The following is a 72,089-nucleotide window of genomic DNA, read 5'->3' as shown; positions in this document are numbered from 1 at the left end:
TCGATGTCTTTGATCCATTTTTACTTGAGTTTTGTGCATGGTGATAGATATGGATCTATTTGCATTCTTCTACATGTTGGTATCCAGTTATGCCTGCACCGTTTGTTAAAGATGCTTTCCTTTTTCAATTATATAATTTTAGCTTCTTTGTCAAAAATCAGGTGTTCTTAGGTGTCTGGGTTGATACCCAGATCATCATTTTGATTCCATTGGTCCACCTGTCTGTTTTTATGCCAATAAGAAGCTGCTGTCATTACTCTATAGTAGAGTTTGAAGTCAGGGATAGTGCATCTTCCAGAAGTTTCTTTGTTATTTTGCCTCTACTGGGATTTTTGTTTTTTCATATATAGTAGAGTATTGTTCTTTGGGGTCTGTGAAAAATTGTGTTGTGATTTTGATGGAGATTGCATTGAATCTGTAGATTGCTTTTGGTAAGATTGCCACTTTTTTACTATGTTAATCTTACCTATTCAAGAGCATAAAACCCTTTCCACTTTCTGATGTCTTTTTTGATGTCTTTCTTCAAAGATTTAAAGTTCTTGCCATACAGGTCTTTCACATGTTTCATTAGAATTACCCAAAACATTTTTTTTTTGTTATTTGTGGCTATTGTAAAGCCTGATGGTTCTGTGAATTCTTTCTCAGCCAGTTTGACAACTGTATATAGGAGGGTAACTGATTTTTTAGTTAATCTTGTGTTCTGTTATATTACTCAAGGTGTTTATCAGTTGTAAAAGTTTCCTGGTGATATTTTTAGGGTCAATTATGTGTATTATAATATGATCAGTCAATAGTAAAAGTTTAGCTTCTTCTTTTCCAATTTGTATCTCCTTGATCTCCTTCTTTGATCTTATTGTTGTAACTAGAACTTCTAGTATTATATTGAATAGATATATAGAGAGCCTTGTCTTGTTCCTGATTTCAGTAGCATTGTTTGAGTTTCTCTCCATTTAGTTTGATGTTGACCATTGGTTTGTTGTACATTGCCTTTATTGTGTTTTGGTATGTTTCTTATATCCCTGCTCTTTCTAAGACCTACATCATGAAGTAGTGTTAAATTTTGTTGAAGACTTTTTCAGCATGTAATGAGATGGTCATATGACTTTTTCTTTCAGTTTGCTTATTTGGTAGATTATATGACAGATTTTTCATATACTGAACCAGCCCTGCATCTCTGAGATGAAGCCTACTTGGTCATGGTGAATAATTTTTATAATGTGTCCTTGGATTTGGTATGCCTGTATTTTATTGAGTATTTTTGCACTAATGTTTATGAAGGAGGTTGGCCTATAATTCTTTTTATTAGTCGTGCTTTGTGTGGTTTAGGTTACACGATAACTATTGCCTCATAAAAAGAGTTTGGTAATGTTCCTTCTGTTTCTATTGTGTGAAACAATTTGAAGAGTATTGGTACGAGTTCTTTGAAAATCTTATAGAATTCTGTGCTGAAACCATCTGGTCCTGGGCTTTTTTTTGGGGGGTTGGAGATTTTGATGACTGTTTCTATTTCTTTAGCAGTTTGGGACTATTTAATTTGCTTCTCTGGTCTTGATTTAATTCTGGTATGTGATATTTATCAAGAAAGTTGCCCATTTTTTAAAGTTTTCCAGTGTTGTGGAGTAGAGGATTTTGAAGTGTGACCTGGTGATTCTCTGGATTTCCTCTATGTCTGTTGTTATGTCTTCTTTTCATCTCTGATTTTTGTTAATTTGCATATTCTTTCTCTGCACTTGGTTAGTTTGGAAGAGGGTTTACTATTTTGTTGATTTTTCAGAAGAACCAGCTCTTTGTCTCATTGATTCTTTGTATTATTTTCTTTGTTTCTATTATGTTGATTTCAGCTCTCAGTTTGATTATTTCCTGCCATCTAGTCCTCCTGGGTGAGGTTGCTTCTTTTAGTTCTAGGGCTTTCTAATGTTCTGTTAATTCACTAGTGTAGCATTTTTTTCCAGTTTTTTATGTATAATGTAAGCATTTAGTGCTATGAACTTTCTTCTTAGTACTGCTTTTATTGTGTCTCATAAGTTTCGGTATGCTGTGAGGTCAATTTCATCAGTGTTCTTTAAGTTATTCTTTTATTTCATCCTTGATCTAGTGGAGATTAAGTTGAGCACTGTTTAGTTTCCATGAGATTGTGGGCTTTCTGAAATAGTGTTGTTGAATCTAACTTTAAACCATGATGGTCTGATATGACACAGAGGGTTATTCCCATTTTTTTGGACCTGTTGAGGTTTGTTTTGTTACTGAATATGTGGTTGATTGTGGAGAAGGATCCAAGGAGGTGCTGAGAAGGAGGTGTATTCTTTTGTGTTTGGGTGAAATGTTCTATAGATGTCAGTTAAGATCATTTGAGTCATAACATCTGTTAGATCCTTTATTTCTCTGTTAAGTTTCTGTCTAGCAGATCTATTTTGTGTTGAAGTCTTCCACTAATAATGTGTGGAACTTGATGTGTGACTTAAGTTTTAGTAATGTTTCTTTTACAAATGAGGATACCCTTGTAATTGGGGCATAAATGTTCAGAATTGAGACTTCATCTTGATGGATTTTTTTCTGTGATGAATATGAAATGACCTTCTCCATCTCTTCTCACTGATTTTAGCTTGAAGCATAACTTGCCAGATATTAGGAAAGGTACACCAGCTTGTTTCTTAGGTTCAATTGATTGGAAAATCTTTTCCCAAACCTTTACTCTGAGGAAAGGTCTCTCTTTAAGGTTGAGGTGTGTTTCTTGTATGCAGCAGAAGGATGAATTCTGTTTTCATATTTGATCTGTTCGCCAGTGTCTTTTTATAGGCAAATTGAATCCATTGATATTAAGGGTAATTAATGACCAGTACTTCCTAGTTCCTGTTATTGTGTGTGTGTGTGTGTGTGTGTGTGTGTGTGTGTGTGTGTGTGGTATTTATTGTGTGTATGTTTCTATTCTTTGGGATTTTCTGGTGTGGGATTATCTATAGCCTCTGTTTTTGTGAGTGTAGCTACTTCCCTGGGTTGGAATTTTCTATTTAGTATTTTGTGTAGAGCTGGATTCGTTAATAGATGTTGATTAAATCTGGTTTCATTACCAAATATCTTGTTTTCTACATCTATGTTGATTGAAATCTTTACTGGATATAGTATTCTGGACTAGCATGTATGGTCCCTTAGTGTCTGCATAACACCTAACCAGGGTCTTTTGACTTTCATTGTTTTATTGAGAAGTTGGGTGTAATTCTGATAGGTCTCCCTTTACATGTTATTTGGTCTTTGTCCTTTACAGTCTTTAATATCCTTCCCTTATTTTGAATGTTTAGTGCTTTGATTATTATATGACAAGGGGACTTTCTTTTTGATCCAGTTTGTTTAGTGTTCTGTAACTTTCTTGTATTTTCATAGGCACATCCTTCTTTATGTTGGTAAATTTTTTGTTTCTTTTTTTTTTTTTTAGTATATTTTTCTGTGCCTTTGGGTTCGGTCTTTTCACAGTCTTCTGGGTATTTTGTGTTAATGATTTGTTGGATTTAACATTTTCTTTGACTGATGAATCTATTCCTCTATTATATCTTCAAGACCTGTGATTCCCTCTTCCATCTCTTCTATTCTGCTCATGCAGTAGTTCCTGATCATTTTTACCCAGATTTTCCACTTCTAGCTTTCCTTGCTCTCTCTCTCTCTCTCTCTCTCTCTCTCTCTCTGTGTGTGCTTTAATTGGCTCTATTTCAGTTTTCAAGTCTTGAACCATTTCTGTCACCTATTTGATTGCTTTTTCTTGGTATTTTTTAGGGGATTTTTTTGATATCATCCAATTTTTCGTTTTTTTCCTTCATTTCTTTAAGGATTTTTTTATTTCCTCTTTAAGGGCCTCGATCATCTTCATAAAGTTATTTTTAAGGTTTTTTTTTCTGCTTCATCTGTGTTGGTATAGTCACATCTTCCTCTTGTAAAAACACTAGGTTCTGGTAGGATTGTCTTGTTCTTTATGTTGTTTACTCATCTCTTCTTCTAATCAGAACAGAAACAGCCTGTGTTTCAGTGAGGGTCCCTTTTCCTTCAATTGGTGCAATTGTAGGCTGTGGCTCCATTGATCACTCCTTCATGTGTAGGCAGAGGAAAGCTTTTGATGATCACTGCTCCAGGTGCCTACAGGACCAAAACTCAGAGGGTCATTTCTCCTGATGTTGGCGGGGCTGAGACTAAGGCTCCAATTGTCAGATAATTTCTGGAGGCCACTGCTGTCATCACAGCTTGTCATGTTGCAGCTCATGCTTCTCCTTCTGGAGGCCTGGACCAGTCTCGCCCATTTCTCTGCTGTTGAGAAGTTGGGTGTAATTCTGATAGGTCTCCCTTTATATGTTACTTGGTCTTTTTCCTTTGCAGTCTTTAATATTCTTCCTTTATTCTGAATGTTTAGTGCTTTGATTATTATATGAAAAGGGGACTTTCTTTTTGTTACTCTTCACCCAACAACCTTGCCTGGCCCAAGACTGGTCACCCTTCTCCTCCTTGCAGCTTGGTAGGGCCCACTACTGCTCATGTTTCTCCCAGCAGTCTAAAATCATATTTTTCCCACAAATATACAAGACCATAAAACATTTTATAAGCTTAAAATATCTTAAATGCTCATCACTGAACAATAAGCTTTGAGAAAATGTATATTTGTATTTTTATTATATATATAACAAAATATAAGTAATATATAATATAAATATAAAATGAAATCAAGGCAGAAAAATTAAGGAATGAGAAATGAATAATAATATAGTCAGTATGATTTGGCACTCCTGGGTGTGGACTACAGACAAATTCAAATACTGTCCCTAGGCAGGTGGGCCTGGGATATACAAAAATGCTGGCTGAACAAACTAGTAGGCACAAGCCAGTAAGCTGTGTTTCCTGTAGGCTTCTGCTTCAAGTGCCAGCTTTGTCTTTCTGCTTTGCCATTACTCAATTATGACTATAATATACTATAAAACAGAATAAACTTTTCTCCCAAGTTTCTTGTGGTCCTGATGTTTATTTCAACAACAAATAAGCAAATCAGAACAAATTAACTGTATTTGAATTTGTCTGTAGTCCACACCCAGGACTGCCAAATCATACTGACTATATTGGAATTCATTTCTCATTCCCCTTGCCTCTGTCAGAGTGGCCTGTGGCTGTGCACCATTGGGGCATTTTCATGGACACAGGCCACTGTGACAGAGGAAAGAGGACATTTGCTTTTTTTTTTTAGTTTTACTAGAATTTACAACTTTTGAATTAATAAGCCAGATGAAGTCTGCCTCATTTTTGAAATGAATATTATTTATCAAGACAAAATGGAAAAATGAAACTCAAAAGTATTTAAAATATTTGCTTAGCTATGTGATCCATGCTAAGTGGCTTAAGCTTTCTCAGTTTCTGTATTTGTAAAACAACTCCAAGATAATACAAACATTTTTAAAACCATAACTTATTATTAGGAAATAATATGCAATTGTTGTTAGAATGTGGAATTTTCATGTTTAGAACATCACAAATATTCAGTAGTAAAAACTAATTTATTGTGAATAAAATAGTAGAAAAGAATACTTTAAATTACCCTGCTGTGGAAGCACAATTCTGCTCCTTCAGACAATAGCCTTTAAGATATCAGCCCACTTGGGTGTGGTCTCTTTACTGTAAAAGCAGCTGTAAACCTCTGCCCACTCTCTTGCTTCCGGCTCCTGCTTATGCCTGCTAGACTCTTTTCCTGTGTGTGCAGAAGACTGTTATCTAGTGTAGAGAGCTGCGTGATGCCATGCCTTAAAGGTGGCACTGGTTTCCACCTTCCACCTTCCCAATGGTGAGTGCTCTCAGTTGTGAACAACTCCATATATGGCTAACGCTAAGGATCTGGCTTGCTTCCGCGTTTCTGAATCTATCTGCATTTCCCACATGGCTTGCTGGGGTTGGCTACCCAGAGGTTATTTAAGCTGTAGGCTGGCTTTGCCCTGTGACAAGAGGGCGAGAGGTGAGAAGATTGTTCAAAAGTCCTGAATAAACCGCAGTTAGAAGAGTCCGGTGTTGTGTCTTCCTTCCTGGTGAGATGGACGCGACAATCTAGGACAGTGATCTGTAAGTTTCCCCATTAAATAAATAACCCTTTTATTATACATAATTATGAACTAGTGCGAAATTGTTTTGTGACTTTTGTCATCATCTGGTGCCTGAACATTTGATTTTTAGAAACCCCCCAACTCTCCTGCATAGTGCCAACTTGGAGTAAGCCCAGCTTGGTGCAAGCTCTCTCTTAGCTGGCTGCAGCATGTGCATGGAGCCAGCAGTTCATTTGGATATAGAATTCTCATGAAGCAGTGGTTTTTCTTGCTACAAATCATCTGCGGTTCTATATACTATCTCATTGCATGCCTCTGAGTGGCTTCCAGTCCCTGGACACTTACCCCAGTGACTGTGTTCTGCAATCACACACCATGCTGAAATTCAGATGGAATCTGGGCTTTCCTGAGTGGTTGCTGTGCTCCTGTAGCTACTGACTGATCAGAACCAATTGGTGTACAGAGTCTGTGATTTCTACTAAATAACTGTTTTTTTTTAATCTAACATATCTTTTAGCATTTCATGCTAAAATCAGATTCAGAGCAAGCAGTCACATGACTCCAGGTGTGCTGCTGTGCCCAGCTGGGTTCGTTTTGTAGGTGGCCCATGACGCCTACTGATAGGTAATGGTTATTGCACCTAATCCATTTAATTAAGCCACTGGTAAGATTTAATACCCAAAATATAAATCAAAAGTTGCTAATTTAAAAGGGCAATATGTCATACAACCTAACCATCCAAGGTTTCAATAGCCTCTTTACTTACATCATGTGCAAGGTTTTACAAGATTTATATAATGTCCCCCTAATCGCTATTTTTGATTCTGGGGATTAATCCTGTCCTCAATTTTTTGTTAAAAAATATTGTTTGACAATAGGGCTAAGAATAAGGCATTTTTAGAAATGATACAGCCTTTACAGACTGATATCAGGCTTCTAAAAAAGAGGTTGGAAATCTGAAGAAGGATACAAACAATTTAACTAACAAACTCAGTCAACTGAGGTACTTTTAGAAATGGTACAGACTGATAGTAATTTATTTAGAGGAAGATTCAGCACTCTGGAGAATGAGTCGATTTGGCACATAAAATCCAGTCAATGACAGTGGGTGCTGAAACATTATTCGAGAGAATTTGTACTGTTGAATGTATTAATTAGACTCTGTCAAAGGGGTATGATAGATTGATTGTCTCTCCAGGAAGGTAATATGTATGCTATAAAGATTATTTTCAAGGATGAGACACTATTTCTACTGGACAGACTTTATAACTTGGAATCCTCAATGAGAGCATTAGAATAGAGAAGATTCAGATATTACAAAAGGTAGTGGCAAACAGATTTGAAAAGATTGAGGAAATTATCTAATTTGATAACCAGGAACAAAAGTTAGAAAGGCAAAATTTAACCTCATTGGTACATAAAAATCTCCAGGATAGCTTTCCCAGAGTTCTGCCTGCCTTTTCAGTAATAACATCAGAAAAAGTATCTGGCTCCAAGTACTCTAAGGTTGTCAAAGAATATTAATGGGAGCCAAAAGGTATGACTGATCTAAAGAAAATTAAACAAGCAGTTGTAACATAAGGACTACATTCATCCTTTGTTAGGAAAATGTTCAAAACATGTGTTTTCAGTAATAAAGCAAAGGTTCAAAATGTAACATGATCAGGGACTGCTTGTTTGTGTTTTCTGTCCTGCCTGGTTCTCACAGCTGTTAGCCCCAAGGAAAATCACATAGAGATCTCTATAAGTTATAAAGCTGATTGGCCCATTAGCTCATACTACATATTAGTTCTTGTATTTTATATTAACCCATTGTTCTTATCTATGCCAGCCAGATGGTTCAGTACCTTTCTCAGCAGGGCAGCTTACATCTTGCCTCTTCGGAGTCTGGCAAGAGTGGGAGAAATCAGCTTCCTCCTTCCCAGAATTCTCCTGTTCTCATTGCATCATTTCTACTTCCTGTCTGGTTTCTCTGCTTATACTTCCTGCCTGCCCAATCAGCGTTTATTTACAACATGATTGACAGAATACAGACAATTCTCCCACACCACTTCCCCCTCTTTTTTTTTTTTTAAAAAAGGAAAATATCCATAGTCCATTTTTGGGGGAGATGTGGGCATAGTATTCCAGGCTACCTCCAGCTGGTTGGGGGCATTGATAAACTTATGGGGACCTAAAGAAAATTTAAAGTTATGATCAAGTCCTGACTGAAGTATCCTGTGAGTCTTGATCATCTCGGGCAGCAGTCTTGAACCTCTTCTGGATGAAGAACTCAGACATCTGGGCCATCTCTTCCTGTCAGAGATTTCTCAGGTGGTCTTCCTTGATCAAAGCTGATTTTTCTTAACTCTGAACAAATCTAGAGCCTCTTGTTTTCTGTGGAAACAAAAGCAAAATCTCTTCTCCAAAGTAACATACCTTTTGACTTCAATTTTGAAGTTAAGGTACTTTTAAAATACCTATCTTGGATTAATTCTGCAGCATTTATAAGCAAATATCTTTTAACAACTGTTGCTCCTTCCTCAGCATTCAAACAATTCAAAGAGAGCATAATGGCATACAGTTTCAAGATTCTCTGTGTATTTTCCATCTTTATGTGGCTTTATTTCAACCTCTATTTCTTTTATTTTTTACTTTTAACTTTTGGCTTTTTGAGACAGGTTCTCTCTGTATCTTTGTCCTGGAACTCACTCTGTAGACCAGGCTGTCCTTGAACTCACAGAGATCTGTCTGTCTCTGCCTCCCCAGTGCTGGGATTAAAGGTGTCTTTCACCATACCTTGAATTTACAGAGATCTGCCTACCTCTGTCTCCCAAGCTTTGAGATTAAAGGTATGTACCACCACACCCAGCTTTCTTTCTTTCTTCCTTTCTTTCTTCCTTCCTTCCTTTCTTTCTTTCTTTTTTTAACTTTGAGAACTTTAATTTTTAGCCTGTATATATTTTTGACACACTATAAAACATTTAGAGGTTTTCTTCCTCTTTGAATCTCTCTTTACTATATATCTCTCTTTTTCTGACCACATGGGTCTTTAATTTGCTAAGGAATTGGAGAAGTTTTTTTGCTACAACTCTATGGCATTTCAAGGTACTTGTCAGCAAGCAAGCTGCAACAATGTGTCCATAAACAACACTCAAAAGCTCCTAGTTGGGACCACCTGCTTGAAAGAGTCAGAGTTTTCCCCTGGCAGGACTGACCAGGAAGCCAGTATTTTATAACAGCACAGCTTTTTTCCTGCTATGACTGTAAACCAAAATGCTTTAGTCTCGTCTTTCCCAAGCATTCTTAGACTTTCTGTGGATGCAGTTATCCATGTGGGTGCCATTCTGTAACAAAAGTGGGCCTGAAATCAGTTAATCTTAGCAGTCACAGAAAGTGGACTACAATTAAGTTGGAGGTGCTTTTTTAAAGGGAAAGCTAGAATTTTAGAGCAACAGCAAAAAGCAAAAGGACTTGATATTTTCTTAGATTAAATTCTAGGCAAAGGACTTTGCGCTGATCCTAAGGGTCAATCTCTTTATGATGACCGCACCTTGTCCCAATGTAGCACAGCAGCTTTAAAGGCTTGAGCCAGGACTCAGGAACTAGAAAAGAGAAACATCATATCTTAGGGTTAAACAGGGTCAGCAAGAGCCTTTTAGTGAGTTTTTTCAAAGACTAACTAGGACTGTACAAATAGGAGTAACTGACCCAGAAGCTAGATGTATAATAATTGAATCTTTGGCTTATGATAATGCCAACATAGAATACAAAAGGATCCTTGGACCTTTAAGGATCAGATCAGCAGTCATGGATGAATGGATCTTGCATGCAATGAATGTTGAGACACTTGACTATAGTACTGAAGCTTGGGTAGGATAAGCAATTTCCAATGGTAAGAGAAGACATCAAAATATCAAAGGTTTTAATTGTGGAAGAATGGGACATCTGAGAAGGGATTATAGACAATGGATTCCTAGGAATAATGTCACCTTTGGGAATGGCAGAAATAGGAGTATTGTAGGAGGTATGGCAAAGGCCAACATTGGACAAATGAATGTAGGACAACAAAAGATAGACAAGGCAACTCAATACCATCAGAAAATGCCATGGGGGGCCTCTTACAGGCCCCGAAGATGAATGTGGTCCAGTCATTCCCAAATACTGTTGAGAATGTATCTCTCCAGGAAAATTAAAAATCTAATATCTGCTGTAATAAGCAATATTGGTCTGAATGCTGGGTTAAATGTGGAGGATAAGTCAAAAACTCCAGTAGGACAGAGAAAATGTCTGGCAGACTTCTATAAATGATCAAAGACCAAAGCTAAGAGTGTGTATAAATGGTATTTTTATTGAAGGCTTAGTAGACACAGGTGCACATCAGAATTGGCCCCTTCAAGAGGTAGATGTTCAGTTCCTGGGAAGTGGAACCCTATCTCAGGTAAAACAAAACACAAGACAGGTTGAATGCATAGGACCAGAAGGGCAAATAGGAAGACTGAGGCCATATAAAGCCAATATTGCAGTGAACTTGTAGAATCATGACCTACTGCAGCAATGGAATACCCAGATTAACATTTCTGAAGCCCCAAATCTTTTGTTTCTGAGGAAAATATTAGAAGATATTGTAGGTGATAAACATCAGCCATTTAGGCTGTACAAGAACACAAAGCATTGATAAACCTTCAGAGGTACCAACAGCCCTACCTTTAAATTGATTAACTGAGAAACCAATATGGGTTAAGCAGTGGTCTCTAGCTGAATAAAAGTTTCAGGATTTATAACAGCTGGTACAAGAGCAAATAGATGTTCATCATATTGAAGAATCAACCAACACTTGGAATTCTCCTGTATTTGTTGTTAAAAAAAGAATCTGGAAAACGGAGAATGGTGACAGGCTTAAGGGCTATCAACAAGGTTATTCAACCTATGGGCCCTCTACAGTATGGATTTTCTCTGCCTTCTCTGTTACCAAAGGGATGGCCTCTCATAGCTATTGATTTAAAGGATTGTTTCCTCTCTACACATTCACAAGAAAAGGATAAAGAAAAGTTTGCCTTCACAGTTCCTACTTATAATAATTCTAAGCCTAGTAGGAGATATCCATGACAATCCCCTCACAGTATAGCCTTCCTGTGCCAATGCTTTGTCAGCCAGCCATTGGAAATAATATGTAAGCAATTTCCTAAGTCTATACTCTACTATTACATGGATGACATTTTGTATTCTGGTTTAAATACAGATATGTTAGAAAGAAAGTTTGAGGAAGTAAAGAAAGTCTTATCTAAATGGGGACTACAAATTGTTCCTGTAAAGATTCAAAAAGGAGATTCTGTGAATTACCTAGGTTACAAAATGGGTTTACAGAAAATTAGAATGCAAAGGCACAAATTAGGAGAGACTGGTTACAGACTCAATAATTTTCAAAGATTATTAGTAAACATTTTTAGGTGGGATAACCCCTGATCTAATAATTCATTTAAACAAAACTTTAGATGATGATAAAGACTTGAATAGTCCCAGAGAACTAACAGCTGAAATGGAAAAGGAATTGATGATTGTCAAGGAGAAATTACAGGAGGCACATGTGGGTAGGGTGAATCCAAATCATAATTGTATTTTAGTCATATAGCCTTCCAGAATTTTTTTACAGGAATTTTAATGCAGAGGGATGATATTATCTTAGAATGGATCTTTTTACCACATAAACCAAGTTTTTTTAAAAAAACCTTATGTGGAAAAGGTCTCTGAATTAATTATAAACGATAAATTGAGACATCATCAATTAGCAGGTATAGATGCAACAGAGATTATAGTTCCTTTTACTGCTAAAGAAATAAAAAAAGATGTTCTGGGAAGACAATGAACCTTGGCAAAGGGCTTGTGCTAATTTTTTTTGGGGGGGAGAAATTAATAGCAATTATCCCAAAAGCAATAGACTTAACCTTATAAAGAGAACTTCTTGGATTATTCCCCAAATTGTATGTAATACACCAATAAGTAAAGCCCATACATTTTTTACTGTTGCAAATAAATCAGAGAAGGCAGGTTACATATCAGAAGAATTAAGTAAGGTGGAACAAAGTCTTTATAATTCTGTCCAGAAGGCAGAACTATATGCTATTCTTGTGGTACTAAAGGCTTTTAAAGAACCTCTCAATATATTACTAATTCACAATATGCAGAAAGAATAATCTTGCATGTTGAAACTACTGAATTTATATCAGATGATACAGAATTAACTTCATTATTCATCCAGGTGCAAGAAATAATCAGGAACAGGCTTTGTCCTATATACATAACACACATCAAATCCCATACAGGTCTGCCAGGTTCTCTAGAACAAGGTAATGCAGAAATCGGTCAATTATTGATTGGGAGTATGTTTCAGGCCTCTGAATTTTATAAAAATCATCATGCTAATAGCAAAGGTTTAAATAAAAAGTTTTCTATACATGGCAACAAGATAAGGAGATTATAAAGAGATGTCCTACTTGTTCTTTCTATATACAATCAAATACCGTTACCTGCAGAGAGTAACTCTAAGGTACTCAACGGAATGAAATTGGATAATGGATATGTTACACTTTGCAGAATTTGGAAAATTACAGTATGTACACCACACCATATACATGTATTCTGGTATTCAATGGGCAACTGCCTTGAACTCAGAAAAGCCTGATTCAGTAATCACACAATTATTGGAAGTTATGGCCATCATTGGTATACCTGTGCAAATAAAGACAGACAATGATCTGGCATATTCTAAAAAAATTAAATGTTTTTTTCTTATTATAATATAAAGCACATTACAGGTATACCAAATAATCCCACAGGTCAGGCAGTTATAGAAAGGTCAAATTGTACTATAAAGGGTATGCCGAACAAATACAAAGGGATCTAAAATACCTTCAGAAAAAGATTACACAATGCTTTATTAACCTACATTTTCTTAATACTAATGAGAAAGGAACAACTGCAACAGAGAGGCATTGAATAATGGAAAAAACTTCTAAATTGAATCAACCAGTATATTCAAGGATGTGTTGACCTCACAATGGAAAGCAGGAGATGCACTGCGTTGGGGAAGGAGTGTCACTCTTTTTTCCACAAGAGAGGAAAAATTCTGGATACCATCAAAATTAATAAAGATTTGCTTTGAAAAAGATAAACCTCTTGAAAAAGAGAAATGACAGCTCATTCACAACGGTGACAATCATACAGGTGTTAAGAAAAGCTCGTAAGGGTTAGGGAAGGGTTCTGCTTGAATCTTTACAAGAAAACACACATCATCAAAAATTCAAGAGACCTGGATATTTGAACGTTGACAGAAGGAAAAATAACTATTCACCAAGGAACATCTAGAAAATGAAAGATAGTCTATGAATCCAGGTACTGGTTACTGTAGGGCCCTGTCTTCCCTGTTCCTAAAGGCCGAAGCAAAGGATGCAAGAATTGTTTATGCTAACCAGCTTGGCTTCCCCTGCTCATTCTGCTATCTGAGGGAATTAGTTCAAAGCCTTGTTTCTGTCATTGCTATGATAATTTCACCTGCTAAGAAGGTCCTCACAGGCACCCTAAATCTCCTCCCATCTGTCTGTCAGGGTTCCCAGTTCGATACCCCCTACATGGAGGGAGGCTCCAGCCACTGGTGCCATGCGGCCAACACCCCTCTTCTCACTCCCAGGTGGGAGGGGGCTCTCGTCCTCTTGCCTCCAAGTATATAAGCCTTCGTGTGCTGAATAAAGATTGACATTTACTCTTTGGACAAATGATCCGGTCTCTCTGTGTGTCGTGTGTCTGTTTTCAATTCCTAGGATCTTGATCCAGACTCGTGGTCCGGTATGGGAAGCGTACCCTGTATCAGGAGAGTGAAGTTTCACAGATAAGCGCGGGACAGGTTACATTTATATTTACAACGCACACACACACACACGCACACACATTCACCTGTTTTTGGAGTTGGACAATGGTTCTGTACTTCTCTAAATCCAAGCTTGTTATTAAAAGGAATATTCAGAGTTTCTGTTTCATATTGAGAGTCATCTGGTATGGGGCAAAAGGAAGACTTTAGGAAAAATTTACTTTTCCCATGCTTTTGTCTATATTATATTCTTCATTGAATGTATGTTTATATGAATAATGTCTAAGTTTTCCACAATGAATAATAGATTTTCCTACAGATCCTTTTCCTGCAGTAATCCTTGAAGTTTCCAGGAAGAAGATGGGGCCTCAGAGCAATAACTCCATCTAGTTGAGATGACATCATGATGCTGACAATGCTACTATAAGACCATTTTTTTGTGTGTGGTGGGGGAGTACCAGCTGCTGAGATGGTGTATCTTCTCATGATGTTCTGGCCAGAACTCCAAATAAGAACTCTGGGGAAAAAAAAACAGAGCAAAAACACAAAAACTAACCAACCAAACAAACAAACAAACAACCCCCCCAAAATACCACCTATCAACTGCTCAAAAATTTTTTCAACTATAATAGAGAGTAATTTTGAAATATAACCATCACTTAATTCTTGCAGGATTCCATTAAGAGAACATTGCCACCATGAGAGTGGGAAGAAATTCTAGAGAATGACACTCCCATCCCAAAAATGTTTGTCCTTAAGGTTGGGAACATTGTTTAAAGGTTGTTGATTATTACTTTTACTAGATAAAGGGTTTGGGTAAAAACCATGTTTGTTCAAAAAAGGGATAATAATAGTGGGTAATAGAGTGAATACTTGTGAGCTATCATTTATGGATAATTTTCATTACATTGGTGTAATTTTTATATATTGACAGACGTTCAAATTAAATTTGTTATTTTCTTTACATTATTTGTACACCTATACAAAGTTATTCTGTCAGATTGTATACATGCCATTTTTATTTCTGTTTAGAACATTTTGTATATTGATACAAACTTTAGGATATACTTTCATATTGCATTATATATTACTCTTAACTCTGTTCAAGATTCTTGTTTACATTTTGATATCATTTTCCTCATTTGTTGCATATTTGTTTACAAATTGCTTAATATTCTGACACAAAGTTTTAGTCTTTAAGTTATACAGGTATTAAATATTATAGGTCAATATTTATTCATGTTTGTTTTACATACAGACAGATCAATTAGGTTCTTTAGATACATAGAGATTATTTTGTCTAGATATGTAATCTTCAACCACTTCAAGGATCTGTAGAACATGGCATTTAAATAACTTTGGGATCTGTTGACATGAGACATGATTGCTCCTGATAGCACCAATCTATTCCTGAGAGAATGTTGAGCCCCGAAGACACTCCACTTCGAGTTTGTTTTCTTTATGGCAAAACTGGCCTTTGGGCAAGGAACTGCCCATGCCTCAACCACTGACAAGGTACATGGTATCTGGAAATTGATAAGCAGGATTGTCAAACCTTGCTAAAACAGGGTAAGATGGTTTTGAAAAGTTTCTTGCCTCTGAAAATGGTCTGTCAATTACACTAGGCCTTAGCCAAAGCTGGTTACTTCAACATTGCAGGATGAGATTTTGGATAATTGCTCAGGTATCTAATTGTCTCCTTCATATATTGCTCACTTTGGAAGCTGTTTGATTGTACTTTCTGCCTGCCTAAGTAATATTATTTCCTTTCTCAGACCTTCGATGGGGTTGAAGATTAGATAGTCATAGTTACTGAATTCTTATGATCTAGCCAAGCCATTTCCTATATGAGACTTAGACTCCATAGGATAGAATGTTTATTAAAACATTCAGCATATGTTCCTTGCTTAATATTGTTTATGCTTTTTGTAATTCTAATTATGCTTGATATCTGTTCCTAGTGTATATAGTTTTGTTTGGAACTCTCTTCTTTAAACAAAAGTTGGAGATGCTGTGGGAGCACATTCTACTCCTTTAAGATGCCGGCCTACTTGGGCATGGTCTCTTATACTGTAAAAGCAGCTCTAAAGGTGCTCCCACTCTCTTGCTTCTGGCCCCTATTTACAGCTGCTAGACTCTGTTCCTGTGCATGCAGAGGATTGTAATCTAGGACAGTGATCTGTAAATTTTCCCCTTAAATAAATAACCCTTTTATTATTCATAATTCAGAAATGGTGTGGGATTGTTTTGTGACTTCCATCATTGTTACCCAATTCCGACTTGACTAATCATATACATATCTTTTAAATACACATGACCTGCTTGTATCACTACTGTGAGACATATCTGGGAAAAAGAGCTACTGCCACATTACAACTCAAGTCTACTCCCCATCTATGTGACCTTGAATGAACCAGAACACCTCCCCATACCTCAATTTTATAGTGTAAAAACTAGGAATGATATCATTTGTTTCAAAAGTTATCTTAAAATATTTGTGAGAACTCAATTACACAATGGACTGCAATGTGCCTGTAGTTAAGAATCCCTTGCTCTTCCTAGTTGCCAATGATTTATAATTTCTTTATATTTGAAAATGGCACTGTAACTCTTCCACAATGTAATTAAGCATAATACAAAATTAAATAGATTGTTATCCTTCCTTCATTACATTTTTTTCTCTTTACTAGCTGGCTTTCCTTGTTCATGGGAACTGTTGCTGGAGCATAGTCTACATTGTTTCTGATTAAACAGTTGCCAGGATAGGCTTGGGGTCATAGATGAATGATAATACCCAAGACAATAACATATTAGCTAGAAATATTTTACATTCTTTCTATTTTTCCATTGATTTTGACACTTTATCTTTTGTTGGATTTAGAGAAAGGAGTTATCAATTCACTAGATAATTGACAAACACAAATATGTATGAAAATGCCACAATGAAACCTATTTATTTGTGTGATAAAAATATAAAACATTTTAAACTTTGATTAATTGATTTATTTTAATTCTGCCTCCAGTTATTGCTGCCCAAATGAGCATGGTTGTGAGATCATTAATGGGGGCATAGAAAACCTAACAATGGTTCTATTCCCAAAGAAAGGAACCTATCTGTTGCTTCCCAAGCAGCCTCCCAAGCAGTCATTATTACCAATGGCTTTTCAGCTAGGCTTCGGATTTTTGGACACCCTCTCCAATCCATGCTGGAGTTTTTAACTGGCTTGATCTTGAACAAATCCTGTCACAGTAACCCCATCTGTTGTGAGTGCATATGTTCACAGATATGACATGTTCAGAGGATAGCACTTCAGAGCACCCTTCCCTATCTTCTCTCTTATTCTTGCTACCCCCTCTTCCATGATCTTCTTTGAACCTTCAGAGGAAGAAGTTGATATAGATGCTCCATCTGTGACTGAGCACTCATATTCAATTCTTTTTCAACACTTTAAACAGTTAATATACAGCTGCATTAACCACAATTAAGCACTTCTTTGTTGGGGGAAGGGCCACTTGTTCATCCTAGCCACTCAGAACCAAAATAACCACACAGAACTATATTAAGTAAAACACTGCTTGGCCCCTTAGCTCTGACATCTTATTGGATAGCTCTTACATATTAATTTAACCCATTTCTATTTATTTGTGTACCGCATGTGACTGCGGCTTCGGGCTAAAGTTTCAGCATGTCTGAATCTGGTAGCAGATCCATGGCATCTCTCTTACTCTGCTTCCTTTCTCCCAGCATGCCATTTAGTTTTCCCTGCCTACCTAAGTTCTGCTCTATCAACAGATTGAGGCAGTTTCTCTGTTCATTAACCAATAAAAGCAGCACATAGACAGAAGGACCTCCCACACTACTTCTTTGATTGAGGTTAGTATCAGCACAAATCTATGCATGTAAACATAAACATTTAGATGACAGTTTAACAGCATGATTATATATAAAAACAAAATAAAAATTACTCTCTTGAGGTCTGTGACTTTCTTAGCTATAGGTTTTGATCATATTTGTAGTATGAGAAATAAACTTTCCTTTGAAATATGACTTAAATCCAATCAAGGGTTGGTTACCCTATAAATAGTCTTGCTGCCTCTTGTCTGGCAGGTCCTGCATCCATCAAATCACAGCCTTAAAGAAAACCTAGTACTATTGTTTTGCTAAATAGGCATAAAGGTATCAAACTCTCTTTAAATTCATGTTTCTTTACCCATATTCAATGCAACTCTTATCGCTCATCAGAGAAGTGTCTTTGCATAGTGGATGGTGCTTAACACAAAAACTCACCATGGGTTAAAGTGCAGAAGTGCAGAGAGTAAGTGCTGTGGAATGATTGGTCATAAGCGAAATACCTATATCACAACACCTCTTTCAAGATTCAGGGCCCATCATGGAAGAGAGACTAAAGACTGTAACAGCCAAAGGTTGGGGAGGACTGGAGTGAAACAGGGTCATCTGGGCATCATAGGCATGTTGCCTCCATAAATTCAGAGCAATTGTGGTGGCCTGCTCAGGACCTCAACAAAATCAAGCCAGCCAGCATTCTAGAATGGAAGAAGAAGAAGGAGTTCATGGGCCCTTCCCTAACTAAGGAGCTATGGTGCCAGAGGGATGGAGAATCCATTTTCTTTTAGGGTGAACTCCTAGGTCCATCTTACTCCAGTGGATGTTCCTACAAGCTAATGAATTATTAAATAAAAATAATAAGAATACAAATTTGGGGCACTAGGAGTTAGAGGTTTGAGATAAATTAATAAAAATATTTTAAAAACTCAAAATTAAAAGTTTATCTATTATAAACTTACTACTTTGATTTAGTTAAATTTACATAATGTCAAACTATCGTCTAACTACCTATATTTATACCCATAAAAATACTACGCTCAGCTATAATGAGGAACTCACTTTTGCAATGAACTGTAGTGAATGCTCATTCAAGGGGCTGAGAATAAGTAACAGTTGAGACATTTATACCTCCCAATCTATGGTTCAGGGAATGTTTCAGGATGGAAAAAATGTGAGAGCTGAAAAGTAGGGAGAAAGACTGAGAAATATCATCCTCTACATGCAATACAGCTGTTGGGATCTTGAACTTATATCAGCTGCTGTTGCCATTATGGGGACTGTACAAAACTGGCCCTGCAAGAAATCTGTTATTGGATCATGAGATCCTATCCATCCCTGATGAATTATTGAATACTGAAAAATTCTAAGGAGAGGAAGTCTTTACTTAGAATTTAGAAATTCTAAGGAGAGGAACATTTACCAAGTTCCAATGGATAATTTCAAACAAATGGCCACATAGAGAGCCCTGGTTAAACTCAATGGATCATGAAAAAAGAATAAAATGTTATTCATGCCAAGAATTTAGAGGGAGGAGGGGACATTGATGGGACTGAGAGGTAATTATCAGTAACAAATTCAATTAATAAAAGACAGTCCTGTAGCATGTCTTCCTTGTTGGACTTTCTTTGGATCGCCAGTCCCTAAATAATATCACAGAGACTTATTATTAATTATGAAAGCTTGGCCTTAACTTAGGCTTGTTCTACTAGCATATTTCATTGATGTCTGATTCTGCCCCTTTCAGGTCCATTATAGCCAAATCTTACTTGCCTGCGGTACCAGCTGGGAGCTGTGTTTACGTACTCCAACTCTCAGAAGCTGATGAGCCTGCTTTCTAAAATCCCCATGAGTGGTAGCTGACTATTGTGAGTGCTCATGGAGAGTTCTAGGCACTTCCTGGTGTGATTTCTCCATTAATGTGGTCATGCCTCATGTTGGGTGCCAAATGTAGTAAATCTTTTTTGTTGGACTTCCTTTGAACTGACAACCCCCAAGTAATGGCACGAAGACTTAGTATAAATTATGAAAGCTTGACTTTAGCTTAGGCTTGTCCCACTAGCTCCTATATCTTCAATTAATCTGTTTCTATTAATCTACATTCTACCACGTAGTTCTTTACCTCTCATCCAATCCATTCTGCAGGTCCTACTCCCTCTGTGTCTTGTTGGCCAATGTTGTGGACCTAGGTTTATCCCGAGTTCCTCTCTCTCTGCCTGGAAGTTCTGCCTAACCTCTTCGGCCTAGTTATTGACGGTTCAACTTTTATTAAACCAAACTCAGTGAGACATCTTCACACAGTGTACAAATATCTCTCAATACAACTCAAGGACTTTTTTTGAACTATATATGTTTCTTTTTCAGGTTTAATAGAGAAACCCAGCTGGACATGTGAAGGCAAACAAAGTATTCTGCAGCATTTCAGGAAAACTGTTTGGAAGTTGTGTACATACTAGAGAAACCATAAAAGTAGTCCCTATCTGTTTGGACAATTACATGACAATGATGCACATGAAATGCCTATAGTCACTTCCTTATTGATGCATTGGTCAAGAGTAATGCTTACAAAATGTCTGAACTAGGAGGTCAAAGCCCTTTTAGAATAATCTCTCTGGAATACTTGAAATATTATTTTAGTTTAAATGATTGGTCTTGTAGGAGAAGAAAGTTGGTTGTCAGGGAAACCCATCCTCAGGGACAGAAGGGTCTGTTTCTGAGCTGTAGAATTTTGAGGGAGATGGTAGCTTGTGCGTGAGGAAAGACTGTCCTGAGGATTGAGACTGGAGGATTGATCAAGGGACATCTTGGAAGAAGTGGCCAAAGTTTGGCTGCTTTACTTTGACCTATAAACCAAAATGTCACAAATGATTTCTATAAGGCAGTGAGTCCCTTCAGTTTTGTCTGCCTTTTCTCCTTCTCAACACCTCAGTTAAGGCTCAGTCACACAGCTTTCTTGTATTGTCATGAACATGAAAGCCTGGGTTGAGTAGGAAAATGACATGTGCCTGTTCAAGTGGGTACTTAATCTGTCTCTAAGAAAGTCTGGCTTCCTAAAAATGAGTTAGTCAACCTTTTATTGTAAACCTCCCATTTTTCTAAAAAGTCCATTTGGAAAAAAACATTGGGAAAAAGAGAGAACCTATTTTTGTTGGAAATATGAGCCTTTCCTTTTTGACTTAGTGAAGAACCATTTATTCTTCTTATTTATAAGTATATTTACATATTCTGATTAATACATCAAGTGTGTAATGTAGGAAATCCATTAAGAATTCTAAGACCATGTTAGACTCAGTTGTACATTGTTTTAGGATATTAGAAGAACAGAACTTTTATTATCACATCACGTACATATGCACACACACATATATACTTTTATACATACACACAAACACACACATCTACCTATCTCTCTATATCTATCTATCTATAGATACACTTTTCCATTCACAAGGGGGCATGCCTTTCAAAAATATTTTATTGGATGAAACATTCTTAATATCATGAAAGCTTTTGATTCTTCAATATAATTTATTATGCTTTTTAAAATTCTGTTTGATAAAAGAATTGGTATATTATAAATACCTGTAAAGAAAATATAGCTTAAAACTCCAAGGGAAATATTATATAATTATTATTTTAAACATTTTCACAAAATCCACATAGGCACTAAGAAAGACTGACAAAAATATTTTATGTCTAGACAATATATACTACAGGTTGGAAACATTCAAACATGGTATTGTCTAATATTAAAGCTTATCCAGAGTGAACCTTTGGCTATAGCCCATGAGTTGGTTGAAGTTTTTACAGGGAAAATATATTATTAGGGAGGACTGAAGAAAATCTCCATATATTTAGTATAAGAATTAGGGAAGAATGGGGTCAACCTCCAACTCTTTCATTATTTTAAATCACTATCAATTACCAATATTATCCTCCAGGTCATTTTTTTTTAATTAGTTGAAATTTAATGTACTAACTCGTAAAGCTTTTTTAGTTTTAACATGCTACAACAGTGGAAAATTCATTTAAACTTTATAGCAAAAACAATGTAAAACCTTCAAGGACAGAGGGCTCCTTCAAACCTTCTATGTATCATGGGCAGGACTCTGGAGAGAGCCTTGCTATGTACAAATTCAAGTGATGAAACAAGGAAGTAAACATTGTCATACTAACAACACTCAAACCAAGGCAAATGAGTTGTCGTTCTGAACTGGCTCAATGCTCAGAGTGGCTGTAGAATGTTCAGATTTTGTAGAAAATTTGCAAACAGAAACTGAATTGTAGAATGCAGGCATACAGTTAACTAGAGTCTATATTGGCATATTAAGATAAGGAAGTGGGGGGTCTCCAGTTAAAGAGAAGTACAAATGAACATCCAGGTGAGATAATATTAAGTGCTCATATTAAAACTTCAGAGGTATTTTAGGGTACTCTTTTTCATTATAAATGCACCAAGCAAACTAGGTCATAGCAAACTCAATTATTAAAGGCAGAGCCTGCCTGGAAGTAATCACGTGTAATATTTTTTCTTAATGCATTTACACTTTATACAGATCCGTTTAATGTGGGAAAAATCACATTTATAAGAAGACAAATATCACATTTTCTCTCATATGTCAAACAAAGATGAAATGAAAAGACAAGGAATTGGAAGCAAGAATACTTGTAAACAGGAGGTAAGCAGCGGGGACAAGCAGAAGGAGGTTAATGGGGAGAGACATTGGCCAGGTACATGAAATACCTGCAGGAGGATGTCAAAATGAAACCTTATTTTCTATAACTAACACACTTTAATTAAAAAGGGGTAAATGCCCAAGTAGTAAAATAAAGCAGCCATTGTAAGAAAGTCGGCCAAGGAAGCCTAGACTTCGAATCTTACTAGGAAGGTGCTATCTCGAGTCAGCTACTGCCATGATGGAAGATGGCTCTGAAAATCAGATTTTATGTGAAATCTCACACCGTGAACACATTTCACATTTTCAATACATTATGTATAACTTACAGAAAGGACAAATAAGACCTAAGTGTTGCCTACCAGTTTTCTGATTTGAAACATGGAAGAAAATTGATAAGAAACTGAATATTGTCCTCAGAGATTGGAGGACAACCTGTGGTATCCAGAAATAAACACTCATTTGCAAAAAGTCAGAAGAACCTGTCCTAGGAACATGATTTCTGAAAAACCTCTCATTGTTTCTTCTCTTGAATCAACATTTTCCCTGTAAATACATTGGCTCTCTATATATTGAGTTATTAATATTAAATATATTATTGTTATTAAACAAAACTGTGACTAGGAATTTCCCAACTTCAAGTTTAATTTTGTTCTGAGAAAATGGCATGAATTAGTTCTTTGAGTTTTGAGCTTGTGTCTCAGAAAGGAAATATACAAGGCAGAAGGGAAAATAAAAGGCCAGACCATATACAGTATGAGTCACAGCCACCTCTGGATCCACAGAGATCTCTGCATTGCATGCCAATCAAGAGGAATATTCTGTAACTATTCTTGTTAATATAAAGTTTAAGATCTGCTTCCATATGTAAATAATGTATTTTATTCTATCCTCTCTAAAATGGTCAGATCAACAGTCTCTGCATGAGCAACACACGACGTAGAGAGGCCTAGGGTCTTCAGTGAGCTGTGAACTCTCACTAGATGTGTTATGAATGCTTCCTTAAGATCAAAATTCAAAGAACTCCATTGCAAAAATAGGAAACGAGATAAGCTGTAGCCCCCCCGCCACCTTTGTAGATTACTTTTCCAAGTTAAAATGGATCTCCCAGTCTTTTCCTATTCTTGTAAGCTACGAAATGGGGAGGCTCAAGGGCCCATTCCATTTGGTAAAGAGCTGTATGTCAACAGTGACTTTAGAAAGATGATGCTTTACTCATACAGATAGGGAAGACATTCTTAAATACTGAGACCCATTCATGAAATTGCTTTTCCTTTTGGAACTCACCCCAAGGTACAGTTTGAGGAGAAAAGCTAAAAGAACCACAAAAGACATTATAAGCATAGGAATCAGTGACACAGCTCCAGACCCAAGACCATAAGGGGAAGGAGGATTCATGAATATTTCCAACTTGGGGCCACACACTTAAGAATTTTCCTCATTCAGAATGTCTACAAGAGCTTGCAGCAGCCTATCATCTCTATGCTTATAAGGTTTGGTATTATAGAAAACATCAACATAGTCACTATACAGATTGTCCTCAGAGTTTTCAAGCTGAGAGGGTTTGTTTAGCTTTTCCAGTGCTTCATAGAAATTTGCATAAGGGATGCTGAGCTTTGCACCTGGAGATGTCTTTGGTGGTTGCTTTGAAGGTGGGTTTTTGCTGAAAGCACTTTGTAGGAGCCGTAGTATGGCCTCTGAAGGAGCCCCTTGTGCTAGCTCATCTCTTCTGCCCTCCACACTGCTGCTGCTGCTGGAGCTTTGAGGCACCGGGAGATTGTCATTCAGGCTCTTTTCTGTGGGCTGCTCCTGAAATACAAAATATCATCAATAAAGGGGGAAAATTCATTATTTACAGCCAGAAAAGCTAGATGCAGACCTAACTCAAGCCCACTACAGGTCCCTTGAGAAGCAATTTGGAGAACAGAGAGAACACAAGGTTTAGCGTTATATGGTTTTGTATCTCAACCTTTATTTTCCCACTTACTGGCTCAACTTTGACAACATTTCAATCTCCCAGAATTTTAGCTACAAAGTAGAAATCAGAATGCTTCTATGTCTGGTGGCACTGGAGATTGAGACTATGCAAGTATGTATTCAGTGTGCTGTATTCCTTCACTATAAAGCCTGCTACAATCTAATCCATTTGGGGAAATGGCAGTAAGTATTTAACAACTCGCTTGTACAGCATCAGTTGGTTGCTGAGTGCAAATGTAGCTGACTAGAGGACCTTCGCTCTTCTCATAAGCTATTTGACTTGGATAAAATCCCAGGGGAGAGAAGTCATGAGCAGGAGCTGGGAGATCTGAGAAATGGCTCTTTGTCAACCATTATGGAAATACAGTTGTCATTGAGGTCTTCCCATGATACCAAAATCAACAGATATTCAAGTCCTTTGCATAGAATTGAAGGAATTGCTATATAACCTATATACATCCTCCAGTATACAGTATCATCTTTAGGGCATTTGTAATACTTAATAAATACTTGATATACTGCATTATTTAAGGGAATAGATCAAGGTAAGTAAGTCTGTACTTGTTCAGTACAGAGGCAGTTGCTTCAAATAGTTTTGATCTCTACTTGGTAAACTACAGGAATTTAGAACCCACCATAAGGGCTGATCATATTTCAATACTTTAACAAGCAAAACTCCTGTTAATACTTGGAAAGGAACAAGAGAAATTAGTGAATAGAAGTTTTAATGATTTGACTGTCTAACCTTGGTCTCCTTTCTTTAAATCTTTCTGTAAATATTTTTCTGTCTAGATTACAGTTAAAATAAAATAAAATAAAATTGACATTTGTTTTTATAAAGTTACCTGATTTTTTTTTCTTTCTTTCTTTCTTTCTTTCTTTTTTTTTTTTTTTTTGAGACAGGGTTTCTCTGTATAACCTTGACCATCCTGGAACTCACTCTGCAGACTAGAGATCAGGCTTCCCTGAACTCAAGAGACTCACCTGCCTTTGCCTCCTGAGTGCTGGGATTAAAGGTGTGTGCCACCACTGCCCAACTTAGATGGAATAATTGCCCTGAAAAAAGTACTACATAATATATTATAATAGGTATACCCAAGCATGTAAGACCCAGCGTGATTTGCAATATGTTGTCATACATGGATAAAATTCATGTTATGGAATTCAATTTTATGTTCATCAACTTTAATTAATAAACTCCAGATTTAAGAATATAAGAAAAAACAAAGGTTCATCCAGTTAGGAACCAACAGTTTTTTTCTCTCCCAAGCCCTTTCTCCCTATTTATACATGAATTCTTCCCTTCATAAAAACTAGATGCATCTTTCCTCACTCATTGTTTACTATTGTTCAATAACAGAGTACACATGGCAGGAGCAGAGCCGCACAGACCTCCACCACATTCACCATCTTCTCCACTCCTCTCCTGTCATTCTGGACAGCATTGTAGGGCGTGTACACCCGGGGCTGTTCCATGTGCGCTGGCGGAGAGGAGGTCCCGTGCAAAATCAACTTCCAATTCACAATTCTGCCTTCATTTTGCATTCTTCCAGACTGGCAACAATAAGCACATGTATATTTTAGTCTGTGTTTCAAATATAAAACAAACCTATTCAAACTGGCTAGAGAATCACAAAGTTAAAATCTAATTTTAAGGAGTTGTGCATTTCACATTCAAAGAGCTGTTTTGAAAGGAACTGCTGGATCCATCCCTCTAATGCTATAAAAGTCCAATATTTTAAAAGACTGACTGATTGCCTCACACTCAAGTTTAAAAAGCAGAGTGCCCTGGGTGAATCTGTTTTGTCACATTGGTCCTGTTCATGAGAAACTACTTGTTTCTGAAATATCCGTAAGTCAAACATCTACAACTGTGGCATCAGACTGCATGGATGTGACATGAAGTGGACCCATCGTAGTAAGCCGTTGAGCTTAGTTTCCCACAGCTGAAACTGAGCTAAAGAATTCAGGAGGGGCTGGGAAGGTGACTCAGTGATTAAGAGCACTGACTGCTCTTCCAGAGGATCCAGGTTCACCTTTTGAAGTTTCATGTGATTTATTTTTAAAAATTATCTAGGCAATGAGATCTGCACTGCTGGTCTTTACAATTTTCTCTCAGACCTCAAAGATGGAACACCATAAATTTACATCGCAGCCTTCAGAGAAAGCAGGGAAATGATGCAGGAACAAAGAATTCAGCTATTTGGCTATAAGTCAGACACAGCCCTGACACTTGATCCTTGTGGCATTGTACTTTAGCAAGTCAGAAAGAGTATTAGCACAAATATATCATCTGAAATACTTGCAACCATAGTATTTCAGATTTCCAAATCTCTCTGGTCTTAAAGTGTTAACACAGGTTTTTACCAGCTGAGAGTCTCTATTCTCCAAGTGAAGTCTGGCGTGCTCTAAACCTGTAACGTTGTTGAGTATCATTTGAGCTTTAGAAAACAAAATTTAAAAAACTGTAGTGTATTTTTGTTACTAAAAATAGAAATAAGATATTAAATAAGATGTCTTGCTTAACCTGAAACAGAAACTTGCTACTCAATGAGAGCAGCGGATGAGTTGTAGGGATGTTCTCCTTGACTCCCGAAAAATATCCTAGCAAAGGTGCCTTCATAGCCAGGGGTCTCTGTGATAATGGATGGTTCTAGGGACCACAGGTCACATGACTGGCTGCATACATTTTTTTTTCCTCCCTTCCATCAAAACTGTGTTTAGTAGTCTCTTAAAATTATTGTCTATATAACTAAGTGGGCAGGGCAACCCTATACTTTTATCGTTCTTCTGCTAAGAAGTGGACAGGTCAAGTTTATTAGGACCTAACTCGGGATGTCACCAACATTTTAAAGTATTTCAAAGTATTTGAAAATGAGTTTTGTTTCTTTGTCATCTTACTCATGCTTACCATGTCTGTAATTTTCAATGTCCAGATGCCTACAGGATCCTCTCCCCATGTGTGAACAGACATGAAGTCCCAATTTTTAAAACCATTGGGAGATGTATCCCGCTCCCTTTCAGCCAACAGTACGGTGCTGGTTCCTATTTTCATACAACAAACATGTTAGTGAATATCCTAACCTGACAGTCTGATCATAGCATTTAATAACTATAATTATTTAATAGCATTTAATAACTAATGAATAAGGGTACGATTAAGTGAACTATATATAGTCTATCAGTGTGAGAGGCTGGGAATCTTAGTAGTATTTCAGGAAAATTCCAAGGCATCTAGAAAGTATACCTTTGTAATCAATATAGCCTACTCCCAAGATCCAAGACTTCATATGCCAGAAAGATTGCAGAGTCAGTTAGCACATCTTTCCTTGTCTATTGTCTAAGAAAGCTGAAATTATTCAACTGAATGCTATCAAAATATTTTGTAAGAAATTTTAATAATATGTTTTTATTTATTTGTGTATATGTGTTTGTGTGTACGTGCATGTGTGTGTGCTTACGGGCTTGTGCATACACCTTTGTGAGCCATGGCACATGTGTGGAATTCAGAGGATGACTTGTGGGATTCAGTTCTCTCCTTCAATCACATGGGCCCTGAGGTTGGCACTTGGGCCCTCAGGCTAAACAGCAGAGGGCCCAGATCCCAGATCCATCAGCATACTTAAATATACTGGGACAACTTTTGGTTGGATTGTGGTTTATGGCTCAACAGTTCTTAACTCATCTTAACCAGGACACCCTCAGGAATAGGGTAAAGTCTATATTATCATGTAGTTTTATTTGTATCAATGTGAAGATTTAACCACTATTCTCATTCAAATTTATGGATCACAATTCTTAACTTTTCAATTGATTACTTCAATAATCCAGACATATTTAAAAGTTTTGATAATTATTGAAAATATATCACTGTCACCTAAGAGATATAAATGCTCAGTCTTTAACCTGGGTAAAAGAATGTAATTTGAAAACAGGTGATTTCAGAAAAGTTTATTAATTAGCATACTGGAGTAGGTCAAACCCTTTACCTAGGATCTAGTTGTAGTGAGCAGGAAGAAAGAATCCACCATCAACAACAACAACAAAAAAATGATGTTTTAAAGAATAGTAAATGGCTACAATGAGACTTTGTCCAACAGTCATTGATTGGTTGTTGAAGCTTACCCGCAGCAGAAGTGAGTGTGACATGAAGGTCCCCTCTACGAGAATATTCGATTGTTGCTTCAAACTGTACATGTTCCAGGGACTTGATAACATTTTCTTGTCCTTCACAAGCTCTCGTTGGGATTTCGACAATCACTTCTCCATTAGCTTTCAGGGCTCTACATGCATTAGAGAAGCAACATTAAAGAAAGGGGATCTTTCCTGCCATCCTTTTGCTTCTTTGAATAGTTGCACAGGTGCATGCATGTCTTGAACAGATAATCAGTATGGCTTATAATTATTATATAATTATCTGACTGAGAGGTCAATTCAGAATTATTTGTAGGAGAATTTAATGCATAAGAAAATGGTAAGGAATGCAAATATATAAATATGATGCTATTGCTGTACAATCAAGTTCAGTTGTGTCTTCAATCCAACAAAAGTGGTCCATAACAAAGATAACAATAAGATCCTCATAAAAAAATAAATCCATGTATAGGGCCTTCCTGAGGCATGTTTCCATGCTTTTCAGGCTCAGGGACTTTGTGTGAGTGGATTTTTATTAGCATTTTGGTCGCCTTGATAAAAACAGAATGACAATTATGTCAGATTCTGCTTCCCTAACCACACACAATGACCCAGGACAATCCATAAAGAAATGCAGTAGGAAGTAGGGCTTTTGAAATAAGCTTTAGGTAACATTAGTTGACAAGTACTGGATTCCATCAATGCTAAGTTGCATTTTAAAAACAAACTTAATATTTTTATTTGAGAAAGAATTTTTCATATTTTTTATTTAAAAAGTTTAGTTTTCATTTTATATACCAACCCCAGAGAAAGAATCTTGAAACTAATTGTTGATTAGTATTGGTCTGAGGATGTTTTGTCTTACTGTTATACAAAACAAAGCCTCTAAGGCTTAACTTTACATTGCAGGTAGCCTGCAAGGAGAAATGGAAAGATGTTAGCATGACTAGCAGATCTTTGGTTTCTCCAAGACTCCCCAGAGGGACACAGACAACCTCTGTGAACTCCGTCCTCAGCTATTTCATATGACCAAGTGTATGAGAAAAACTCCAGTGACAACACCTTACCCAAACCGTGCTCTGGGCATGACATTGTTTAAAATTCCTGCAGATCCTTACCTAGGCTCAAAGGCATTGTCTTTTACAACACATTCTTTCTTCTCAGGCACACTTCTCCAGGTCCTAGGATCAGCCAGATCCACCAAAGCTTTGGCATTTAGCAAACCAAATCCAAATCGACTGTTCACCATCAAGCCTGCACCATTCTTTTTCCAACCTGGGTTATTGGCCAATGGGTCATACTCAGAGGTCCAGACAACCAAATGCTGCATGTCTCTCCAGGTGAGATTTGGGCTAGAGAGAAAGTGACCCAAAGTATCTTTTAGGGATAAAATAAAGTATTATTATAATCTCAAGTGCTAAAAATAAGCATTTCCTTCTAGGGATTATTAAATACCTTTTGTAAATATATATTCTGTTGATCAATGTTACGTTCTTTTGTTAAGAACTCAATACAATACTAAAAATCCATACCTACAGCATTCAACTTAAACTCTTACTATCAGTAAAATTCAACCTCAAGCACTGTTGATGTGAGAAATTTTGTTCCGGACTCTAGTTATTTGTATTTATCTAAAGCAATTATTTTGTTTTTTTATTTAATTTTTATTGATTCTTTGGTAATTTCACATCATGTATCCTAATTCTGCTCATTTCCCAGTCCCTGTATATCTCTCTCTCACTGCTGTAGCATCCTCCCAAAGGAAAATTTAAAAACATATTAATTTAAAATGAACCAAAATAAATTAACAAACAAACAAGAAACCCACATCTCTCCTCTGTCTTTCCCACCTCTCCAACACCTCTTCATCTAAGTCTCATTGAGAGCTATGTGTCATGCAGTATCTTGTCTTTTTTTTTTTTTTAATGTAGTCCTGGGTTTCACATACTTATGATCCAACCAAACGCAGATCAAAAGTATTTCAAAAGAAAAACTTTTTATTTGTACTGTTGTGTATATACTTTTCCTTGTTACCATTCTTTAAACAGTGCCATGTAACATAGGCTTTACATTGTATTATATATTATAAGTAATTTGAAAATTACTTAAAATATATGAGGTGTGCATACATTGTTTACAATTACTATATCATTTCATATAAGAGACTTGAGCATTGTAGAACCTGATGCTAAATCTGATCCTTGGCAGATAATGAGGGATGAAAATGAATAAAACTTATCAAGAAACTCTTGGTTTCATGAGATTACTCTTGAAAGGTACTATGCTAAATATTATTAGAATATTCAAGGAGGTGGTTCTGGTTCTTCAGAAATTTGCAGTGTCGTTAAAAAGCCTTTTATGTAACTTTCTATGCTGAGTACTGCATTTATAACTTAATGTACTATGAAAGCCTGGAGAACATCTTTTCTGGGAAGAAGTATGTGAGGTGAAGTTTGAAGGGTTAGTAGAGCTTCTGAAAGGGAGTCCATGGCAACAGGAGCAGAAGTAGCATGATGTGAGAGAACAGCTGGGGCCAGACTACAATCTGAATGCTATGGCAGAGAAGAGACAATGAGGAGAACTGAGTCAGAAGCCTGAAGATGCTGAATGTCATAGAGTCAGCTTCAATTTTGTCATTTATACAGTGAGAATTATTCTGGACTTTTGTTCAAGGAAATGGTGACATTTGATGTTTTAGTAAAATTAATTTGTCAACAATATGTTAAAGTTGGAGACTCAAAGTTTTACAATAGGTTGAGGCCTTCCTTGACTACCCTGCTGAGATGCCCAGCTCTTCCCAACACGCTCCTGGAGGTCATACCCTGCTCTGATGTTTCTCTTTTCTCCATATTACTACATACTGGTCAACTCATCTGTTTTGTGTCTTATTTTCAGCTGCTTTAGCTAGAATTTAGCCACAAGGAGTGAAAACTTATTACCTCATGCCATAATGTTTAGCAAACACACAGAATAATTTCAGGCACAAGAGTAGACAAGAGCATATGGGATTGGCAAACAAGTAGGGGCACCTCACATCAAGTCTGTTGATCTGACTGCTACCCCCAACAGCTGCTTGGTGAAAGGAGAGAGAACTGACTTCTGCCAGGTATCCTCTGATCTCTACATGTGTCTCCTCTATAGCACATACATGTGCACATACATCTACCAGGAGAATATAAGAAAAAAAAGTCTCACCAACCAGTCTACCCAAACATGAACTGAACAAGGACAGCAATAACAGACATGTCAAAGTGGACCAAAGAAAGCCTATGAGGCCTCAATCCTACACAAAGAACTACAGGTACCTAATGAATACTGAGAGTGGGAAAAATTGTCTTCCAGGAAAGAGCACATTGATTATTTTGAAAACATGCACACAAGTTACATTATACAGACTGAACATGTTATATTTAGGAATACATACATATATATATATGTATATATATATAGGATACATATATACATATATATACATATACATACATATACATATACATATATATAGGATCCCGCGTTTTCCCCCTGTTCCTTGAGGTGCAAATTGCAAGGACTGTTTTGGCTAGCCACATAAGCTTCCTGCTAATTTTTGTGCTCGCTCTGCTCCAGCCTGAGGACCTAGCTACAGGGCTTTGTATTACTTTTGGTATGGTAATTTTCCCACCTGCCCAGGAGAACGCCTAGTTTCCTCTCCACTGTCTGTAGCTCTCTCCTTGCCCCCGACCCCCTGCCTGGGTAGGAATTCCCACACAGTGCCAGGCTCTTTGCCCTGTGCTTTCCCGCCTGGCTGGGAGGGGATTTTCTCTTCTGGGGCAAAGGTATATTAACTTTGCAGAAAGCTAAATAAAGTGGCATTCGGCTATCTCTTGACGAATGACCCTGGTTTCTTTGTGTGTGTGTGTCTTTATTTCAATCCCCAGGCCTTTGCCCCAAGCTCGTGGCTGGCACAAAAGCGCCGGAACCATGCCGGGAGGGTGGCACAGATTCGGGTCCCACATATATACATATGTAACAATAATTAATAAAATAAGAGGTCATGAATTTTAAAGAATAATGAGGTTATATAGAAGAGTTTGGAAGGAGAAAAGGAAAGGATAAAACCATATAATTATAATCAAAAATAATAAAACAGTATATGTAGGCAATGTTGATGAATAAGAAGTAGGCTACGTTTAATGCTGATTTAATTTAGAAGCTTATTGCTGTTAGTCATTGGACTATTTCAAGACTTTAAGCTTTTCTTGCTTTTATAAACTCCATTGCTCCCCTCTTGTCAAATAAAGCTTTATTTAATAAATAATGCATATTTTGCAAAGGTTCTATTTTATCATGAGGCTGCAGAATCATGAAAATCTGGCTCAATTTGCTATCATTTCCCCCAAAGCCAATAATGTATCAGTTAGCCAATGCCCTATCTGAATTCAGATATTGACGAGTTTCTAACTTGAACTTTCAAAGAGAATTCTACAAATGTTCTGGGGGTTTGTCCCATGAAGGCTTTGAGCAATATTGATGGTTTATTTCTGTTTCTCTCGACTTTAATAAAGTCAGAGGTTCATCTTTTTATTGACTATGTGCAAAGGTGTGGTAGGATCCAATGATTCACTTGAGAATTTTTTCCCTATTAAAAGTATTCTGATTTTTCTAATTTACTTCTGAAGACTAAGAAGATTATCTATCTGCAAGCTTTCTTAGATACGCTTAATACATACTAATCATGGTACCATAGGCATTTATGCACAGAATTTCTTTCTCCTGAATTTGCCTATTTGGTACCCTACTGGACAGCCCCATAATCACAACTGAATGAAGTCGTAGAAGACAGTTCTTAAGAGTAGAGTAATTAATTCCCAAAGCTTGATTGAAGTACTCCTAGAATTAAAATGCCTTGGATGCCTAGTTAACACAGAGCTTCTAGAATGTACTCTTCAGAATCTGGGTCCTTGGCAATTGGGAAAGAGCATGGAAAATAACTTGCCCTGAGGGATTCTGTACTCAAGTAGGAAAATCTTGCTTTTATAGATTATTTCAGCCTGAAATGATTCTTTCTCCTTCCCTTTCTTTTCCAGTCTCCTAGCTCTTTTTCATAAGTACAGTAAGGCATCTGAGACTTCAGCCTTTTATGGAAACTACATGTTCTTCACATCAGCCTCCTTTGTTTGGTAGGATGATTGGATTCCACTCAACACTCTTCTCCCTGTCAGAACTGTCGGGAACAGCATAGGGTGGTACCATTTCAGGGCAGACAGGTCTGAGTTTACCTATTTTCTTTTTTGTGAGATATTAATCACATATTTCAACCCCTCTAAGTCTCAATCTCTTCACTTATAAAATGTGACTAGTAGTTTCTATATTATAAACATAAGGATTAGGATTAACATTGTATGTGAAAGTTTAGCACAGTGTCTGGCCCACAATAAGAACATGATAAGCACTGAATGCCATTCTTGACAAATTTAATCAAAAGTCATTCATTCTCTCTGGCTGTTTCTTAGGTGGTGATGAGTATTTGAATGATTCAGTCTAGAGTGACTATGGACATAGCTTAGGCTTCTATCTAGAAATTCTAGTATTCAGATTTTTCTGATATATTTAGTCTTGAATAGGCCATTGAATAGAGCTCATGCAATTGAGAAAAAATATCTCAACGATTGTTGTATACTTTAGCAGGATAGATACAAATGCTTAGACAGATAAGTCCATTGTACTGATAACTAGGTCAAAATTAGGGAAAGTAACATCATATTTTCTGCCCCTGGATGATCACAAACTACTAATGTTTAATCATGAAAATGATGTTGATCTTCTAGAACCCACAAGCCAGTGCTCAGAAAACTCTATACATACCTTCTCAAATAATTCTGCATTTATGGAGCAAAGAAATTGGCAGACTACTTGGTAACTAGGCATTCATTTTACAGCAATGATGCCCTTCCTTTAGGCAAAGCTCACTAACGGTAAATAAGATTAATTAGGCTAGATAATTTTTAGACAATTTTCCTCCCATGTAGGTATCAGGGTTCAGAAATTTTAAAATCTCAGGTCTGCAGCTGGAGAGATGGCTCTATGGGTTTTGAGCATTTGCTGTTCTTGCAGAGGACCTGAGTTGATTCCCAGCACAGAACAGGTTATAGGCAACTCCAATTACCTGTAACTCCAGTTCCAGGGGATATGATGCCCTGTTTTAACCTGCAGAGGCATTGCAGGAATGTAGTGCACAAACATGCATACATATAAATAAAAGTAAACATCTAGTTCTTACATAAAAATTAACACTATAAGGTTTTTATGTTATAAAAACACTGCAAACCAAAATGGCCTTGGACTGGTGTACTGTGTTTGCATGCATCTGCTAGACAGTGAATAAAGAAGGGAAAAAGCTCAACTTAATCAAACATCTCTCCAGTTCTTCCCAATAGGTAGACACTAGATAGGAGCCTGGACAGGGGTCATGCCTGGTCTCATTGCTGATACCCAGAAATTCCACCCTCATCTCTTCAGGGAGCCCCAGGGGTCCCAGGGCTTCACCAGACTCCTTTGAACAAAGACTCAGCTGCTCAGAACTCTTCTGGGTGCTTTGGAAGGCAGCATGTCTGTTCCTGCGAGTCTAGTCTGCAAATATGTGGGAGGTGGCCACCTCTTCCAGCTAGGTTAACCTCGTGTCCCCAAGCATCAAAAAGCAGGAACAAGGAAAATAAGCTGTGGACGAATGTATGGGTAAATATGCTCTGTATTTCCCCTCTGTTTTACATGTCAGAATGTTGAACAACTCTTATTAAGCAAAAATGTTACTAAATCCATTTTTTAACATCATATACTAAAATAAAGGCCTGAGGGATTTAGAAGTTAGGCGTGGTAAAGGAGATACAATAAACACAAATAATTTGAGTGTAATTTTGGTTTATGAGATGTTTTAAAGAAAGAAACTCTAGAGAAATAGATCTGCAAACATAGCTGCTTACTTATTAGCTTCATTACACTACATTACCTTTGAGTAAACAGAAAGTAAATGCCAAACTGATAAATTATTAATGGATCTTTGGAGCCTAGGTCATAAAACAAGCCAGGCCCATAAAGAAGCTGTAACACAGGGCAAAAGGTAAAAATTCTGAACGTCATCAATATTGACTCAAGTATTAAACAGGACAGTCTTTCCTCTACACAGCGCGCACTTTAAGGTGAGCACTGGTGGGACTTTAGAAACTGGAGTTTCAAACACTCCTCCTGGGCGACAACAGCATGATGTGGTCTTTCAAGGCAACAACTTGTCCATATGATTCCAAATCATTAAAGCACACCTTTTCTTTGGCTCAGAAGTCCCAGTTCTTTGTGCTTGCCTTAGGGAACATAACAGAAATGCCAGTATTTATAGAAACACGATTGAATGGTTTTATCAGAATTTGTATTTATAGTTTGTAGTAGTATGAAAAGATAGAGTCCTGTTGTTAATTACCATGTCTTATCAGTTATATGAGTTCCAGCATGAAGGCTTTATAATCTGAAGAAAGCATACTTGATCTCAGCATCACTCCCGGGAAATGATTTAAACAGAATTCTGCCTGATATGACAGGCTTATTGCCCAGGAGGAGGACTAGGAGAAAACATAAATTTAGAAAGCTAAGGAACACTGACTGAGATGTGAATCAATATCTTTAATATATTATAGATTTTTAAATATTAGAAAATAATTTAAAATAGGAAATAAATATATATTTAAATCTATACTGAGATATCAACAATGAAAATTTCAAAGTGGCAAGATTTATCTGGATTTTGTTGTTGTTGTTCCTGTTTTTGCAGTTGTCCAAAATTTCTCCTATAACCACATATTCAGAAAACAGTCAAGCTGACCAGATTTGTGAGCCTTACTTTACTTCCAAGGCCAGCGCGAAGATGCCAGCAGCCAGAGGTGCCGAGGCTGAGGTGCCTGTGTGGGTTTCTGTGCACTCGTCATGCAGGTCTGCACTGGTCTGAAAGAGGAGAGGCAGAAACGTGAGGAGCACAGGAGGAGCAACGCTACCGGAGTCTGCATCTGCGGGGACCAAGAAGTCCAAGATTCCATTCTCCACTTCGTCCTTTGAAGTACCAACAACCGGATATTTGCCATCTGCTGATATTTTAGTTCACTTGCCTTTATACGCAACTTGTCTTTAATTCTGGCAGTGAGTTGCCTTTTCTGAGAATGAAGTACTCCCACTATGAATATTTTCTCTTCTGAGATTCCTAAATGAAATGTGTCTATAAAAAAGGAAATGTTTCTAAATCACTATGAATCATCCCAGCCCATTAATCATCAGGTCCATTGTGCATGGTCTGGCATATTTAGAAATTATAACTCAAACAACATTTCCTCTGGCCTTCAGATTGACATCTATCTACCTCTGTCACACAAGAATATAATGACATCTTGATCAAAGTTCTTTGAACAAAACTTCCTTAGAATAGATTTTGCATTAACTTTAAATTTGATTGGAAAGCCGAGTTCATGTCTTCTGCCTTTATAAGGTCAGATTTAAAAATAATCCACATCTGGTTCTGGTTCAGATTATAAAACTACTGTGTATTAGATGTGAACCACGGTCTCATTATATGGTCTTCTCATTAGCAGAATGGAATGTATATTTCCAGACTCAGACCAAGACATAAGTGAGAGCCTGCTTTGTGAAAGTATTTGAAAACAGTATTATTGTATGTAAGAAACTGTACAGGCTAACTTTAGGATAATAAAGAGGTTACTGATATAAATCAGAAATACCAAAAAGCCTTCCAGTCAATCTGCTGGCTGAAAAAGCAGTGGAGCCAAGGGATTACTAAGCAGACACCCACCCAGGCTTCAGTGTCTTTGTGTTAGCTAGAGATTTCAGTGTGTGGGAGGGAGGTGTAAAAAAATAATTTGTTCTATTAGCACCTCCTTTGGCTTCCTACTTAGCATCCTTGAATTTCTCACGTTATGGTGGCTCTGCTTCTCAGAGAGCTGCGGAAGTCAAGATGTCCTTTATACCTGTTGACGCAAATAAGCCCCCAGAGATGACTATGTGGAGGAAAAGGATTACGTAAGAAACAACATTATTGCCACTGTCTCAAATAGAACCCACCATCTGTCTCTGCCAGAACTGGTTTACCTAAGGACAAATCTCCATCAAGGTGGAAATCTCTTCCCTGCTTTAGTGCACTGGGTTTCTGGTGAGGGGAAGTCTATACAGTAGCAATTCTAAAATGCTTAACAGGCAATTTTAACATTTCAACTTTTAACAGAAGCCAACTCTGGATGCTGCAGAAATAGCAACAGCTAGGGTCTCTGAAACCCATGGACAGATGTCTGATATGTTCCTTTCTAAATCTATAAAGTCTGCCTACCATAAAGAACCTTTGAGTAGAATATCACAGTCTATTATTCAAGTAACTGAACATATGGCATGAGAGGGAGGCCAACACCTTTCAGTGGAGACTAAACAGCTTTGTTGCCTAAAGTAGGTACAGAAAAGGAAAAATAAAACACTCATTCATCATGTGCAAACCAGACATTAGTGCTGATGATCTTTTTAGGGCTGTTAGTGGGAATTGTACATATAATCCAGGACCCTCATTCCCAGAAGAGTAGACAAAGATGGAACCCTTACTTTGTTTCCCTTAAGAGACAGAATGTATAATACTATCATAATCTAATGGGATTTCTGGCAACCAGTTCCCAGAACCTGGTAAATATTAACTAGGTCACAGCCTGCTAATTTATTGAGGCAGGGATCTACATGTTTTATTGAGAGGATTCTATGTCCAGAGTTAAATTTGAGGCTTTAAAAGTTTAAATTTAAAGTGCCCATCTCTGTTCTCAATGCCACCAAACAGTTCTTCATCATTATGCCCTTGAAGGGAAATCCAATAATTGTTCATGACTCATGGAAGTGAAGGCACAGGCTTGCGTGGGCTGGAGGAGATTGAAGCCTCTAACTCCCTGTGCTGCTTCCCTGAAGGCTGAGGAGTTCACCCCAGGCGAAATTGAGACTGTTATTTTTCATGTAGGTCATCTTTTCTTAAGCGATATCACCAGTGTACAGTCTATACTTTTATCATTTGCTAACAGTCAAGTCCGACTGTATCCCTGTTATTAAAGGATCACAAAGCACAGGATGATGAAGCCCTATGACCCTGAAATCTCCTTCTAGGCTGTTTCCAGAGATGCATCAGACACTCAGAAAAGGCCTTTGGAGTGTCTGCTGTATGTAATGACAGGTTTTGCGGCTTCTCTGAGCTGAGTTAAAAAAAAAAAATGACAGGGAAGATCATCTTGGCAGAAGTGCTGTTATCCCTGGAGAGAAACTTCTCAATATATGTCAATCTTTCGAGTGATTAAGCCCAAGTCTCCCCAACAGAGACATCAAGCTGAAGCAAATCAGTTTCACCAAAGGTCAGGGAAGAGGATTGTTCTGAATGCCTGCCTTGATCCTCTACCTAGCAGAGACACAGAAACAAAAGTAATCTGAAACCTACTATTCGCTGGTCTGTGTAATCACCGCTGCTGTAGGAGGTAGCCAGTGTGGAGGAGCACTTCTCTGCGTACCAGGGTGACAGGCCTTGCTGGGAGGCGCTGCTGATAGAGATGGTGTAGATGCTGTCTGTGTAGCCATCACAGTCACAGTTATCGCCCTGACGACCCCCATTCCCAGAGGCCCAAACAAAGATGGAGCCCTTCCCTTGTCTCCCCTAAAAGAAAAGAAAAATATAAAATAAACGATCATCATCTATTGTGGTTACTGAAAAGACTACAAAACTACCAGAAAATATATGTAGAATATTCTCAGAGACAATTCTTGAATTTCAGGGTCTCAAGTGTCAATGTCAGGCTGTATATTAGAGACCAGGACCAGAGTGTCCTGGCCAGTCTCTAGTTTTCACGGTCCTCTCGGCAGTGGGGTCCAGCAAGGCTCTTTCTTTCTTCTTTATTAATCTGACCTTTAGCACAAGAACTATAAATCTCTTCACTCTTTTCTTGGCTATGTCACTCTCCTTGAATCTTTGAACTTCCTTTATTTCTGCTTGAATCGTCTGACCGATAGAATGACAAAATCAGGCATTATTCAGATCTGCCTTGCAGCTGCATTAAAAGACTCTGGATTGAATGAAACTCGTCAAGGCCACTTTTCTGTGATTTTTTGATTGGTGCTCTCCAAAGCATCTACTTTTGTCTCATCCTGCTTGGTTCAAGGTCTTAGAATCTGTCCAATAACGCAGTAAACTCCAGTGAAAGAGCAGCATCGGACAGGTGAGAGGATTCCAAGGGCAGGTGCAGTGTAAACAACAGGTGTCGCTGCATTCAACCATACGTTCTCACAGCATGGAGAAGTCTAGGTTAGAGATGACTAACACGTGTGCATGTGTATGGAGGTCATGTATGTATGTACGTGTTCAGATACGTGTGTGTGTGTGGCTGTACATGTGCATTCATGGAGACCAGACCTCAGCCTTGATTGTCATTCTTGAGATATTATCTACCTAACTTTTTAAAAAAATAATCCATCTTGTTTGTTTAAGGCAAGTTTTGTTTAAGGTCAAAGGTTGGCCAGGCAGTGAACTTCAGGGATCTTTGCCTGTTTCTGCTGCCTCAGCACTGGGAGAGCAAATATGCACTGTCCTTTGTGGCTTATAACTCAGAAGCTGGGGCTCCAAATCAAGTTTTCATGTGTTACAACTGCTACTTTTTCATCTGAGCTAACTACCTAACCCCCTAAAAATATTTTTAACGTAAATATTCTAAACATTATGAATCTCTGTGCCATGTAGGACCCAAATATGGCCCTTAATCTTGAACACCCATTGCCTGAAGAGTAATTTAGTTATTTAAGTGCAATTGTACTCATGAAGGTGTTTTCTACAAAGCTCTCTGTATTTTCTGTAATAACCTAAGTGTTCTCCTCTCCTAATAGTCTCCTTGTAGTCTGTATCAAGCATCTCACCTGTTTGACACCATACTCAAATGCCTTCTGAGCTAGTCTCCCAGGCCCCTCCACAGTTTTTCCATCATCATTAGGGCCCCAGCTTGCACTGTAAATATCCACATGGTCAGGGTTGAATCCAATTGAACTGGCTTCAATGGCATCAGTTACAATGCCATCCAGCATTCTTATGCCTGAGCAAAACAAAGAAGCAACACAATGAGAATGTAGCAGGAATACCAGTGTATCCAAACAGAAAAATAAAACACTAATAATCATGTTCTTAAATGACTTTCTGAAGCAAACTAAAACAAGCACAAATAAGACAAGAACAAAAAGCAAGGCAGTCCCTGGATGTTTGCCATGGCTTTGTTCCTAAGAGCACCGAAGACACAGCCCATGCCTCTGTGAGAGGACTTTAGAGTCCACAGTATGTACTGTAAAGTAGCTGCAATTTGTTGCTATTGTTGATGATTCAAATTATTGACCCTAATACTGAGATCAAAGGAAGTGGCATCCTTGTACAAGAGGAAATACCATCCCTACTAGTCATTAAAAATGTCTCCTCTTTCTCTTGCATAGGAACAAAGTAAAAGATGACAGAGAGCTCTCAGAAGGAAAAATAAACCAAACGTCCCTCCCTCAACACACCTGCTCCTAACTGTCATGTGACTATGGCTCAAACTGTCATTCAAAAGCCCTGAGAGAGAGACACAGAGGATCCATATACAATAAGAAACTAACACCAGGGAGGAACTTTGTTTCTTAGCACAGATTAAAAGTAACTCAGAGGTCATTCTTCTATATACTTGTTGAGAAATATTCTTTAAAGAACATGTTGTCTTTTCTTCTAAAAAGTCTAAAGGATGAAGTCATTGCCACAGATTTTACTCCTAAAGGAGACTGCTTTTCATCAGGAGAGAGCTCTCTGTGCATTCCAACACCCTGTCACCCATTAGACTCATGAATTCAAGAGACAAAAAGGAAAAAGGAAATTGAACAGGATAGACAGTTACCTGATTTTTCCTGGCTTTGGCCTAATAATTCAGTGTGCTGCACACTATTATTTACTATGGATCAGAGGGGGGATAATACATAATTCTCATGATCAGTGAATGTCCTGCAGTTTTCCAAGAATTGCTTTTCTAAGCATGGTAGCACCTGCAGTTCCCAGCAGTTGGATGGTAGAGGCAGAAGGATCCATAAAACAAGATCATCCTTGGCTGCACAGTGAGCTCAAAACCAGCCTAGGCTACAGACCCTGTCTGAAAACAGCAACAAGATGCTTTAAATGTGTTTGAAAAAATTATTTTAGCTCTAATTTTTCATAGCTGTATGGATTGAGGAAGCTATTCCACCTCCCTATGTTCACTTTCATCAACTCTAAAATGCAGGCTATGATAACAGAACACTCTAGTTATATGCAGTCATTATTCCACACACAGTGCATACAGAACTTGTCTCTTTACCACTGCCATTTCAGACGGGTGCTGTAGTTCTTGTATTTTATAGGTGGGCAGACTGAAGCCTGAGAGGCACAGTGGATTCTTTAAGACCACACAGCTTGAAAGCAGTAAGCCTGAATTCAAATTTCAAAAATATGGCACCAAAATTTACATAGTCTTCTACAGGGAACACGTTCTAGAACGTACTGTGTGATATTTGACGGATATACAGTAGATGCCTAGTACAGTAAATTGTTGTTCAGATTGGGACTCAACCATCAAAGGCAGAAGTGAAGAAAAAGCACAGTAGATTTAAGATCAGAAGTTTTTTGTTTTGGCTCAATGCCGCCACTGGCTGCTATTAGTTACCTGAAGAACCTGACACAATTCTTCTCCAAAACATGAAGGATCACATAATTTCTTCATAAACTATGACTGTTTGGTTTACAGATACTTAAAAACTGAATTCTTTTTTCAGTTGATCACATGATCTGTGCCTGCCTTCATTTTCTTTAAATTAGAACCGCGTTTTGAAGATGGTACCATGAAAAGAATCAGGAGTGATGTGTGTGTGTTCTAGATTGGTGAGAGATGCAGACATATCCATGTTACAATGTATATAAATTTGGTTTCTAAAAAGAAATCTATAACCAAATTCAAAGTATAACCATGTAGATCCTAATGTAACTTTATTATAATGACATGCTCTGCAAATGATCACTTTGTGGTTATGTTTTGAAAATAAAATTAAGGTCAAAATTTACTAGATAACTGTGAAAGCCCGAGATAGGAAGTAAAGGAAACAGTTTTTATTTCCTCCCTATACCCTGACAGATCTGTTCTTCATTGTTCTCCATTGAAACATGGATTCTACCAGTGTGCTCTCTTGTCTCCAAGCAGTCACCCACAGGAGGGTGTTCATGGAAGGTGAGTAAAGTCTTGTTCATCTGTAGCCTGCCCCTTAGCAGTGGCTTCTTTTACACATGTGAAGACAGAGCTCCTACCTAGGCATTCTCTATGGCTATGCTTTTCTCTCTCTACTTTTCTCTGACCTCTCTTTCCCCTTACTACTTTGAGACCAGAGGTGGCAACCTCTGCTTGTTACAATTAGCCCCTTGTTTGTTACTTCTAATTTATATGAATGGCCTCAGTGACCTCAACTGTCCTTACTGCCCTACACTGAATAAGGCAAGTAGTGCGTTGTCTTTGCTTGGCATCAATAGGTAGCACTGGCTACTACATATAAGAAAAAACCATATTTTTAAAATCTCATTGAAAAACTAGTCTTTGAGCCTGGAATTGAGGCACATACCTTTAATCCCAGCACTGGGGAGGTAGAGGAAGGTGGATTTCTGTGAGTTCAAGGCCAGCTTGGTTTAAAGAGTGAGTTCCAACACAGTCAGGAGTATTATATAGAGAAACCCTGTCTTGAAAGAAAATTAAAAGCAACAACAACAACAACAACAAAAAAAAACCCCAAAACCACACATCCTTTACTAATTAGCAAAGAATTGAGAATCAGGGAAAATCTGCCTAAATTTACCTATTCCTTCTACTTTCTTAGCAAGAATTAAATAGTTATCCTCCTAAAACAGAATATAGAGATTAGATTTCACTTGAGAGCTGTGAAACATACCCATTATTTTTCCTGCAAATATTTATATATCCTAAGAATTCAGAGCCACTATTTTCTTGCAAGTCACCCTCTAGTCCTGCAATCAACTTTGTTAAGAACTCATTTTGCCCTTGGGTTGGAGAAAGTTTTCTCCCCCTCATTTTGTAGCAGGGAAGACATGCCTCGAATTAGCGACAAATTACAGGAAAAGGGCAACCTTACCTCCGACTTTGGAATTGTATGCAACTCCAACTCCACACTTGTGATTGTTTGCTTGCATGGCAATTTCTCCTGCACATCTAGTTCCATGTCTGAAGATTAAAGGAGTAAAACTTATAAAAACAGTAATAAAGATAACAATTGTGTTTTTCACATGACTTCACGGTATTTAGATGTACTTTTTATCAGCGTTCTTCCTTGTGTTCTCCCTATAGAAGTTATTAAATAAAGTTTGTCAAGACGAAGGACATAGGTAGTGGGGACAACACATGTGAGCTCAGAGTCTGACTTCTGCCCCTAACCAATGGAGTGATTTTGGCTCAGTAACTTATCCTCAAAGGACTGTCGTGAAGATCACGTGAGCTGTGTGCAGAGCGTTGAGAGTCAGTTAAGAACCTGGTCAGTGTAGCTTCTGACACTGCTGTGAGTAAGCCAACACCCAGGGACAGTGCCACCAGCACATCTTCTGCTCCTTACATCCTGCTGGGAAATGGTTTGTCACTTTCTATCCTAGGAATGGTCTTGGATAAAGTAGTTCTCAATCAGTCCTTGTAAAGTAGGACAGACTAGGGTCCTTTTGTTAGCCCTTCTCTGTGCCTCTGATCATGCATCACACTATGATACCCAAAGATCTTGTTAACAAGCAGTATGTGTGTGTGTGTGTGTGATTTTTCTGGAGACACTGCTGACCGAGAAATGAGACCTTCTTCTAACCTGCTTGAGACCTGAGCAAGGCTGGTTTTCCAAAGAGAGTAATTGGTGATACACACTATTTAGTGAAATATACCAATCCCTAGAGCATACTGACTTCTACTACTGAAGCATCAGTTACAAAATTCTGGAGAAAATAATTGGGCTTTCTTTTGTCAGCCTGACTCCGGAAGGCCTATAACCAACAAGAATGCTGAGATGAATCCATTTCTGGGGTTTATTTGCTAGTGACTTACAGTAGCCACTGACAGATATGCTGACATAGATGAACAGTGAAGGGTTACCTTTTAGCAGCAGCAATAGTCAGCTACTTCTAGAAAGTACTGCACAGGCTATAGTAATTCATCCCAACACATGATGCAAAATTCCTGAAGTTACTGGGCCAACAAAGAGAGTTCTGCTTATTATTTTCTCAGAAGTTCCAAATATGATTTCCTGGTCTCTTTGACAAATGGTATTCCTGCCCCCTTATGCTAATAGTGGACAGGAATTCTAGGTCAGAGAAATGTCAGTTATTATTATTATTGTTGTTGTTTATAATAGGACTTGCCTGTTATAAGGAATGTCTGCTTTAGGATTTTTTGTTGTTGTTGTGGTTGGTGGTGGTGGTTTGTTTTTCTTTTGTTCAGTTTATAAGCTAGTATGTTCTCACTTAGTTAAGTAGGCTGTCAATGATTCTGTGGGATTCTTTCTGAAATAATGGCTACCTCTCCCAGGCAGCTTTGAAGCACTGAAGCTGATTTAGGAGAAGAAAATACTACCCTTCCTTATAAACCTTGAGGGTGAACTAGCAGGTAAATGAAATACATTTGCTGCCACTCAGGACCCTGTGGAGAATGAAGCTAAATGGGAAAGCAATTTTAACAGTGGCTGATGTTGTGGGAACACATTTTGCAACTTCTGAAGCTAGGTCACCTGCTGGTGATTATGAAATTTCCATTTTGCATTTTATCTTTGAGTTAGTGACTGAAGCTGTCCTGAAACTTTCTAGAGAATAAATCAGAACACATAAAGATACCTCACAGTAGCCGATCCTGGAATTCTTTGGACAATGATTCAACAGGATGCAACCTATGCCTGTCACTGAAGATTTTACTTGATGGCATATGATGTCTAGTTGAGTACTATCCCCCAATATATGATGACTCCATTTACATTTCTTTCATATAGTATATGATTAGGGAAACTTCTACAATAAGAGATCTTTTTTGAGAAACCATGGGGAAAGCCATTCTGACTGAAGGTAAGATGAAATATCAAAGTAGTTTAACTGACATTTTCCAGATGGTTAAGGATGTTGAATATTTTTTGAATGTTAGTCATTTTTATTGGTTGCTTTTCACAGCAATGATGTCAAGGCCCAATAAAGGCTAAAGACACTGCTCACTTATATCATCAGACACAGAGAAATTAAGCTGGTGCCCACCTAGAACATTCACTTCTTTACTGACTAGTATTCATGGTGTTAATAGACACTCTGCACACTACTGGGGAGAAAAGCTCATCACTACAACCACTGTGACCTACAACAGCAATCTGCTTACAATATATATACTAGTGCAATATTAGCACCCATTCACTACAAGATGAAGGTTCTCGATAAGGGTTGAGTAATGTACTTATTATGGGTATAGTAATATGTCATTAGGAGTCCTTGTCTTGTCATGCTGCTTTAGTATTGGGCTTTCTCTTAGGCCCATAACCTATCTTGTCTTAGACTCCCATTAGCAAAGTCAGTTATAAGTTCCGTTTTATAGAATAGGCCTTAAATCTAAACAAAATGTGGTTGATTATCCAAACAAACAATCAATTTCTACTAACTTAGAACAGTGATAGTAACTGGCATTTTAAAAATTGATTAAAAATTTTTCAAAAGGTAATGACTATTATTTTGCTTATAACATCCTTTTGACATTATTTAACTGGAAATGTATCTGATAACTGGGGTTGAAATACTCAATACAGGTTCATGCCAGCTTAACAGTAAGAGTTACCTAAAATTTTATGATTTATTGTTTGGTGATTCTTCTTCTGATTGGCAGAGGGCATTCATATGTGGCTCTAGTAGTAATTAAGCAGTGAAAGGGATGGATTAAAGACTACTCATGGAATTTGGAACCCAGTGCTGTACAGGGCCACTTATTTCTTGAACCTAAGAAATGTTATGTCTGACAATGTGTGAGAAGTAACTACTTTTGGATTGTAGCTTTTGAAAAGTGATAGGAATACTATCATTCTGGGTGATAGTCAAGAGTGCTCTGAGAAATATTCCTATCTTATTTTCAAGTACAGATTCTGAATTGGCTGAAATAACCCAAAATATGTTTCTCCTTCTGCTCATATCAAATGATGCTATTCTTGCAATACTGATTTTTAATGAAATGCAGTTCACCTCATTTTCTAAGTGAGAAACCACCATCACTGTCAATACCACTACCATCGTCCTTATCATTAAAATCATGCCAGTAAATAATTATTTACATTTCTATGTATTAATGCCTATTCTATAAATATGCATATAAATATATACATATCTTCATAGTCTCCATAATAAAACAGTTATTAAAAACATTAATTTTCAAAAGATGTTGATATTTAAACATAAAATCACTTGACTTTGTTGAGTCAACTAGAAGTAGAAGATCTGAGACTAATTGTTGTACAGATGGTATGTTAACTTTACACTATGTGGAAGGCCCATGGTGGGCAATGCTCTGGAAACACAGGGTTTTCAGGATAAGCATAAACAACACTATATGGGACTTTGAAACTCACTATGAGGATAACAAAAAAGAAAGAAGTTTGGCTACATTTTTATGTGGAATGTTTTCCAAATGCCCATGTGCCGAGGGCTTGTTCTCTACCTTAGCCCTACTGGAAGGTACTGGAACAAATAATAGATAAAATTTATATAATCAGGAACATATCCTAAAAAGTTGATTGTGAGGTGCAGGGCTCTTCTTCTCTGGTTGCTTCCTGCTGCTGTGAGGTGAACAACTTATTCCACCACAAGTCCAAAGAGCAGCAGAGACAACTGAATATGGACTGAACCCTCTAAAACTGTAAACCAAGAGAAACCTTTCCCCTTTTCAAGTTGATTTAACTTTATTTGTTACAGTAATGCATATAATGACTCATAAAAGGTCTGTTTCTTTCTCATGATCAGAGAAACAACAGAGTACCACTACACAAGTTATCACCTCTATTGCGCCATATAACCAGACCCAAAACTCTACACAGGATGGAGGTACACTGCCTGCTCTCTCACTAAGTCTCCCCAGACTCATCATTTGGCCACAGGAAGATTGTTCTTAGTCTTAACCAGAGGTGCAATGAAAGCATTTTTATACAATTCAAATAAGGTCATGACTATTCTCAAGTATTTACTGCCCATTTGAGAAGTGAGTTATTTCCCCATGAGTTACTCCAACTACATGCTAGTAATTGGCAAAGCTAAAACTTCCAGCTGGGCAAATACCACATGGCATTAGCCTAGTGTTCTAAAACGAACTTGTATTCCTATTGTTTCTGATTGTCCCAACTGAGATACATTTCTAAAATCTTGTCCATGAGCTCAGCTGTCATTCTCACTCAAGATGTTCCCACTTTCTTCCCAGGAGACACCACTGCTTTCCCCTGTACTGCTATTGTAATGTTCTACATTTGTGGTTAACTCCTTTACTCAAACCCCTTCCCTTTTCTTCAGGAAGAAACAAGCACTGGAATTTGAGGTAAAACCTATATGTTCAGTCTTTCTTTTTGGTGTGTATTATTCTTCTGGAGGTGGGCTGGCAGAAGCAGTCAGGGCTCAGTAGCCTAGAAACAAATTTATAGAATTTTCAATCAGTCTTTAGGGATCTGGAGGAAATCCTCAGGTCTTTCTCTCAGGTAGTAGGTGCTGATGGAGTTGGCCATACACATCTGGGATCTCTACCTGAAGAGAAGGTATGAGAGTAGAAGGCAGGTGTACATGTGGAAGGGGCTCAGCTCAGGGGTGAGTGAAGTTGCTAGTATGTGTTAAGTGCTCCTTCTTGGAGAGGGGTGGTAAGGTGGAAAGTTCTTCTTTATATGTATTGCTTTTATTGGTTGATGAATAAAGAAGTTATTTTGGCCTGTGATAGGGTAGAATAGGCTAGGCGTGGAAGACTGAACTAAATGCTGGGAGAAAGAAGGAGGAGTCAGCGGGATGCCATGTAGCCACCAGTGGGGCAAGATGCGAGCTGCCAGTTGAAACCTTGCCAGTAAACCACAGCCACGTGGTGATACACAGATTAATAAAAATGGGTTAAATTAAGATGTAAAAATTAGCCAATAAGAAGCCTGAGCTAATAGGCCAAGCAGTGATTTAATTAATATGCCTGAGTTATTATCTCATAGTCTGGGCAGTCAGGAACAAACCAGCAGCCTCCCCCATCAGGGTGGTCCTTAGGGAGTGGGCATGGATGTGGTTTACTGCTCGAAATTGATGTCTGCCTAGAGAAGGAATTATGTATCCAAGTACAAATATTGAGGATGCATAGAGCTGTTTGGAGTGAGTGGAGTTGAGGTGGGAGAGAGTCTAGGTTTCCTAGATAAGGATAAAGCAAGAATGAGCTCTCACAGAATGTAAGGCTGGGGTGGAAAGGAATACCTCACCTGAGTTCCTTTGTCTGCTACCTGACTATGACTTCCTGACGGAACTAGATTAGAGCATGATAGTTACTAGCATGGAAAGCTGTTCAGTGTTGGTATTTATCTGCGTATATTTATTTATGTTTCTTTTTCATAATTAATATCAAGCATGAAGGGAGGCACACAGTTTACATTCATAACATTCCTAAAATTCTTTGTAAATTAAGAAATATTCACTTGTACTTGAGGAGTAATTTCATGATATAAAAATGACAGTTTTGTAAAATAAAAAACTTAACTAAATATGCTTCTATAAACTAAAAGGAATATGAAAACAGGTTTTTGTTTCTGTTTTAAAAGCAATGAAATATGGTACAGAGAGTATGTAGCACCATTTACTAAGACTTGAAATAGGTCTAAATCTATAGCATAAGTATCCCTAACAAGAAAAAAGCAGTGTATATACTTTATTCCTCCAAAATGCACATTTACTCACTTGTTTTCATTTGTGGGATCGTATCGGGGAAATGGATCATGATCATTATCATTAAAATCATAGCTTGCCTCTGGATCCTAAAGAGACAATGGAAATAACAAAATAGTGTCATAAAAAGGCAGCATTTCTTGAGCTTCTTCTATCCTGGCAAATAGCTCCAAAGAATGAATTTCAGAGCTTCTAGCCTGACTTATCATGTATTAAACCCACAAACGGGCAACAGTGATGAGCAAGGTACCCAACACTCAGTGAATGTACCAAACTCATATTCCACAGATGCTCAGAAAGCTGTACAAACCAGCAATCCATGGGGTCAGCTGTCTCATTTTTCAGAAACAATGAGGCCCAGAGAAGTTGGGTGACTTATTAAGACCACAGAGATAATTATTGATGTGGCAACTTGCATCCCTTCATAAGCAAGGTGCAAAAAGATGGCTGTGGGGTGGGCTGACTTCTATAATGTTTTCCTTCAGCCTTATTATGCACAGTAAGAAATCATTAAATTTAATTACTGAAAATTTACTTGAAACTCAAACAAGTTTAACTTGTGTGTTTTCCATTCCAATCTTACTGTTGCTTTTAGGCATGCATCTGACTTAGATCCATTACCACTATTACTATTTCTCTGTCTTTTAAAAATTCATGATTTCTACTCTGGTCTACTTTTTAGGTCTCTTCTCTACAGTCCTTTCCTTTGCTGTTTAGTTTTGAATTATGGCTGGGGAGTTTGGGATGAGTGAAAAGGACAAGCGAATGACAAAGCATAATTTGATAGGTGAGATATTCACCACCCTGTTCTAAAGGCAATAGGTCAATAATTGGAGTCCATGTTTTATTAGAAACATCATTAACTTCCCACTTGTAGTAAACTCTTCCCTTCTTGACTTCATATATTTATTTTGGCACTCACATTGCTTTTGCATAGTGGGAATTACATTCATGTAAGAAGGGATTCTAACCCACAAGACGTTTGGAAAATCACAATAAAATGATATCAGGCAGCACACTTTACCGCTGATAGCTTTACTGCTCTAAATGGCTCCTGATCTGAAGGCTTTCCACTGTTTCCACAGTTCCATTGATGTGAGCACCCTCATCTCTCTTCCTAACACAAGGTGTTAGGAGTTGTTTTTCACTTCACTGGACTCTTCTTATGCCTCCTGGTAAAGGCAGAAAGCAGGGCCCAGAGGCTTACACCCAGGCAGCCCACCTCTCTCCAAGGGAAGAAAAGACCTTCATGTCTGGACAGATGACCCCCTCAGTGATAAACTTTAGGACAGCTCAGACTCACATAATTAGCATATATGTCTGTGTGATTCCACTCCAAGCCATCATCCAGTACAGTAATAACAACTCCTTTGCCTGTAATGCCCTTTTGCCAAACGGGTATCACGTGGAGATCCAGTTTGGGCAGAGCTGCAGTCATCCTGGTGTCTTGCTAGTGAAGAAAAACAAAGAAACATTGGTAAAACTATGATTTTTCTTACTTAATCAGGAACTTAAGGCCATTTTTTCTTATCTTTGGGTAATAAAGAGAAGGCAATAGGGTAAAATGAAAACACAAAGTTGAGAGTACAAGTCAAATAACTCATTTATGCTGCTCTTCCAATTGTCCTAATTTAAAAAAAAACATAAGAGATGAATTATCTTTGACCTCCTAACTACACATATTCTGCTTTTTTCCCCAGTTACATTAACAAGCTCAAGCTTTCCTCATGCTGAAGTTTTATTCTATGATATATGTTTCCTTCTCTCCAAAGTCCTGAGCCTTCCTTGCCACATCATGTATGGTTGTGGTCACAATATTCTCCTAAGAGAAAACTAAGCATCTGGAATGCCTATGACACAGTAGTCTCACTTGAAATCACTATTTAGTAGCCATTTTCTTTGTATATGTAATTTAGGGACTACTTTCCTTTCAGGTAATTTCCCTGATATTTACAGAGTATATGACTGTATAGAAGAGCTAGGAAACAAGGCAGAACCTATATAAACACGTTTCTAAGCATGTGCAACTTCAGTGAGTGCCAGGTACCTTGTGATAGAGCCAGCAAGCAGTGTGTAAGTAACCACAACAACAGTCCATGGATGGGCTGTCCCCTTGTATCAGTGCTACCCATGGATGCTCCCTACAAATATGTAGTAGTGAGGAAGGGTCACTAGGTGATTCTGAGGTTGAATCACAAGAGTTAGAAATATCTAACCTTTTGACTAGCCAGTGGTAGAGAAGAAGGCCCCATGTGAGTTGCAAGAGAAATTAAAGTGTATAGTTGCTAAAAATATAGCCTCTCAAGACTTCCAGTAGAGGGAATGGGACACCAACTCAGCCACGTAACCTTTGATTTACAATTTGTCCTGCCTAGAAGATATGCTAGGGTAAAGGTGGTCCAGAAATTGTAGGAGTGGCAAACCAATGACTGGTCCAGTCTGAGACCCATGTTATGAGAGTGAGCCCACCCTTGACACTGCTGGATCTAGAGACTGAGTTGCCTGGAGACCTAAGATAAAACCAAACATGGCATAAGTAAATCAATCAATCAATCAATCAATCAATCAATAAGACAATGTAATGATACTTAACGATATTCTGCTATATTCATGCTTTGGTGCCTAGCTCAGTTGTCATAAGAGAGGCTTCATCCAGCAACTGGTGCAAACAGATACAGAGACCCACAGCCAAACATTAGGCTGAGCTCAGGGAATACTGCAAGGGGTGGGTTAAAAAGGATTGTAGGAGTCAGAGGGATCAAGGATATCACAAGATAACCCACAGAATCAACTATCCTGGGCTCGTAGTAACTCACAGAGACAGAATTCACAACCAGGGAGCCTGTCTGGGACTGACCTAGGCCTTCTGCATGTCAGTTACAGTTATATGGCTTGGCCTTCTTGTGGAAAGACCCTTGTAACAATGGGGGCAGAGGCCCTCTGGGACTCTTTTGCTGGCTTTGGGGAACCTATTTCTCATCCTGGGTTACATTGTCCAGCCTTCATATGAGAATATGTGTTTATTCTTGCTGCAGCTTGATATGCCATGTTTTGTTGAAATCTATGGGAAGCCTGCCCTTTTCTGAATAGAAACTGAGGAGGATTGGATGGAAGGTGGGGGTAGCAGGGGGAGGTAGGGGAAGGGACTGAGAGGAGAGGAGGAAGGGGAACTATGGTCTTGATATAAAGATTAAATAATTAGTTAGTTAATTAATTTTAAAAGGAATATAGCTTCTGGCCTGCCCTTTTCTGAAGGGAAACAGAGGAATGGATCTGGAGAAGAGGGGAAGTGGCAGGGAAGGGCTGGGAAGAGAGGAGGGAATGGAAACTATGGTAGGGATGTAATATATGAGAAAAGCATTTTTTAAAAAAAGAACGAATATGTCCTCTGGGACCATGGATTTTGGCCTGGCTACCAGTGGCCACACAATTTAAATAAATTATTCAACTTGGCGATGTCTGTTTCTTCATCAGTGAAATGGTTGTAATTAGTAATTTCATCTTTACAACATAAGGTAGTTGTGAGAGAAAATGAGTTAGTGATATCAAACACTTAGAATAGAACTTTGATTTCTTTAAAATAGTCAATATACACTAAGTGTTAGTGGACAAGTGTCTTCTGCTGGAATCAGTAAGTATTGCTTAATTTAAAAGAATCACATGAGGAACTAATGGCCTTCCCTATCTAATATATGAACAAAAACCTCAGTCTATGGTTGTGAAAATTATCTTTATTCTATTTCCAGCAACAAATCTCTTCTGTTAGCAGCCTAGTATAGAACCTACTATAGCAGCCTACAAGAGGCTTGACACCACAACAAACAGAATACCTTGAATCCATGTCCACATATCAAGGCTTGGTAAACATCTTAAAGGAACAATAATTTGAAAGACTAGGTATTTGTAAAATTTTGCCTTATTCAGAGATTCTTGTGTGAAGTGTGTCTCAGAACTGTCCATTTGGACTGCATATTGTGTTGACTAAGAGCATTCTTAAGAGTAAATTCTACCACAGTGATTTTATCACTCCAGGTCTTTTGGAAATTCTTTCCTGCAAGTACCTGGTTCTTCTGCATTTATACCAGTTACACTTAAGAAGACACAAAGTCAAGAAGCACTAACAGATAGATTTGTTTTAGACACTCATTCAACAAAACAAAAGGTCAACGTATCAGTCCTGCTTTCTAGAGGCATAACCTTCTCCCAAATTCTGTATTGAATACTGTGATGGCTATTCTTCGCTGTCAATTGACTATATTTGAAATTAATCAAAACCCAAGTGGCTGGGTACACTTGTGACTGACTGTTGCTTAATTAAGTCATTTAAACTGGAAAGACCCACTTTTAATCCAGATCTTTTAGGGTGGGAAGATCCACCTTTAATCTGGATCACATCTTCTGCTGTCACCCTATATAAAGGACACGGAAGAATGAAAGAAGGAAGCTGGCTGTCCCTTTGCCTGCTTGCTCTTACTAGCAAGCCCATTCCTTCCCTGGCACGTTCAGTCCAACTTCATGGACTGAACAACTACTGAATCCTTGGACCTTAAAAACAGATATTTTTTAACTATCTGGACCATAGCTCATAAGCCATTCCAATAAATCCCTTTCTGTAAGTCTATATATAGACATAAAGATAGATGATAGATAGATAGATAGATAGATAGATAGATACATAGATAGATAGATAGATAGATAGATAGATAGATAGATAGATAGATAGATTTATTCTGTAGGTTCTGTTCTTTTAGAAACCCTGAGTAGTACAGTTAAAAACACAGACAGATCCACCATGTAGATGATGTAAAAGTATAAGATCCTAGATCTTAGACAGTCCTGACAGTACTTACCAGGTACCACTGTTGATTCCACATTGGATCATTGAAGAGATTCAATGCTGAGTCTTTTTGAACTGAACGCTTGCTTCTCTCTTTATGATACTGTTGTTCAGCCCATATCACCTACAAATATATTTATGGTAAGAAATCGAAATCAAGCTTGCACCTTAGTATAATCGTCTTCTCTCTACCTGCAAGACCCTCCCACAAAAGCTTACATAGTTCAGTGATGTTTTTGCCTGACCACAACTCAAACTCCCAGCCCAGGGAGTCTCACTGAGGAGACAATGGTTCCCTCCATTACAATGAGGACTCCTCCCCAAAGGTAGGAGAAGCAGTAAGCAAAGGAGTGAAGCCATCAGATTATTTACAATGTGTTGACATTGGGAACAGAAGCACAGGCTGCTGTCATCAGAAACCAGGCCACAAGACACATTTCCACACCTAGGTTCCTGGGATCTGAGGCTGAAAATTTGCTAATTTTCACAGAACGAGTGAATAAGCCAAGGGTCCTCTGGGACTATTGCTGGAACACTCTTGCTGCCTCATTTCTCTCTTCATATCCAAAGGTAAAAATCACAATGTTACATAAGAATGGAGCTGTGTGCAAATCTGAAACATTGGTTCCCCTATGTTTTTACCTTCTACCTAGGAGTATTTAATATGAGAAACAGATTCAAGACCTGAAGTGATCAATGAGCGTTACTGACCAGACACACCTGTCATTTATTTAGCCTTATGCATTATGCAAACTGATCTGACATTATAAAAATTACCTGGCCTACATCTCTGGCCTAATCGTATTATGCTTGAGAGAATGCAGGGCTGTCTTGTAGTTATTATCATTATGAATAAGGCTGTATTCTTATTAGTTATTATCATTATGAATAAGGCTGTATTCTTATTTAGTTGAGAAATATGACTATTTCCTACTCTAAGCACAATTTTTCTGTTGTGTTTGTAATGACAGTCAACTGTCAGGTGGCACATGTTTAAAATGAGAGTTTCCATGGGTCAAATCCAAAATTAAAAACTGAAAAATAATTTCCAGCTGAAGGCCAAAGACATCCATGAGGAATGTCTTGAATTTTCAATTAGAAAAAATATTACAAGCCTATTCTAAAGCCTGGGAGGAAGTGGAGAGCCAGCAATTAGTCCCTCTAATTTATTTTAAAGTGCTTGTATTTTCAAATGCAATCATGTTGGCTTAAATATCATGCTACTCAGAATCCATTGCCTCTCGCCTAGCTTTGCCTTTGGAAGCTGGCAGAAAGAAAAGGCATAGAAATTGTTGTGGGAGGGGACTACTTAAAGTTAGAAAATTCATCAGTCTGTAAAAATAGGCATCATTATACATGACACAGAGTTTATTTGAACGAATATTTCCCCAATTAAAAAGGAGCAGCAAAGTGCAAATCATGAGCAATTTTTAAGAATAACATATGAGAAGAACCTCTTTTCCATCTTATCAGATAAACATCCAGTTGTAGCAAGCCATGCTATGATTAATGTCATAAAATAGAATTACATTTTATTCTCTAGAAGAGCAGAGTAAATAGAATAGAGGATATTGGCAGTGCCTTCTCATCATGTGTATGATAGGGATCATGAACTTCATTGTAAATAACACTTCAGATCTGCGAAGATACTAAATACCATCTTGTCCACTGCAAGCTTCTGTGACTCCAAGGTAGTTCCTAAGCTAAAATTATCCCGAGGTTAATTTTTCATGGGATTAATTTCTTTTTAATGAACTTTTGTTAAGGAATAATTATTAGTCATTTGTTATAAGTCTTGGGATTTTCCCCCAAATCATTGAGACCATAACTGAAGAGAAGAATTAAACCACGTGTTAATTTCAATGAGGTGCACTGCGACACTCCACACTGTCCAGCTTCTTTGATGAATATGAAAAGGGATTTCAATTGACTTCCTCATCTATTATGTTGGGAATGTATTTAGAAAGAGAAGGAATTCCTTCTCCTGCCTGGTCAAGGACCAAGCCAGCCTAGTCAGGGTACTGGAACCTGTTCTGTGTTTTACAACCCACATACAAAGGAGTCATCTACTTTGGTGGGGGAATAAGAAAAAAAAATCTCACTAGACAAGAAAACCTTTATATAAGGTTGCCGGCTTCCAGTTTGGTTTTCCACATCTAGTCATACTTTGACACAAAGAATTCGCAATGGGCTGGCGTGAGCTGTGGAATTGCGGCCAGTGATCCTGATAAAGCAGCATCAGTGTGGGACATTCTATCACTTTTGAGCCCTGCAGTCCAAGGCCCAACAATTGTTTCTCCTCGTAATTTGTTTACTTATTTTTAAAAAATCAATTAGGGAGCAAACCAAACCACAATATAATTCACAGGTTTCCTATATTCCATGTACTTTCAATTATTATGTCACCACCACTGTTCTGTCAATGACCTTCTCCTTCCTCCCAAAGCTAAGACAATACTCTGTGTTTCTCACAGTAGCTTGCAGGGTGTCCTAGAAAACTTTAGTCATGTACACAGACATTAGGCTAACCAGCATGGATTTCTTTAGGAACACCAGGGACAGAAGAGAAGGCAACATTGTGCATATGTATTTTAACACCCTTAAAGGACTCATTCAGTCTTTTCCATTAGCATGACTTCTGACCTTGAAAACAGATCCCCAAACCAACAAGTATAATTAAATATACATTTAAATTATCCTCCCACTATCTATATTGATCCTAGACATCCCTTACTGTTGCCAAATAATTATGTCTTGGTATCCAAACAAGGATAAAGAGCTGAAGCTGATAGTTTGGATCAAAGAACATACAAAGCATGCTTGGAAACACTGTATGAAGAAACAGTAAAAATGTTAAAATGCTTTTCAGTTATATTGAATTGTTGTTGAAAACTAGATTCACACATTTCTTTGGCATATTTCTTTGGTTCATATTAAAATGATCTTTACATTTTCTGATTCAAGCATTTCAAGAAGGAGCGTTTAATAATTGCCACATACTATATAAAATGTAGTCAGTTGATTGACTACAGTGTTGATTACTTCATTAATTTTTCCCCTGATTTTCAGTACTCAAAACTTGACTCTAGATATATAAATATATATTATATGTAATTAAGTAAGCATATGTGTAAAATGAATGTTTATTACCTTAATCCAATACAAATGTATTATGAGCAAATATAATTCCACAGAAAGAAATAATAAGCAATATAGAGAAACAATACCACAATACAAATCATAACCACAATACAAAAGGATCAAAGGTAAAGTGCTTTTGTTCCTGTTGGGAGTTATACAGAAAGCAGTTGGCCAGAATGTGAGGTTGAGGATGAATGCACACTTACACGATCATCATCAGATAACCTCTTAGTGATATGAAGAGCACTTCTTCGAGACCTTCGAGGATGATTTTTGTGTTTGAATAAGTAGTGATTTTCAAGTGATCCAATCTATTAAAAAAATCAAAATAACAGTCCACTCTTTTCAGAATGTATACACAGACTAGTTTAAAATCAACTACCACAGTTGGCTTTTATTAACAAAAATATCTTTTATTAAACCTACTGAAGTTAACTTTTTCTTCATGAGAGAGTCACAGAAGTTTTAGATGACCTTCAGTACTCAAGTACAGAGATGCTCCTGTTTCACATAGCAATAAGGACGCTTTCTATTTTAGAGGCATACCTTAGTATTTTTTGATGAAAATATGCATATGTAGATATTTCTCCAAACATGCCCATTTAAACAAATATACCCTGTCAGAAAACAATTATTTGGGGAACACAAAATAATCCCTTAGGGTTTTTTTTTAGTGATTACTGTCACTTTCAGTTAAAACAAGATATTATAGGTATAGAGTTTGGATCAATTATGATAAATGTTACCAACCATTATTAGTAATTCATTTTTTCATTAGTTCAGTGCTGTCAGAAGTATGCTGTATTTAAGACAGATGCCCCACATCAGGATCTTTGTACTTCTTTAGTAACTATTAATACCCTCTGGGTCATTTAGAACTATGTTTAATATTCTGTAAGCTAATGGCCTTTTCTATAAACCAGTAGAAAATGTGAATTGAGGAAATCCTTTAGACGCCTGATTATTTTAAATTAAAACACAAACAATTGCTATGTTGTTTCAAAAGAAGTATGGATGTTCTTTATGTGGTTCTCATCATCCAGAGAATTGCTTTTAGTAGATGTATCAAGGCTTAGTTGCAAAGCAGAACCTTGGGCAGTGAATACACTGTGAGCTGGAGACGGGATTGGGAGGAGATATCAAAAGCCACAAGAAAAGGCCAGGGCTGCTTAGAGCTGTTTCTATTGTCAGCTAGCTCTGCTCCTTGTCTCTACTATTCCTAGCTTTTTTATGACGCTGTAATGCTATTTGTCTTAAATTAGTATGGTTTTAGAAATGTTGAGCAAAATGTAAGCAGAACCAGAGAAGTAAGTTATGATTTTCTGAAATTTTGCTATTGAATACGGCATTTTAACTAAAAACGACCAGAAGGAAGCTAGTTTAATTTGAAAAACTGTTTTCACAGAGAGTGGCCTAGGTTTGAATGTGTGTCTGCGCCCATGTGTGAGGGAGTGCCAAAGAGAGTTTCATAGTTTTTTGTTTGTTTGTTTCCTCTTTTCCTAGTCACAACTACCAAGCTGCCAACTAAATACTACCTCCACCACCCTAGGACAACAAATTTCCACTCTGTTTACAGTACGCACCAAGATAATTCCATCTTGATACTATTTTTTATTTTTTTTTTTTTTGGTTCCCAATCCTTAAGAACTGCACACACCGACAAAGTTATTTTGAAGTTGCTTGTGTCTGTTTCCCCACAAGCTATTTTCTATGCTGGAGTGTTTCTCCAGTCTTACCGTGCTCTCCTGGCAGCCTCTGACTCTTATTTTAACACTGTGTAATAGATATTGTCACTAGTTTTCATTTCTGCTTCCCAAATTCCCTTTTGGCCTTTTCTCCCTTCCATCAAAAAATGCTGCATTAAAAACCACCAACTACAACTTCTCTTACACAAATTGCTTTCAGGTGTCATTATTTATTCCTAATCCACTGTCCTCTAGAATTCCATTGAGAGCATGTCTTTTCCTCCTTTTTAGTTCCCAGTCCCTAAAGGATTGTTCAAAACAGCTCTGGGAATTTATTGAGTTTCATGCTGGGCCTTTCAAAGACCGTTTGCCTCACAGAGTTAGAGAATGAGCCTCTGGCTAGAGAAGGCATATTTCCCAGTGGATTTGATGCATGGAATCGACACCGCCCACGCCGATTACTCATCTGTGACTTCAGAGTTTCAATCACCACCCCCAGAATAGAAAACGCGCCAAAATGTTTTACAACTTCCTCCTCCCTCGCTTAAATGTGACAATTTCCGTGGCATGGGTCGAGGGCTTGACTCTACTTCAAGGAAAAGGAAAGCTCAAATTAGAAATTCCACCCTCTGGATTCCCCTGTGGGCTAGCTCTGCCAAGCCGGCTTGCTCTTAATGCTTCTGCATGCCCCTCCCCACCTGTCTGTTAATTGAACACACTCTTGGACAAACATCAGTTTATCTAATAATCTGATGCCCCTAGGAATTGATTTTGCACTTGGCCAAGGAACAAGACAGATTTTTTTCCCCTACAGTCATTTCTCAGCTAGACCCTGCTGAGACATTGGTCGTGCGAAGTTAGGAAGCTTGGACTGTAGTTGTCGGTGAAAACCCCGAACTACCCCATAAGCTACGCTCAGATGTCTTCCTTTACCTCTTTTCCTTCCAGCTTCCCCCACCACTCAGCACCACCGCCACCAGCGGTCCCTAGTCCCAGCAGTTGGTGCTCTCTGTGAGCTCTGGGCGAGCTCTGGGCGCGCCCCAGCACGCGGGCATCTCCAAGCCTGCCTGGCCCCTGGCTTCAGAACTGGGAGCTGGTGCTGCCATATTGAAAGAAGGAAATCGCCGACTCTGGACGCAGGCGGCCGGCGTCCCAGTGGGACCAAGCTCACTAGCTCTCCCAAGGTAGGCTAGAGCCTGTGTACACCTCAAGTTCCCCAAAAAAATGTGGAGGATTTTTTTTTTCAAACCTTGTGGCTGCGGGTTTCAAGTCTAGAACGGACAACGGAGAGATCAGGATCTGCTGAGCTGTCGCAGTTTCCTTTTGCTTGGCGGCGCCCAGCCCAAACAATAAATAATGCAAGTATTTTCCCTCTGAAAGCGCCCAGGGGGTACGGGGGCAAGGGGGGTGCTCCTAGCTGATAGTGATACTGAGAGCAGGGCAGTGCAATCTGGGATTCCCACTCGGGAGACTGTACTCCAGCCCCATCAGTGTCCTCAAGCTCCAGAAAGTTTCTCGAAAGTGGAAACTCTTACCTGACCCAAGAGGTCATAGCCCAGCTCCTCGGCGATGGCAGAGGCAGCCTCCGGCCCTCCGGGGATCTCCGCCGCCCATTCATTGACAAACTGCCTCTTGGCTTTTACATTGTTCAGTGCACACCAAGCGCAAAAGAGAGCGAAAGCAGTACACTGCAGAGACCAACCTCTTTGCTCCATGGCTCACACACTTGCTCTCACACAAGCAAGACGGCTGAGAGAAAAGAAGCGAGACAAGAGAAACAGCAGCTAGACTCGACCTTTTCACCCTGCAGCTCTGAAGCACTCCAGACTTCGGTTGCTCTGCTGGAGCTCCGAGGCGCGCTGGGAGAGGCTGGGCGGCGGCGAGCGCTCACTGAAGCGCTTCAGTCTCCCGGCAGAGTGGAGCCCCAGCCTCCCCAACCGGAATGGAAATGAGTGTTTACACGTCAAATCTACGAAAGCCATCTCTTGACGTCAGCTCTACCTGGACTGAGAAATAGATGGTATTCCCGGCGGGGTGGAGAAACGACTAAAATAAGCAGCGAAGGGTGAAAAAAAGGAAAGGACTGTTTAGTGGAATCAATCAATTTTGCTGTTTGCCCATAAATACTGTAGCTATGAGAAACATCTCCATTCTTCAAAGAGAAGCGCCCCATTTGAATTACCAAGATCCCGAGACAGGAAGCGCACCACCACCACCAATCTATTTTCTCTGTGTTACTTTATTGTCTCCTTTGTGCCTGGTGGTAGAGAGTGAAGACAAGGATTCTAATCGCCCTTGAGTATCAGCATTTGCTATAAAACAGACAAAACCAGGACTCCTGCTTAGATTTTTCAAATGTGACAAGGCTAGAAACAGTAGGGAAGCTACCTGCTGCGTTCCTTTCTACCCCAAATCACCTAAGAAAATGAGGGCTTCAAGACGGCGTTGAAACAACGTTTTCAACGTACGTTTTAAATCATTTGCATTTACTTCGTCCTTGTTCCTGAGCACCGTTAAAGTAATGCCTAAAATTCTACCCAGATCATTTGGAGCCCAGGGGCATCATCCTTGCGGTATTGGGGGCGGGGGGCGGGGGGCGATTGATTAGCATCATGAGTTTTCAAAATAGAAAAAAAAAGTCTTATTTTCAATAAGGAGGGTCAGGACCCTAAAGGCTTTTGTATCGACTCAGAAAAGGGAGGAGCAAGTTCATTACCTCAGAACTTTCCTGTTTTCCCTCACTGGAGATTTCAGTTTGGGCGCTGACCTGAGCCGTTTCGCAGCTCTCACGTTAAATACTCCATGTAGCTTTGTGAAAAGCATCTTTTCCTTAAAGAGAAAATTAGAGAACGTATCCACGCCCACCTGCTAGACAGCATTCTGGCTTCCTTGACAGAATCCATCTGGATTCCGAGGGTGGCGAAAGGAAGCCTAGTCTTCAATATCAGCACTGAGGTTTGGACAGCGACAGTCACAGAACAGACGGGATCTCTGCTTTGCTGCCCCTGACCAACTCTCAACTGCTTCCTCTTTGAACAACAAAATAGAAAGCTGTCCTAAGTGAGAGTGCGGTGAGGCTCATGGCGGCTTCTGTATGCAGCTTGTGTGTAAGAATGCCTTGAACTTTGCTCAAAATTAAAATTGCAACTAAAAGAAGAGTGTATTTTTTTCTGAAAAAGATATTTTTAAACTCCTAAGGAGTGTGTGTGTGTGTGTGTGTGTGTGTGTGTGTGTGTGATGAAGAAAGAAAAGAAAGGCTACTGGGAAAAGATTTTAGAACAAGCAGAGAAAGGAAGCAGAAATACTCTCCACTATAAGCAAACTAGGCAAGACTTCATGAAGGAAGGGGCTCAGTGGTGCTACAGTGTATGTGTGTGGGGGTGTGCACTGTGTATTTGCAGATCTGTGTGTATGCTCAGAGACTGGAACACATAGCTGGGCGTCCTATTCTATCACTTTTTGCATTATTTCTCGTGAGACATGGTTTCTCACTGACCTGGAGATAGGCTGGCTATCTTCCCATTTCTGCCTTCACTGGACTTTTTCTTTCTTTTTTTTTTCTTTTTAAACATAATCTAAACTTGGGTTCTTATTTGTGTGGTACACCAGCTGTCTCTACAAGCCCTAAAATTGTCTTGAATAACATTTATAACTTTCTAGTTTTTATAAAGAAAGAAATGATTCAGACACTGAAAAAAACCATGTTTCTATTATGGCATGCCTGTTGTGATTGCTCCCAATGCCCAGTGATTGAGTTAAGAACTTATTAGATGTTTGGGAAAGTAATAAAAACAAACTTAATATGGAAGAAAGAATAGGTTTCTACAGGTCACTGCATCTACTTGGTCTTAGAAACATATGCTATTTTAAAATTAAATGTGTACCTTAACATAATATATAATTTGCATAAAATTTGCTGTAAACTGAACAAACAGAAGTAACATTTTCAACCCCAATATAATACTATTCCAAAGTTTTCAGAAAGTATTAAGAATGTTGAAGCAGGAGGATTGCTTGAGGCCAGCTGGGGTTAGCAAAACAAATTATTTACAAGTAAAAAAGGATTGCAATGAGATCACCTAGTTTACTATTTTCAAGCCATTATTTAGACTTAAAAGTTTGCTATGGGTAATAACAACTGCACGCTGAGTTCATAATTAAAGGAGAAGATGTTTTGGAACAGAAAATATATTAAAGGCAACATTTAGTGGGTTTCTCAATCTAGAAAATATTTATGTGGTACATTGAGACAAACTGGAAGAATTTTGGGTATTTGCTTATAGGACTAATGGAAGATAATTTTTAGGGAGGAAGCACTACCCCAAGCCCCCTCCCCCACCTCTCTCTAAACCCTGCTGCGTCTCAGAAAGCCCACCAAATGATGACCTTTCTCCCAGAGGTGCTCAAGATCACTCCTATAGGGAATTTAAACTGCCCCCCCCAAAAAACAGACATGATTTTTTTGGTCTTCCTTTCTCATCTCTTCTCTGGGGGGTTGGATAAATTATTTGGGAGCTTTGTAGCCATTAAACCTGGGCTCTTTCTAAGTCTCTTTAATTTGGTCTGATTTAGATTGCTGCATCAGTGGGGAGGCTTATAGATACTTTTCAATAATTTCTTTACATAATATAATTATGATAAAAACATAAAATCCACTATTTTAACAATATTAAAATTGAATATAATTAACTTTAAATCAATAGATATGGATATGAGCCCATTAATGTGCATTTCTTATCAATATACTTTAATAACAATTTGATCTTCTTAGTTTATATAGAAAAGAGAATCGTATAGACCCTATACAGAACTGTGTTACTATTATGGTGTGCTTTAATAACCAATAAATTTTTCAAATTTTTGATGCTGCCACCAATGAAGTATTTTCAGATGGTAGAGAACGAAATAACTAAAGCCAAGAATGACAACCTTTAGTTATTTAAAATAATATAATGTTTCCTTGTCAATTTAATTATCATAATTCCATATGAGGATATTTATTGATTTAAAATCTACATACTTTATATACAAAAGTAGTATAAAATTAAATTGAAAGTATACATTGAAAAATAGGCATCCTTAGAAAGATTCCCGTCTACAGCATCATCACAAATGGAGGTGAGTATTCAGCACATGAGAAGACTGATAGAGACCCCGAGGGATGCTGTACACGCCAGGATGCTCGGCCTGCTTTCTCATCAGATGTCCTCCCATGACCAAATTTTGTTGGTCATGTTGTACTAAGTAGCAACTTAACATATGAGCTTGTCCAGCTGATCTATAGATAGTTGTTACATGGTAGAAAGGGACATGCTTGGAGTAGGTTGCTAAATAAATACTGGTTTGGTAGAACTCTGTTCTGCTTGGTTTAGTTACAGAAGCCCAGCTTCAAGCTGTTTTCCTGGCCTTACCCAAGGATGAGAAAAACAAGAAGAATCTTGAGGCAACCTGATGACTCAGTCAGTTGGAAAGAACTTATCTGTATAAATGGTAAAGAACAAAGCAAAATTTGTGGACAAAAAGGTTTGTAGGAAGATGAATAATTTTGAAGGACTTCTGTTGACTACACAAATACTTAAACTCTTGAATTTAATGTAGAATTACTAAAATGGAACTAGTAAGTGTTATTAATTTCAATTGTTGAAAATAATTGGCCTTTTCTAATGAAAGTGGGTTAAGTCTATTTTATATGCAAATATTTAGTAAGAACTTTCGTTTCTTTAGAACAGATTCTTCAAAGATGTACATTTCCTGACTGAATTTTTAGTATATTCCTTGCTTCCAGGAAATGCTCCTGACACCTCTTTTCCCAAGAGCAGTGTATATATATGGTAACACTTACCTCTCTGTTTCCTGTGCTCCTCTCAGAGAATTAGTGACTATTATCTTTGAACTTTAGTTGACAGATTCTTTGCTTCTCAAAATGTGGTCTACATAGCTGCATCCCAAGTATTGCTTGGGAGCTAATTAGATATTCAGGTCTTTATCGCAACCCTAGAAACCACTGCATTTTTATCCAGCTATTGATGATTCAAATGTAATCCAAGTTTGAAAAGTGCTGGGATGATTAACAAACCTCTGTCTATAAGGCACTCCTCCTGACACCCCTAACAAGTTGCTGGATAACCAGGGCCTTCCAAAGCAGTCCTTCTGTGATTGGAAACGAGCAAATGGTTACAAAGTCCTTCTTTGTTTTGATACAAGTCTCCCAGCTTTCCCATTTAATTTCCCCTTGTATGACCATACAAGTCCATTCAGATTATTTACAAAAGCTTCAGCTTGTCATTGCTTAAAGACAGGTGATTACGCCTTGGTGACTTCTGTTTTATTCCATATTAAATACCCTTTACTTGTTTATTATTTTTATGTTTCTGTTAATTAGGAATATGTTTGTTGACATAATTAAAAAATACAGCACCAGAACGAAAGAGACTGTGTATAGCTGACCAAAGCAATAATTTTGCCTTTTAATGGAATATTTTTTCAATATTAATATTAATAAAAATAGAATTTTTTTCCTTTTTCTTACTCAACTAATGATTACTAGATTCTTTAGGTTTCTTGTGCTGCTTTTAAATTACTTATCAACCAGACTTGTTTAGTTTGTTTATTTTTGATCTGTCTATATGAGAGACAGGATAAGTAATTAAGATTTTTTTCTCCCTTTCTGAGTTTCAATTTTACAAGATCTTTGAAAATTTTTATTTTATTACCAAGTGATTTGCTTCTTGCTTTGTGTTATATTTAAATGTTCAGTACCCATTGGTGTTTTCCCTCAGTGAGATCTAGATTGCTTTTCTATGACTGGGATAAAATATTTACCAAAAGGAACTTGGAGGATGAAGAAATTTATTTGGCTTTCAGGTTACAGTCCAGCACCAAGAAAACAGGGCAGAAACTTAGACAGAGACCACAGTGATGACGTGGTGAGGACTCTGACTCTCACTGTGGGTCCCACTTGCCATCATTCTCTTTCTCTCAGTTTCTCCTTTCTCTCCCACCCTTCATCCCATTCAAAGCTCTCAGTTCTCAGCTTTTCTACAGGGTGAAGAAATACATGTTCAATACTTTTAGAGTCACAATGTTTGGGTTCATGACATAGGATAAAAAAAAAAAACCTTTCACTTTCAATGCTATAGACCTAGAGAAAAAAATATTAAGTCTGTGCTTGAGTAGAGCATTTTAAAATTGTTACCTAAGGTGGCTCTATGGCTTAGTTGGCTAAAGCGCCTATCTCATAAAAATGTTACCTATCAGGTATGGGTCATGTGATCAACACTGACTGTTATTTTTTGGAATGGGAGGAGTATTCTGCCACGCCAGCGCGGGTTGGAACCAAGAATCTCGGCGAAGGGTGTGCAGGTTGAATGAATGCACAGAGCACGAAGTTGAGGTGGAACAGCTTCTTTATTGTTCTGCTGGGGCTAGCTTTTATACCATGGCACCAAATGAGGAGGGGGCTGCAATGGGACTGTAACCTGACCCCAGCAGGGATCAAGGAATGGTCACCATGCACTCAAAATTCCTTTTCCAACTCCAGGAGCAGAGGGAATTTATTATGTTTTCTTTGCAGATAGGCACCTCAAATGGGGGCAGGGATATGTAACTCGGGGCTGCAGTTCCCACAGTATTCTATGTGAACTTTTAGGTGAGGTAAGGACAATTACTCAAAGGAATTGGGTGGCTCTCTGTAGTAAAAGAAGAAAACAGGTTTAGAAATGTAAGCAACAATCATCATGCCTTTCATTGGAAGAAAAGAGGATAAAAAGTAGACAATCACCATGAGGTCATGGCTTACCAGGAAAGATTCTAACCAGCCTCTGTCTCAGGCAGGAGAATCATGGCGTCTGTCTGTCTCTGCTTTTTTCCTATACCAGACTGTAGGCTGTGGTCCTTTGCTTTATGTCTAATATCCACCGAGTACATAACATGTTCCTTTTTCAGATTGATACTAAAGGACAATGGTCTTGTATCCTGTAAGGTTTGTCACTTGTTTTGGTTTAATAAAATGCTGATTGACTGGTAGCCAGGCAGGAAGTATTTGTGGGGTGACCAGAATAGAAGAATTCTGGGAAGATGAAAGACTCACTTTACAGTCATTGCCCAGATGCAAAGGAAGCAAGATGAGAATGCCTCACTGATAAAAAGGTGCCAAGCCACATGGCTAACACAGACAAGATTTTGGGTTAATTTAAGATGTAATAGTTAGTTAATAAGAAGTCTGAGATAATAGGTTAGCCAGTTTATAATTAATGTAGGCCTCTGTGTGTTTCCTTAGAATTGAATGGATGCAGGATCAGGTGGGACAAAAACCTCTGTCAAGAGGTCAGGGTTGTTTTCTTCTAGCTTCATCCACTTGCCTGCAAATTTCAAGATGCATTTTTTTTAACCACTGAGTAGTATTCCATAATGTAAATATACCACATTTTCTTTGTCCATTCTTCAATTGAGGGTTATCTAGGCTCTTTCCAATTCTGACTATTACAAACAATGCTGCTATGAACATAGTCGAGCAAATGTCCTTGTAGTATGATTGTGTATCCTTTGGGTATATGCCCAGGAATGGTACTGTTGGGTCTTGAGGTAGGTTGATTCCCAATTTTGTGAGAAACCACTGTACTGACTTCCAACGTGGTTGTACAAGTTTGCAGTCCCACCAGCAATGAGGAGTGGTCCCCTTATTCTGCATACTCTCCAGCATAGGATATTATTGGTATTTTTTATCTTAGCCATTATGACTTATGTAAGATGGTATCTCAGTTCATTTTGAATTGTGTTTCCCTGATGGTTAAAGATGTTGAACTTTTCCTTAAGTGTCTTTCAGCCATTTGAGATTTTTCTTTTGAGAATTATCTGTTTAGCTCTGTACACCATTTTTTAATTATAGTATTTGGTATTTGGTGTTTAGTTTCTTGAGTTCTTTATATATTTTGGAGATCAGTCCTCTGTCTGAGGTAGGGTTGGTGAAGGAGACCTTTATCATGAAGAGGTGCTGGATTTTGTCAAATGCTATTTTAGCACTAATGAGATGAACATATGTTTTTTCTTCTCAGTTTATTTATATGGAGGATTACATTGATAGATGTTCATATGGTGAGCCATCCTTCTATCTCTTGATGATCATAATGGATGATAATTTTTTATGTTTTATGTGTTTATGTGGATTCGGTTTGCCAGTATTTTATTGAGTATTTTTGCATCAATGTCCATGAGAGAGATTGGTCTGTAATTCTCTTTCTTGGTTGAGTCTTTGTGTGTTTTTTGGCAACAGGGTAAATGCAGCCTCATAAAAAGAGTTTGGTAATATTCCTTTTGTTACTATTGTGTGGAACAATTTGAGGAGCATTGGTATTAGTCCTTATTTGAAGTTCTGGTAAAATTCTGCACTGAAACCACTGGGCCCTAGGCTTTGGGGGAGGGTGCTGGGAGGATTTTGATAACAGGTTCTATGTTATTAGTCTATTTAAATTGTTCATCTGGTCTTGAATTAATTTTGGTATATGGTAACTATCCAGAAAATTGTCCATTTCTTTTAGATCTTCCAATTTTGTGGAGTACAGATTTTTGAAGCATGACATAATGATTCTCTGGATTTCCTCAGTGACCAAGATTATGTTTCTCTTTTCATTTATGATTTTGTTACTTTGGATGTTCTCTCTCTACCTTTTGATTTGTTTGGATAAGGGTTAGTCTATTTTGTTTATTTTCTCAAACAACCAGCTCTTTGCTTCATTGATTCTTTGTATTGTTTTCTTTATTTCTAGTTTGTTGATTTCAGACCTCAATTTGATTATTTCCTGTCTTCTACTCCTCCTGGGTCAGTCTGCTTCCTAATCAAGCCAACTCAAAACAAGCCAAATTAAGAAATATCCAGGTTTAATGGGAGTTCTGTGCTCTCAGGTGGCCCTGAGGGGGAACCCGCTTGAGCTGCGAAACATGCAACCACCAGAAGGAAGGAAAAGGGACCATGTATTCCTCTTTTGGGGGCTCATTTAAATACCTTGGGGAGTGGTCCTGACCCCACCCCCAGGGAGGGGTCAGGAACTGGCTTGTTGGGATTTGGAGTCCAGACCAGGCCTGGGGACTGGGATAGATGTGAGGGACTGGGGCCTACGCTCCCAACTTGATATTCCAGACTCTTTGGATATAGGGGTGACAGAAAATTGGAGTAGTAATTATGACAAACACTTAGGCTCTCTTTGGAAAAAGGGGTGTAGACAAATCTGGCTACTTCCTGAGGGCTTGGGGCAGCATGGGGAAGGGGAGAGCTAGGGGTCCACGTTCAGCAAGAGGTGTGGCTAAAAAGGCATCCTATGTATTGTCATCCCAGAGAAGGCAGGCATCTGTTCCTTGTGGGAGATGAGAAGGCAGGTGTCGAGGAAAAAAAAAAACTGTTATCACCAAAGATGAGTGTGCCAGAATGAGGAGCAGGTAAGCCCTTCATTGTGGTGTCCTGAAAAACCGGAGGTTGGAAGGTCCTGTCTGCTGGACTGACAAAGTGTCTTAAGTAGGTGCCCACTCGAGCCTGGAGAGATGGTACCAGCATGGGTGTCCCAAGAGCTTGGCAGCCAAGGGAGTGGTGAGGATTACTGTGTGAGGTCCCGTCCATCGAGGTTCGAGAGACCTAGGAGTTAACTGTGTCCTGGGGAGAGCAGGGCTGGTTAGGGGCATTAGGGTCCTCTGGTGTGGTGGCAGGAAGACAACTGTCAGCGTGTTGTCTTAAGGAGAAGGGACCTTAAAAGGGAGAGGTAGGGTAGGTACCCCACCAGTGGAGGAGTTTGAACTGGGAGGTGATGGTTAAGGAGAAAGGGCCTGCCATAAAGCAACTCAAAAGGGCTCAGGCCCATAGGGGAATATGGGGTGGCCCTGAGACAAGGGAGAACTTGGTTAGTTGTTGTTTGATGAGTTCCATTGTCCAGGAAATTTTGAGAGCTTCTGATGCAAGCTCCATGACCCTGAGCCACCACATCTACTGTTTCCCTGGAGACCAGAAATGTTTCTCTCCATCCTGTAAAAGTGTGCACAAGTATTAAGAGATAACGAAGTTTTTATGAGTAGGCATATGGGTGAAATTAACCTGCCAATCTTTGCCCGGTTGGTGTCCATGAAGTTGGTGTATGTGGAGAGCTCCTTGTGGGTTGGCCTGGGCACACGTCTGGCAGGAGGAGTGAACCTGTAAAACACGATCTTGGAGATGGGTGGGGTGAAAGGGGGCTCCAAGAAGCGGAACAAAGCTTTGGGGAAGTAGTTAAGGATATCTCTACCCAGTAAAGGTGCTGGGCAAGCCAGTATCACTAAGAAAGAATGATAAAAAAAAATTGTCCTGCAAGAATGCAAGGCAGTGGCAAAATTTTAAGTGGGGATGAACGGGTGCCGTCTACCACCATAGCAGAATTTGGTGAGGGAAACTTAAGGCCCAAGTGAGAATACTTACCTGCTACCTGCAGCTTCACCTTAGTCTTGGATAGAGTTATGGGATAAACCAAGTCTGGGCAGCGTCAATCCTCTGCAAGGCTGAGATGTTTGAGGGCTGGCACAGTTTCACTTGCTGATGGTGATGAGACCGGACCACTGTGGCTTGGCATAGAGGACAAGCCGCACAGGGTCATTTTGATTTTCCGTGTCCAGGTTGCTGGCAGATAAGGCACAACCTCGGAGCAGGTATAGTGCAATATTGTGCCATGTTACCATTTAGGCCACACTTAAAACAGTTTGCCTGTTGAGATTTACCAGAATAGAGCCTTGACCCCATATCTGTGACCTTAGGGCAGCTGCTAAGGCCTGAGCCTGTAGATTGTTGTAGCTTTGTCTGTCGGAAAGACTCAGCTGATTTCTCAACATTAAAAAATTTAAAGGCCATTTTCACCAATTCTTATATACAAGTTTTTCTCAACCTTTGTTAACTCTTTCTTAATATCTGGTACTGACTGAGGAAAAAATGGGTAAGCAGAAGGATTAGTAAAAAAAGAACCTAGCTGCCTTTTTATCTGAGAGGTCTGGAAGAGAAAAAGGAACAAGAACCTTCATAATGCCGTTAGCTCTTGCCACCTCCAGGAGTGGGTAGAGAAAGGCGGAGCTTAAGCTGTGAAACATGCGACCACCAGAAGGAAGGAAAAGGGACCATGTGTTCCTCTATTGGGGGCTCATTTAAATACCTTGGGGAGTGGTCCTGACCCCACCCCTAGGGAGGGATCAGGACCTGGCCTGCTGGGATTTGGAGTCCAGACCAGGCATGGGGGCTGGGATAGATGTGAGGGGCTGGGGCCTACGCTCTCAACTTGACAGTAAAAATAAGAAGATTAAAAGGAATATTTTGAGTACATCGTGAAAACATAATTACACAGACTGAGTACATTATGAAAACAAATTTACACATGCCCATATAGTGTGGCCACATCATTGTAACCGAGAGACAAACACAACCATTTTTAGAAACCTATTTTTGCTGACAAACTTAAAAATCTCGATGTAGTTTGGTGGCAGAAGCCAGGAGAGTGGAAGAAAAGGGGAAACGGGGGAAACAGATTTTTTTTTTTTAATTCTAGAGTAAGAAGAACAGTAAACAGCTAGAGGGATGTAGAAGCTCTGATAAGAGTGAGCATCTAGAAATGTGCTACAGAGATGGAAAAGCGGGGTGGGGGAGATGTAGAAGCAGGAAGAGGAGTGGGGACATCTCAGGGCAGTACTGTGCATAGGCCAAAGCTGCCATTTGTCCACCCCGGGGGCCCTTATTTTGGGTTGCCACCATGTTGGGTTTGGAGCTGCTGCAGCTGACAAGACTGATTGTGTAGCCCGTTCAGCAAAGAGGCAGAGGGAGCGGGTCCTTTTGAGCTGGGAGTTCGGGCAGGAAAAGAGCGCTGGTCGTGAATGAGCAGACAAA

At 38.4% G+C, this 72,089-nt stretch overlaps 1 protein-coding gene across 1 annotated transcript; it reads right to left on the bottom strand.

The window, feature by feature from the left end:
* Positions 1–21,203: 21,203 nt before the first annotated feature.
* Positions 21,204–61,134, bottom strand: Pcsk1 (proprotein convertase subtilisin/kexin type 1). Its single transcript, XM_048424610.3, has 14 exons — positions 60,745–61,134; positions 57,731–57,835; positions 54,397–54,507; positions 50,850–50,996; positions 49,559–49,635; positions 43,744–43,832; positions 40,483–40,655; positions 39,020–39,232; positions 36,401–36,501; positions 29,652–29,885; positions 28,525–28,682; positions 27,311–27,444; positions 25,792–25,953; positions 21,204–24,231 (listed from the first exon to the last, which is right to left on the bottom strand). Exons 1-14 carry the CDS (start codon positions 60,922–60,924, stop codon positions 23,848–23,850), a joined length of 2,268 nt encoding a protein of 755 aa, XP_048280567.3. The 5' UTR covers positions 60,925–61,134; the 3' UTR covers positions 21,204–23,847.
* Between the last annotated feature and the right edge of the window lie 10,955 nt (positions 61,135–72,089).

Source organism: Myodes glareolus, chromosome 15, assembly GCF_982192425.1.
Source record: "Myodes glareolus chromosome 15, mMyoGla1.1, whole genome shotgun sequence".
Classification (NCBI taxonomy): Eukaryota; Metazoa; Chordata; class Mammalia; order Rodentia; family Cricetidae; genus Myodes; species Myodes glareolus.
The sequence above is the reverse complement of the archived record's forward strand: the minus strand, read 5'-3'. Positions and strand labels throughout refer to the sequence as shown.

What these genes read in the sequence shown, in the direction of transcription:
- Pcsk1 (XM_048424610.3), bottom strand. Translation starts at nt 60,924, where the DNA reads ATGGAGCAAAGAGGTTGGTCTCTGCAGTGTACTGCTTTCGCTCTCTTT. An exon ending in ATTACACAGACCAGCGAATA is followed by an intron (nt 36,502 to 39,019) that starts GTAGGTTTCAGA and finishes CTCCTCTTTCAG; the next exon opens with ACCAGTGCAGACCTGCATGA. An exon ending in AGATGGTGAATGTGGTGGAG is followed by an intron (nt 24,232 to 25,791) that starts GTCTGTGCGGCT and finishes TTTGTATTTCAG; the next exon opens with GAGCAGCCCACAGAAAAGAG.